At 37.9% G+C, this 63,743-nt stretch overlaps 1 protein-coding gene across 3 annotated transcripts; it reads left to right on the top strand.

The window, feature by feature from the left end:
- The first annotated feature begins 29,506 nt into the window (after positions 1-29,506).
- Positions 29,507-59,033, top strand: LOC145990466 (mitochondrial inner membrane protease subunit 1). Of its 3 annotated transcripts, none has more exons than XM_083126170.1 (4): positions 29,507-29,712; positions 37,504-37,636; positions 37,747-37,944; positions 58,632-59,033. In XM_083126170.1, exons 2-4 carry the CDS (start codon positions 37,517-37,519, stop codon positions 58,809-58,811), a joined length of 498 nt encoding a protein of 165 aa, XP_082982296.1. In that variant the 5' UTR covers positions 29,507-29,712; positions 37,504-37,516; the 3' UTR covers positions 58,812-59,033. The 3 variants fall into 3 exon arrangements, with proteins under 3 accessions (XP_082982296.1, XP_082982292.1, XP_082982287.1); XM_083126166.1 differs by having other exon boundaries at positions 29,507-29,685; XM_083126161.1 differs by having other exon boundaries at positions 29,508-29,708.
- Positions 59,034-63,743: the final 4,710 nt, after the last annotated feature.

Genomic DNA, 63,743 nt, shown 5'->3' on the forward strand with positions numbered 1-63,743 from the left:
ATCTCTCGCCTGGTGACATAAATTTCACACCTCTCGTTGATAACGAGGGCTATTCGTTACCTCAGATGTTTCGTACACAATTAAAATATGATAATACATGCCAGTTCTTTTCCTAAGTATTAATATATGACGCATTACTTTATTTTATTTTAATGTATTTAATTTTTATAATTTTTAAAGTAAAATCAAATAAAATTGCTTTCACGTCTCGAGAGAGTTTTCGTATGCTCCTCTACATTGTTTTCATTTCAAATTTCCGTAATCATCACAATCGAACTCCTTCTACTCTTTCAAAAATTCGTTTGAACGAGCGGAAGATAACAGGGGTCGATTGTAAGCAGCAACAATGTTATTTCCAACAACTGGCTGCACCTACTAATTAAGTTCATTACAGATGAAGATTACATAATCGTGCTTGAAAATTTTCGCAGGAATATGAACTTAAAAATAAAAGGAAAATTAACTCTGGGATGATGACCAACCAAGGGTTAAAACTTGTTCATTTCTTGGTTTGAAACGTCAGTAGTGTTATCATTGAGTATTGTAAAACTGGCAGTTTATTTTCAAGAAATATCCAACATAAATTTAATACTTGTTATTACCGGACAAAAATATTAATGTATTGATAGTTTTAATACAATAAGTTCACGGATACGAGAACCAAGACTTAGCTTAGGCTTTACCATTGTAATAAAATATTTGAACAAGAACCGGGTTCGATTCTGGTTGAGGCACATAGTGGTTCGGATCCTACTTTAAACAGTAGGTCCAGTCCCGATTAGCCTTACTGTGCATAAAGTGGACTTAAAAACACTAACACCAAATTTGTAAAAGAAGGCAGACATGAGGAACTATTTTCAACTATGTTGTAAAACCAAAGAACTACATTAGTAAACGAGGAAAGTCAGTAGAGCCGACGTGGAATGGTCGTTATGATCACTACGTTTATTTAAATTTAATGTTTTTTATTATTATTATTTCTACTACTACTATTACCGCCAGCATAATAATAACAATAATGTGTATTTTTATCTCTTTCGTAAGAGACAGTGGATTTCATTTCAAATACGTGCATTTTCGGTTTACACTTGAAACCAGAAACGAATTGTATTCTCCCAAGAAGAAGTTTAATTCCAATATTTGTCATAAATTAATGAGATGGGAATATAATTTCATGCCAAAGAAAAATAAATGGAAGGCCATGAATAGGTGGATGAAACCTTTTATGAAGATTTGCGAGCAATTATAGGGAAAAGCACTATCCGCCATCGCTTTGAGGACCAGTGCCTGAAGCATGGTCAGCGAATCGCATCCCATTGTAGCTCAGATTTACTTTACTAGAACGGTGCACTACCAAGAAACACGTCCTAATTTCCAACTAACGTTTTTTGGAGAGGTACACAAGTCATTGACTTCAGGTTGGAGAATATTAATTGTGCAAAAGCCATGTTTCCTAGTAAATGCGGAAAGAACACCAACAAATGTGGAATAACGACTTGCCGATTGGGTTGGTATGAAATTTCGATCAGTAGCGAGAAATAATTTTTTGTGTTAAGTAAGTCCGAAAAATCTAATTCTTTGTTTATTGGAATATACATAGGATTTAAGATAAAGAAAAAAAATATGTGAAGTTGTTGAAGCTGGGGAAAGTTACAAATTTGCTCGTCTCTGCTCAACGTCAGTCTTGCCACGAAACTCTCATTCGCCCCTTTTCTACACATCCCCGACATTCTCAACCACAGCTCATTTGTTTCCTCATTCCATTAGCCACGTCTCACAATTGTACATTCAGCAAAGCACATGGAATAATCTGGAGGGTGTCACAGTTTGTACAAACATCCAGAGAAAGGTGGAAATGTCGATATGTTTCCATCCATAATAAGTCATTTTAGTACCGGAAACATATAGAGACTCCATATTGATTCTTCGAAAGAGAAAAGCCTATCACATCAAAGACTGTCTTTGGATTCTTCCGAGATTCGAAGGACAAGACTACGAAGTTACGCACAGCGGAAGCCTCATTATGTATTTAACAAGAGAGAGAGAGAGATAACCAATGTCGTTGAAAAACCCGCGCGTGGACATAAGATGTGTTTGTATGTCAAGTATCGAACGTGTATTCAAGGAAAAGTACAGCAATTTCTTTGGACAGAAAATCGATGCATAATTTCAGTAAACAAGTTGACGTGAAAATGAGAAAACTTTTTTTGTCCTTCACTTCGTGTAAAGTGGCATTGGAGGAGGAAATGGAAGAGGGAAATAACACAGTAAATATCATAGTTTTTTTTTAACTCTACCAATTTCTGTTGTAACAAATACGAGCACTCAAAATGCCATTAGGTATATCGTTGAACATTATTTTATTTTTTGTTTCCCTAGGTTGTTTATTGATGTTTATTCCATTCGTCGCTTTAATCGTGACTGGGAAGAATGGAGAAAGATTTGGTGGACAGCTTTTTTGTTAAATGTAACACAGTTTTAACATTAGCTACGCATCGCCTGGACTATGTTTTTGATTGCAAAGTTTATAGAATCCGTAGCCTTTTCTTGAGGTTGGATGAAACGTGGAATTTTCCTCGGTGAATGTGTGTGTGTGTGTGCGCGCGTCGAATTCAGTATCAAAATAATTTGTAATTAATTTTTCAAAGACTCTTTAAGTGTGGCCGCGGTGGCTCAGTCGGTAACGCGTCTGACTACCATGCTCAAGGTCCCGGGTTCGATCCCCGGCCGGTTCAAATCCGGGAACTTTTCTAACGGTGGAAGCGGCCCCGGCGCCTACCCAGCGTCGAATAACATGGGTACCTGGGGGAAACCCTGGGGGGTAAAGGCGGTCAGGGGCGTGATGCTGATCACATCACCCCTACTCACGACCGGATCAAGAAAGTGTGGGGCGTTACCCCCACACCCCCTATATGCCTTCATGGCATGGTGCTATGCACAGGGGAACACTTTACCTTTTTTTTTACCTTTTAAGACTCTTTATAACCTTTCAGTACAAATTTTCTATGAATATCACTTTGGTGAAAGACATACATACTCACACATACTTGCATCTGGCATTTTTTGCCATGTCAGAAGGTCGAGTTGTAACTGAACCTTCTTTTTTGTACATTGATCTTAAGCTCACATTGTTAAATTACTATACAAATCTCTTTTGCTTATAACAAAGAATACTAAACCACATGACTGGACGTTAGTGACAGTGGAATTATTAGCAAACAATCAGAAATTGAAATTATTTCTTTTCTAGTTTATTCTTCGCCTTTTCTAACACTACATTTGGAGTCTTCAGATGAATTTTGTTCTTTTTTCCGATGACATTGCGCTAAACACTATTCCATCAGAGTGCAAGCAGAGTAAGAAATCAGTAAGAGTTTTCAAGTACATAGAACTTCGATCTCCTACATCACGATTCATCGACAAAACGGTTAAAATTTTATCTGAAGACAGATGAAGAGGTGCCTTGTCAAAGGGTGGCGTTAGAATAGGTAAACTGAGTATAAACTAGATTGGTTGATTGATGTGTTGTAGTGGCAACGTCGTCGCCTTGTAATCAAGGGGTCCCGGGTTCGATACCCGGTGGAGGCGCATAGTAGTTCGGATCCCACTTTAAACTGTAGGTGCAGTCCCGATTAGCCTATATGTGCATAAACTGGACTTACAACAAAAACTCATACTCAAAATATGGATATAAGAGCTCGGTATCGGAACATTTCAGGCTGACTTGAACCTTTGGCCGATGCAAGCGAAATCGTTTTTCTAAATTTCTTCTCGTTTCGAAAAACCGCTACGATATTCCAAATTCTGTAAAATTTAATCTGCTTAAAATTCCTTTATGTGAATAGTCGTGTTGTTCACTTTCACTATTGTTTAGTTATTCGCAATAGTTCAATAGGCTTGCGTAGTTACGAAACAGAGGAGCTTATTTCCCAAGATAAGTTTTAACCAAGATAGCCTTTGCTTTAATTCTTAAGTCCTCTACCTTATTTTGTTGTTGATAAGGAGGCCCTTGTCCTTGTATTACGTAAAGGATGCAACAGCCCAAGCTCGGAAGCGCCAATTACAATTTAATATCAATCAATCAATCTAATTGTTCTCTACGTGAGTTTGAAGTAGCTCTCGTTTCTTCACATGTATTTCACATTCATTCAAGTTCTTCGTGATGCATTAGTAAATGAGTAGCGTTTCCAGAAACTTTTCATCTGGATAAGTAACCTGAAGTGGTTATATAATTCAGTTTTCGTGCGGTGCGTGCTAGCTTTGTGGAATTATTAAACTGTCCTTGCCGCAGAGTCGGTTCATCATTGGACGAGATCCGGACATTCCTTCGATTTTCCCATGCGACTAGCCTCCACTTTATACCAAGGAGATTAAGTATTAAAATGCTTCAAAAAAGAACGTCATCCAAGACATCGTTCAATTGTTACAAACCCTAGATTCAGCCATAGAACAGCTGTTTGTCTGTAAACGTGAATTCCTAATAAGGAATGTAGGTATACTGTGTGTGTGTCCATTCTAATATAGAATACACTTGCTTGTTCATCGATACTATATTATCCACGAGCATCAGGAGAAGGTATAAAAAGAATTAATAATAAACACTCAAAATCGCATAAATCAAAGATCAAAGTTCTTAGTGGAAAATGCAGACACTACAAATAAGACCGATGAAAATTTTATGAAAGGGGGAAAGGAAACTGAAAAATTCGAATTTGAGCAAAATTTAATGTGAAGTTTCGGTATAGGTAAGAGATTATGGAAGGAAATAAATTACATATAGGTGGTGACAGGTAAGAGAACAAAGTAGGAAAAATTAGATAGGTAAGGTAAGGGAAAGGGTGAAGAGTTTTTAAATGATAAATGTTGGGTAAAGCAGAAGGTAGAAGTACATAAACATTTATCAATTGAAACACACAAAAAAATATTAAAAAGACGATTAGACAGAAAGAAGCAGTCAATATAATGTGAAAATACACGTAAAAGAATTGTGGTAGAGCAATCAAATCAAGAATGAGTATTAAATGGGAAGTGGGAGCTTGTTAAAATACCAAAGTAGGAACCCACAGCAGCATCCATTCTACGACTGCCGGGACGCCACAAACTACTTTGAACAGCCGCCAGAATAACCCTTTATTTATGAAACGCCCGCGTAGACAAATCTCCCTCATTCTCTATCCGTCGCGAATGTCATTTCAAGCGTGGAGATGAATCTGAATATCAAAACGAGAGTCACATGTAAATGGATACGATTCCTTCAACCAGGAGAGTAGGCTGACAGTAGAAGTTGAACGCGATAAGGCCGGTCGGTGTTTAATATTCGCAATTCATTTGCACGTACTTATAACTAATTTGCACGTACTTAGAACTAATTTGCAGGTACTTAGAATTCATTAGCAAGTACTTAGAATACTTTACATTTATGTATTTGCATGTTTATAACTTTTTATGAATATATATTTATTTATTTTATGAAAAATATGTATATAGAAGGTAATTAGAGGTACTAAACGCTATGCATATGGTTTTATATTCATTACTGCAAAGTATGTAATGTATGAATCGATAATATTAATGTTTATAGTATTGAAAATAAGTTTTCTATGGTTTATGAACCGCTATGAACGGTGGTAATGGGTGTAGGTACAGGTTCAATTACGATTGGGGACGGTCCCGATACTCGAACCCGCGATATGTAATATTATTAATTAGTACTATGTAATAATGTATGTTATTATGGTATGAAAGACGATGGTTTCACACGCTAGACAGAATACTGTCTCCGAATCTCGACTCGGCGGTGAGGGTAGACAGAGAGAATGAATTAATATTCCGCGCAGGTATCAAGAATGAAGCCTCTGTTAATTTAGGTCAACGCGAAAGGGTTGTGGGCGAGACGGGTTGTTGTTGTGACGGGACAAATACACAACAAGTCATTTTGGTGAAAATAAATTGGTTAAACATACGATCCGCTTCGATTTCAGGTGGAAAAAGAAAATGTATCACGGGGTGATTGTGTCCCTTGAAAAAATACAAGAGATTGTAAAATGCTAATTTTAAAAGTCTTCCGCCAAGCGGAAACTCCCTCTCTGTGTGGGTGAGGTGGGGCGATACGGACTTTAAAATAGTAATCGCCAAACCAGGTAGAGAATTTGGACGAAAAAAAGGATTTAAGTTAAAAGGACATGAGGTGAAGGTGATATAATTCAAGGCGGGTGGATGTAAGAAATTTATCTAATGGAAAGAGAGGCTGTGGGTTTTAAATTTGGACTCGTAGAGTTAACGAGGCAGCGTGAATTTAAAGGGAATGTTAGTTTCCAGTATGGAAAATAGGGGCGGCCCGAATTTTGGGGTATTTAAACTTGGGAATCCGAATTTGTCCTCAGATTTCTCCTTTTTTCTATTCAGTTTGTTGGTGTGTTTGTTTTCTGAGTTTTTCTTCACCATGATGATCCATATTGTAAGTATTGCATTTTTTTATCTAAGTACAAGTGTTATACGAGAATGGAATTTGACTAGTGTTTTATCCGAAATACAAACTAACTTGTCAAGTTCTATCTCGGTTGTGTTTTTTGTTTTAGCGGCAAAGTGTTTAGCGTGGCGAGACGGAATAAAAGTGAACTGTAGTAACACTCGCGATTAATGTATTTGAGATTTGTGCAAGATCCCTAACAAGGATCGAACCTAGGACTGTTTGCACCAACAATATTAGCTTTTTTTTACTCTACATATAACATTAAACCTTTTATTTTTTAAAAGAAATAAAACGCACAAGTCTACTACATACAAGTTTATTGTTCTAAAACTAATCTACTACAAAATAAATACAGAGTCAAATTAATTTTACAAAAGGTTACACATAGCGTTAACACAACGCTTTACAGTTTTTTATAAGTCATTTTGTACACATGTTGTAATACATAGCGTTCACACAACGCTTTATATTTTCTCAAGCAAAATTGTACATAGATAGTAAACAGCTTTAACACTACGCTGCTATATTTATACATTATAACTACTCAAAGTACAATGCTTTTAAGTTGTTACTTTGTGGAACAAATAGCTTCCCAGAACTTGTTCTCCAAAGAAAAATCATATGAGTGAAACCGGTGCGAATCCAACGCACATATACATTCTGGTATATACATATATCCCTGCCCACAAAAGTGAAACTTTTTTGTTGGCTTTTCATTATATTTAAACACACAGTGACGTACGGGATTACCGTACAATTCTCTTCTGCGTAATGTCTGTACTGGCGCCCCAGAAAAGTACACTTTATTATTATTACAGGTGATAAATTCATTTATATACATTACATTTTTTTGTTCTGTTTTTGATTTGTTTGGAGCCCACAAATCATTGCATGTATATGCAATATGATGATTATTATAGAAAAATGTACTATGCAGAAATTTAGTATACAGTTTCATAACTAGTTCGATATCTACACTGTCCACTTTTGCATCGAACGCCTTTCTGTCATGTATAAATATTCTTTTATGAGCCTGCTGGAAGTAGCAGCACATAACACCCTTGTAAGTTTTGATCAACTGTTCCATTTTCTCTTTTTCTATGCACTCAAGATTTAGACATTTGTGAAGTTCTTCTTTTGGTTCGCCAAGTTCACATTCAGAACATGTAGGCTTAGGATATTTTTCTACTATTGCTTGTGCAATAGAGAAAATAAGACACTGGTCTTCGATGCAGTATTCACTGCAGGCACACTGTAAATTAATTAAAGGCACTTGAGAATTTTGTCCATACAATTCTGTCATTTCTTTTTAAGTTTGTTCCAAACAATGACAGAAAATAGGTTAGGGGTAACTCACGGCACATATAATGTAAAAACATAATACAATAAATTCCACACATTGATGAGTTTGGGTTTTGAACCACCGTTTCACTGATGCACCATGATATACAGTTCTTTTTTATAAATTTTAGTACATTTGCACTAGGAGGCTGACCAAAATTATCAAAGTACATGGCCTCCTTATCACTGTTTATAAACAAACTTGTCCAGTGTATCCCTGGTCCAGATTCATTGTCGGTGTTAATAATCAATGCAGCAGGCAATTGCACATTTTTTGGCAATGTGTTATTAGCAAAAACACCTCGAAAAATACAAGACAGACATTTGTCTGATTGAACAGTTTTTTCAATTTCAATGTTATTCATTGTTCACTATCCGAAAATGCACTATTTTTGGAAGAGCAACCTTGCTCGGATAAGTAATACACACTTGATGCGTCGTTGTAAAACGAAGCTAATGAAGAATATCCACTGTCTGATGTTGAGGTGTTCTGTTTAGGTGCAGTCCTTGTGGCTTCTCCTATAATATGTTGTTGAAGCATGAAGCTACGGAGATAAGATGCGTATAAATGTGCGTCTCTAAGAGCACATTTGATTGTCCTTAATCTGTGATAATTGCGACAGCAATTTTGTGCAGGGAAGGCTAACAGTGACGCTTTAGGGCATCCTAGGTCCTCGAGGTTAACCACAGTGCGGTGAAGTACTTTAATCAGAAACTTGCATTTATCAGCTCCAAAAGAATAAATAACTGATGCGTTTTCGGTGTACTGGGAAAGTACAGAAAACAATTTCGAATAGCAAAGTTCACCGATAGGCCATTCGAGAGAATGCTTGTTTTGTGTTTGCCACATATTTTCGTTTTTTGCTCCAATATCTAAAGTATCCCATTCGTAAGGTGGTAGAAATATCCATGATTGTATACTATCTGAGTCTGCATCGACTATAGCTAGTTCTTTAGGAATAAAGTTGCCAGAATTGTCTCGGAATCCTTGAAAATCAACGACAGCCCTCATATTGTGATCCGTACTCCTTCCTGGCTGGTACTCAACTGATTATTATTTTGTATTATCTGGGAAAACACCTCTGTGTCTGTCTATTTGGAGCAGAGAATCGAACTCTCCATAAATAATGCACGTGACCGCCGTAGGCAACGGCGCAGAGAATGACAGTTAGCACTTACACTCCCATCGCGTAATATGTCCCAAGTAGAGTCAATTTCCATTGTGGGTGAAAGAATAAAGGGATACAAAGCAAATCCATTATCAAAATCTTCTCGGGAGAGACTATTTCCTGTATCCTGGTAATGTATTCCCGTTCCAGAGAATAAATTGTAATATGCTTGGATAATATTTTTGTCTGTGAAGCTGGGGCAGAGTGGTTGGTTTGGAATGGTTCTAGTTCCAACTTGGAGTTGAATTTTATTCAATCCGAAATGATGGAAATTAAAGGGTTTTTTATGTATTTGACCATTGAAAGCTGAATTTTCAACAAAACCTAATATTACACGTTTAGGAACAGTACCTAAAAATATATTATCTAGATTATAAGAAGTAATATTTTGAGGGATAGTTATTGATTTTACTTCCACGCGTGTAATTGGGTATTTAGCTGTAGTAGTTTCAAGAGCATTTGCATGAGCAAGACCTATATCTGGAGATACAGTAACTCTTTTTACATAAAGAGAAATGTCCTGTATTTCTACACGATAAGAAGAATTCTCGGCGGCCATCAATGAAAATGCATCGTTTGATCTATGTAATTTAATTCTCATGGACACATTGTTCAAGAGAAGACGAGGTTGGCACATAAAATCAGAATACAGTCGCCCATACATGTCGAATGACCGACTTTGCGCAGCAAGACTCATTCGTTTTTCAATTCCTTTATTTTCAGTTAGATTTTCTAATTTCCCAGGCGTATCGCGATACCAGAGAGCAGCAGTGAGATGAGATTTTTTAGCCTCATTAGAATAGTTGAGTAATGTTTCAATGTATGCCCTGTAAGCGTAACACCCTGCAGAGGACGAAATCAATTTGTCATTTAACGAAACGTCGACCTGACTGAATGCTGTATGTAGAAAATTGTTTCCGGGGGCAACCAGGTTATCGGCAGCTAAGGCCGTACCATCTGGTTTAGTTATTTTACATTTTAGGTACAGATAAATGTGTGCTGGATCAATGTATTCCCCACTGTCTCCAGTAATGGCAAACTCGACTGGACTTTTACTAGTTAAAGATGAAATGGGACGATACTCCACTAAACAAGAATTTTCAATGCTAGTTTGAGTTAATGGCAGAGAAAACAAATCCAATTCTGTATTTGTGCATTCCGATGAGTTACAGTTTACTAACGACATGGTAGTTAATTAGCGAATATATCTCTGTGTACCCTTCGCCTCTTTTTGCGTGACTGGCAGGTAATAAATGGAGGTTCGAATTTTATAGTTTTAGCCTTTCTTTTTTGTCTGCCTTTACCTGAAAGAATCTGAGAAATTTTTCTCTCGCCTTTTTCACGAAGAGCTTCTCCAGCCTGATTTACACGATCTCTGAAAGATTGTTTGAGAGGCCTGTTTTGTAGAACATCCCCAACAAATTCCATTCCCGATTGTAATGCTTGATGGCCAATTGCTTTAGCACCCTGTTTTAATAAAGGGGCCGCAAAACGAAACAAGCTTTTAAATATTGAACCGAGGGCTCCGTGGCCTTTTTGATAGGGAGGACCGGAAAAAATAAGGTAAACCTGTTCCCGCCTGGTTGAGATAATAATCTCGATATAACTGACGTCTATCGTATCTCATTGTCGCTTGAAATGTAGTTTAACACTCAGATCTCCGAAGGCAAATGAGAGTTTACGACCTGTGTTGTCTCTTAAAACTATTTCTATTGTATCAAATAAATATTTCGATACAGGCATATAATGAACGGGGTTAAATATTATAGATTGTGACCGGCCATAAGGGACCGAAGAAAATGTAAACATTCTTAAAAGAGGTGCCTTTGTATCTCCTACAAACTGGTAACTGAGTACATTAGTGTATACTAAAACCTGCTGGGGATAACCAATATTTAGGTTGGTCTGTTTCGAACTATGCTGTTGTTTAACAAGATTTCTATTTGGTTCGAATCCTAACTGCAGAGCCAAAATATCAGAGAGGTTCAGTGTAGATAATTGTGCATTGTATTTTCCCTCAACAATATTGCTGGACGGGTTATAACCGAATCGAAATAGCCCTTCTCCAATATGATCTTGATTTAAAACTTGTAAAACAGACTCCACACTTGAATAATATCCAGGGGGAACGATTGTTTTACCGCTCTGTTTACTTGACTGATCCGAGTCTTGGTTATAATAAGTCCACATAATTTCATTTTGTCCTTTTTGAATATTAAACAGACTGTTTGTGAAATGAATTTCAGACAGACCCACTAACCAGCCTCCAGACTCGAGCTTAACAGCATTAGAAAGTTTAGTTAAAAAATGAGAAGGTGTATTAGTCGGAAAAATATTTTTGGATGCATTTGAAACCAAAGTTACATAGTAATCATTATCACTGCCTTCAGAAATCATTATTCCACTTTTTTAAAATGTAATGTAACGCTTGACGCTCCAAACTCAAATGGAAGCAAAGTTCCATGCTCTGTTTTTAATATAATTTCAATTGTTTCAAAGTAACGCTTCTCTACTTTTAGATACTGCCTGGGCTCAAATATATAACTTTTTATTGCTCCATATTCATAATCAACCACACTAACCGTTCGTATTACGGGACCTATATTTGCTTGATATTTGACAATATCTGTGCATATGTTGATTTCACGGGGGATGTGATAATCTAAATTACAAGGATAAATAGAACTTGATCTTGCCGTACCTGGACCAATAACCGAATGTATAGATATTTCTGACTTGGGAGTATCCAACGAAAAACCAAACACTGGAGCTAATTGTGGAGATATATACAATTTCATAATTTCATCTTCCTCTAGCGTTGTTTGTGTATACATACTATGCGTGGACAAAGTATAGCCAAATCGGACATGTTGAGCAAGCAGTTTTCTTTTTGAAGGGGGAATATTGTTTAATAATAATTGAATATTGGAGTAGTAACCTTTAGGAACTATACTTTCACTATAAAAAATTTGGTCCTTCTTTTTCGGTTTAAATTGATATGAAATGCTATTTGTATCGGAAACAATATTATAAAAACTCCAAGTTAAATGAAGCTCTGTGGCCGCCACCACCCATTGTTCATTTAATTCTATTGGTTCGCTCAGCTTAGTACGGTAATGTGCTATTTTATTATCAGGAAACAAGTTCAAGTTTACATTGGAAGGTAATGTAACATAGAATTCGTCCAGCGGCATAATGGCAACTAACCTAAACACGCGTAATATCTGATTTATGTACGTAACTTGCACATGCGAGGGGGTAGTTTTTCCATTTTACTAGAACAAAGTCTCCCTTTCGTTTTAGAATTTTCTCGATAGTAAATGGCTTGTCTGGATCAAGTGTAATTTTTTGTAATTCTGGTTCATAGAAAATGCCTTTGACAGGATCGTTACTCCAGTCTTTTATACGATATGTAGGGGGATCAGTACTCATACGATCGCTAATTATAAAAATTTCCTCTGTCCAACTAGGTAGATATCCTTTCTCGAATTTCATTTTGGCTTTACTTATCCTTACGTAGTTACCGATATTAAATTTAAATTTGATATTATTGGTTTTTTGACTTGTATTGTTTCTAGACTGAGACCAGACCTGCAGCGCATTATTTTCGCTCACCTCAACAGGAGTCATTTTTATAGAACGGTGATACGAGTGATTGTATGATTTTACTACAAAGGGGAGAATATCTACATAACGATACGTATTATTGGCTGAGAAGTGTTTATACAATTTTGATTTTAAAGTACGAATAAATCGTTCCACTACTGCTGCCTTTAGTTCTGAATAAACGCTATAATGAATAATATTGTACTTGTCAAACACTTTTTTCACTTGAGCGTTATAAAACTATTTTCCTTGATCTGTCTGGGAGTAAACAGGAGGATATTCTAACATGTTTATAATTTTAGTGATTGCTTTTGCCATAATTTCACCCGTTTTGCTTTTCACTGGTATACAGAACGCTTGCTTTGAAAACACGTCAATTGCACAAAGTATATAGCGCATACCGTCATTGTACTTGGCGATATTCTGCATATCTGCCAAATCCATTTGCATAAGTTCCAGGGGAAAAGTGGTTTCGTAACGTTTAGGTGGGAATTTTTTTCTAACTGGAACATGTAAAGTATATGCATCTTGTTTTGATAGCCACTCAGAAATATTCTTTCGTGATTGCGTAGAATGTTTGGATAATTTTTCAGTATTGGAAAATGAAGTCGGTAGTTCATGTGTATAATACAATGTTTTAAGATCCATACTTTATATAACTTCCCATATAAACTCAGCTTTCCTATTTCTTGAAGGGGGTGGGGGCGTGCGTGTAACTATATATTCTTTGGGTATGTTTAGAGAATGAAGGATAGATTGGAACTGATCTCTCCCGACAGGATCTCTACTTTTCTTACGGGGGCGAACAGAATCATTAATCAGATCTATGATATTTGAACCCTGAATTCTTTTTCCATTTATGTACACTGTTCCATATGCGTCCCAATTTATATATTGAGAAGAGAATAGTCTTTTAAGTAAAAGTTCTGTTTTCTTCTGAACAGTTTTCGGTACTGAAGCAAGAATTTCTTCCCTGAGAGTAACACTAGGAGGGGGGTCGTCTTGTTGCACTGGTTCACTTATTTGTGGCAGCTTATTTTCTTCTTCGATCAATGGTAGGTGTGTGGGAATAGGCTTAGTAAAATTAACAAATTGTCGAAGTGCCTGTTGGTAAAGTTTCCATTTTTCACTTTCCCCTATATCTTCACGTGCTAATATTGTACGAATATTAGAATCTAATCTTGATTCGTGTCTCTGAGCTTTCTCAACGGAGGCATGCATATTAGTGGCAAAGTCCTCGGGAACAAGAATCATTTTTCTCACGCTCATTGTGAAAACAATGCACTACCTAACGCTGATATAATAGGACCGATTAAAAATGGCAAAAAGCCGGCGCCTTTTTGAATTAATATTTTCTTTTTATTTTTGAGCGAAGTGCCCTTCGCCGCTAGTTTACGCAAACTGGCCTTATACTTTTGAAGCTTAGTTTTTTGTACCCCTGAAAGCGGAATATTACCGCGTACTGTATTGGCTGCACATTGTCCTAGTACACGAACTAGTCCTGGTGTTGCTCGTTGCAAAAGGCGTTTCCGTTGAATAGGTTTTAATTTACACAATAATTTAAGTGCCGGAGCATGTTCTTTTAGTTGTGATGTCATTCTGACGTTCGCACAAGAAATGGTTTATTTACATGCTTTCCAGTGGCATAAATAGCCATTTGTTCATCGGGGAAAATATGCGCCCTCATACGTAAAATTTCAGGTGTATTTTGTGTTAAATCGAACATTAAATAACTGTGTGGTGTTTCAGTTGCATCTTGAAAAGCTTCCAAAACACTTTTACTATTGTCAGGTTTGAATTGTCGTGCTAAATGGTATATTTGGTGTTTGTCACGTGGATTTTTGAATATCACAAGATAGTGTGAGTTGAGGCTTATGTCTCTCATTTTAGCACCTTTGTGAAATAAGTTTTGTACTATAAAAATAACACTTATATTTTTGTGATGAGAATATTTCGTAAATATATCTGCGACTGCGGAATCTTTGCTGCTTTCATTCATTAGATCATCAATGACAATTAATCCAGGAGTTTCAATATCCATATTTGCTACATCAGGGATTCCTTCAATAAACTGAATATTTGTATTTTGGCTTAATTTTAATCTGGGAGGAACCGCACCATACGCCCATATTACTGTTTTTGGAACTTGTGTAAACATTTTATGTTTATAAAATAGAAGCTTATCCACAAAAGTGGTTTTTCCACTTTGTGAGGGCCCACAAACCATCATTGCAAACGGGTGTGTAAAACGCAATTCCATGTTGAACAACACACGTTCTCTGCTTGAAGCGCAGACACACAATGGCCCAAATATATACCACAAATTAATTTTATCTTTTCTTTTCAGGATGAAATCAAGAGGGAATGTTCTGTGTGCTGGGAGGTGGGGTTCCGGGGGAAGAAGGCCCTTATGGACCATATAAGGGCGGAACACCGCCTTCGACCGGTGTCCCCTCCCTCGTCGCGCCGGAGGCGGCGAAGAGAAGCAAAATGTAGTGTCTGTGGAAGACAGAGAATCGAGGGGGAGTGCCCCTGGATAGCACGCCAAATTGAGATTTTACAGATGGCCCTTGGACTGTAAAAAGACAATAAAAAATAAAACAAAACACTCGTTTTTTATTTAGATTCCATATGGAACCGTCTCAAAATTTTCAATTTTTCATCGTTTTGTGTGGACTGCTTGGTGTGTTTTCTGCTCAGATTCAGAAACAATTTCAAAATTGGCTTTTCGTTTAATTTTACGGGGGTTCTCAACAACTCGCTTTTCAATTTCCCCTCTGACCAGTTGCTTAAAATAATCAAAATTAATCTGGAGTCGAGTTCTGTAATTCATGGTAATGCCTCTTACTTTAATAACATGTTTCTCATCCTGAGGATCATGTTTGTTCACCATCTTATATGCATAGTTTTTGGGACCACCACCCAAAAAGCATGTAATTTGGTAGGGCTCTTTAATCTCATCCGTCATTTCACCAAGAAATGAGCCTGTAGGAATAAGTTTTTCATGTTCTCTTTCTACATAGAACACAGAGTCCGTATCCACGTAGTGAATACTTTCTTTGACTTTGTCCATAAAAGAATATAAGTGCATTCTTCCATAAGCAGTAATAAACGCAGAGACAAGTACATTTGAGAGTACTAACGGTTCATTTTTGCTTTCCAGATCAATATAATTCACTAATAAACAAGATTCGGAAATAGGAACAACATTACTGATTTCATACTGTGGATTAAACACTATATCATGGAATTTCTGTTCTGTATTTACAAAAATAGACTTAGTTTTTAACGTATTTTCTGAGAATTTCCCATACAAAGAATTCAGCAGAATTTTGGAAATAAAACGAAGTCCAGGGTTAGGTGCAATTTCATCTTTTACAAGTTGAATTCCCTCATGATCGAAATAATCTTGAATATACTTGTCTTTGTCATGTTCTGAACTGCAGCCGGAAGGATATCCTGAAGACTGTTGTTTCAGTCTAAGAAATATGTCTACATAGTCTTTGAACACATTATCATTCTGGTCAGCCGAAGGAAAATCCCAAATTTCATATATTTTGAGTATTTTGTACCCTTTTTTTGCAGCCAGTTTCAGTTCTTCCGATACCCAGGTGCCATGTAAGTATCTTTCTTTATCTGCGTGTGAACATTGTTCTTGATTCTCGCTTTGTGCACAAGTTCTGCATAAAGCAAACATTAATTTGTTGTTGCACGACATGCCCAGTACTGGTAAATATAAATCTTTAGGGGGGAGAATATCACATTTTACAACCCCAAACACATTATCCAAGGTAGGAAACTCTGACGTGTAAATCACTGGTTTCCCTGTAGGCATTTTTCTTTGCTTCATCATTGCAGGGTAAAGGGAAACTACATCTAGCAGTTTCATGCTCGTATTTTCATTCTCTTGTTTTTCATAAACTGCCCTGAAAAGTTCAGTGCGTCCCCCATTAAAAGCTTGTTTTGGGATAAGTGGGTTATTCAGGGAATAACAATTCTCAGCAATAAATTTGCGTAATTCTGGATCTTTTTTAATTTCCTCATTGAATTCACATTCCCATTTTTCTACAACCTTGTACCCCATTTGCTCTAATATTTCTTTACGGGTAACAGTACGTTCGTACCTATGGTCTAGGGTCTCCCCAGTCTCGTTAAGAGGCTTATCTCTGTTTTCAGGAAGACAAATCGGGCAAGCATGGTAGTAGCAGCCTTGGAAACTATAAACAGTTTTGCTTTCTTCATGGAGCCCGTCCAACTTATAACGTCCTATTTTAGCCTCTCCGAGATTCCCTGCGTGTCTTAGAGTGATCTTTTCAGTATTTTCTACCCACTTTAACCACTTTAAGGCAATTAGAGACTGTTGGTCTTGTTCACGAAATCCAAATGGCGGAACTTTAATAAGAGTGTTTTTTTTAAGATATTTACTTCTAAATATCAAAGACGCTAACGAAGCAAGAGTCGCGCAGCGAACAAAGCACTGTATTCCAGTCAGATCTTCGATCAGATTAGAAAATTTAATACATGCAGCAGCAAGAATTTCCACATCTTTAATACAGTATTCGCGGAACTCTTTTTGAAAATCAAAAATTTTCCCTGCTTGGACCGTTTCCTCGTGCCATTTTAGCATCTCTTCTCTTTCTTTGGGGGACTTGGAATCTATATCATAATATTGAATATCAGGGAATGGACCTACATAATTCTGATTTGCAGGGGTTGAAAACAAATACGGAAAATCGCCTTTCTGCAAATCTCCCGCTAGTCCCAGACTTGCAGGCAGATCTTTCAATTTCATGAGCATGAAATTCAGCGAGTCCCTGAACACTATTTTCTTGGTAATAGACATTTCTATTATTTTCCTACCCTGCATAATTACGGAGGGGGTAATATTCTCTTTAGTAATCAGATAATTTAAAACAAAATGAGAATCGTATCGCCCTGCATTATGTGCAATACACACAATTTTATCAAACCCTTCCCTCGGAGTTTGAATATATTGCATAAATTCTTGAATATTGGGGAAAATATGAACACGGGGACCGCACGTCTCGCAGAAATCTACATCAGTGTCTTTACAGACATGACAAGCTTGCTTAGCAACAGCCAGATTAACTTCGTGTTTCTGGTCATTCTCGCCCTCTACCAGCATACACTCAAAATCATAGAAAATGTAGAGAAATTTTGCACTTGGTTCGGGCTTAATAGGCTGAATATAGCATTTGTGTGCTGGCTCAACAAAAGCATTACAGCTTTTACAAAAAAATTCATCGCATTTGTGTGGTGTTTTGCGATTTCTTTTGTTCACTACTTTGTAACAAACGTTACATTGGTGTATAGTTTGGCAAACACTTGATTTTCGCCCTTCTGTACGCAAATGATTTTCATAACATTCCGGAGACAAAAATTTCCTATTACATGCAGTGCATTTTCTGGGAATAGTATTAGTGGATTCATCACTATGAGTGTATTCACACAATGAACAATATCTCGTGCATTCAGTATGTTGATACTTGTGAGCGAACCCGACTTGACATTTGGGACAGTAATAATGTTTCACAAGAAGTGTGGGGACAGAGTTTACTATATCAAAATGTTGATCGTGATAGAATAAATTAATCTGTTTAGGGGCGAACGGTGTTGACCGAATAACTTCATACTCTCTTTCCCCCCTCTTTCATTGAAAACACAACAATTTGGTACTCTGGTCCCAAATGATTCTGAAATTTAATAATGTCCTCTACAGTGCATCCATTGGTTGGATCAACGCGTGCTTCATGGCATAACCGCATAGCGGCTTCTTTCAATTTATTATCAAATCTTCGAAAGGATTTGATTTTGTTTGTGTTCTTGTCGACTTTGGCTTGGGCAAATGCAATAGCGCGTGGCAAGCACAAATTGTCATCGTTAGTCAGAACAGTGATAGCCCGCTGTCTCTGGTTAGCATTGTTTATTGATAGTAAAGGGGCGTACTTTCTGTAAAGGGGGTATTTGTTCTTCCCTCTACCGCGCTTGGGTTCGACAATATGCGCCATGCATTTCAAAGAATTATCCACAAAGAAGGATTCATTGCTGTTCAGCACTTTGGTCACATAGTGTTGAATAATCTTGGCATTTAATGCCGAAAGGCGGCGCCAAGGGATATAAATATCCTTATTGGTTTCATTGCCAAAAATAATCAAACCAATCTGACTGTCCGGTGCCACATCAAAGAAAATCTTTTTCATTAGAAATTGGAACATGGACCCAACCAAATATTCAGGGTCGCCCACAACCTGATTAGGTATTTCAATGGATACCTCCCGTCCTAGCATTCCAAATCGTCTAAAATATCTTTCTCTTTCATCCACAATTGAAAATTGACTTGCCCCCACCCCTAATTGACACATTGCTGTTTGCACTGTCTCGCAGAAAAAAGTCGGATCACATGAAGGGATATCGTCGTGGAAAATAACTCTGTCACACATATCATAGTATGCATTAACGAGTTCTAGTGGGGAAGTATACTTTCCAGAATGAAAATTACATATAATTTCGTTCGAAGTACTCACCGCAGTATGGTTAGCCTCGTTTGTGGAGCTTGTAGACGCCATTTTCAGTAACAGATCCTTCCAGTCGCACGCACACAGACAATAGAATCACCTGTAAAAAAATAGAAAAAATAGTTGTAGTACTAGTTCATATTACGCATATTTGTTTCTTGGTTCGGTTCATTATTTGAATTACATATTATTTAAAACACAATACATATATGTAACAATTCACTTACCTTAATTATAGCTTCTTTTGCGTTCTTTGTCTTCAAATCTCAGACAATAATCACAAGTTGATATCTTTTCTGACACAATGGTTCAGAAATTCTTCTCAAACTAACATCTTCTCGCTTTTACGCGTTTTTTTATACTTCATAAACAAAACTGACGCGTTCTCTGATTGGTGGAAATAAAACCGACGCGTTTTCTAATTGGTTGAAATAAAACCGACGCTTTCTTTGTTCTTGCGTTCTAGTTCACCTTGAACTCCTTCCCATCATCCTTTGTTCTAGTGTTCTCGGTAACCTTGGCATACTTTGACAGAAACATGTCGTAGCATGCAAGCGACGCATAGCTTCAGAGATTTGGCCCTTGCTGTGCATTCCAGACATCCTTTGTTGTCTGGTTCAATCCCTCCCCTGCCCTACAGTATTGCATAGCTTTCCCCTGTTCTTGCGTACTGGTTAACCTTGGAAAAAACCGGTTCTAAAAACCTACCGACGCGATCTCTGATTTGTCAATCGGGTTCCTTCCTTTGTTCTGACGTTCTGACGTCATTTGACCTTGAACGCACACTCCCCAAATTCCTTTCTCCTCTACCTGCGCGGAATATTAATTCATTCTCTCTGTCTACCCTCACCGCCGAGTCGAGATTCGGAGACAGTATTCTGTCTAGCGTGTGAAACCATCGTCTTTCATACCATAATAACATACATTATTACATAGTACTAATTAATAATATTACATATCGCGGGTTCGAGTACCGGGACCGTCCCCAATCGTAATTGAACCTGTACCTACACCCATTACCACCGTTCATAGCGGTTCATAAACCATAGAAAACTTATTTTCAATACTATAAACATTAATATTATCGATTCATACATTACATACTTTGCAGTAATGAATATAAAACCATATGCATAGCGTTTAGTACCTCTAATTACCTTCTATATACATATTTTTCATAAAATAAATAAATATATATTCATAAAAAGTTATAAACATGCAAATACATAAATGTAAAGTATTCTAAGTACTTGCTAATGAATTCTAAGTACCTGCAAATTAGTTCTAAGTACGTGCAAATTAGTTATAAGTACGTGCAAATGAATTGCGAATATTAAACACCGACTGGCCTTATCGCGTTCAACTTCTACTGCTGACGTACGTCCGCAAAGACTGATCGCCTTGGTGGTACGCAACCGACAAAACACCAGCGCCTGCGGGCTGCATATATAACAGGGGCCTGGTTTGTTTCGTGTCAGTCAACACGATGCAAATTTTGCGAATTTGGAAGCGTGCGGGTTCCTGTTGGAGAAGGAGAAGTTTTGGTCGCTATTTGTCTTACTCCAGGCTGATAACTATGGCAATTCAGGCTCATGATGACATTTTTGCACACGTACTTCGTGTACTGTAACGTGGTTGGTTTAAGGTCTGGAGAAAAGTAAGTTAATAGAAGATGAAAATATTTCTTCCTTTAGTTATTGACCAAGCGAGTTTTGTAAACTGTTCGACAACCCAACAGAATTTCTCCATCATTCGTCATCAGAGAATTTCTTCATCATTCGTTACCAGGAAAACTCTTAAAACCTACTTTAATCTCAAGAAGTAAAATAATTTCAAAGAACAAATCTTACTGCATGATGTGCCAAATCAATATTGCGTCATGTTTTACTACAACACACACACATACACAAACCAACACGCACGACTAAATTAAATATGTAGTTTCTTTCATATGATATACAAGTAACGGTTTTTAATGTATCATCACTGATTACGTAGAATTAGTACAATTTGTATAACAACACTCTCTTTACCGGGGAAGGGGTGGTTAAGTAAAAGATGAGTAGCTACATTATCATCGCAAATTCTAAGTTCTACGTTCGCGTTTTCCGTTCTACACACTGTTAAAAATGAGTCAAAAGTAACTAAATGAACCATGTGTCGTTTACTCAGGCTCGAAGATTTTCTTCTGAAAACCAACTGTTTTGGCATTCTCACAATTTATTAAATCAGATTTATCCCTATTAATCCCTATAATCCCAACTATAGTATGGCACATACATTTGTGAAACGTACATGTATAGATAAAGCACGTAAACTGTTCCAAGCTTTAAAACCCCTAATTTTTTCATGCAACCAAAATTGAAATAAATGGCAAATATTTTCTTATGGTGCAACAGTACGGTAGCAATGATAGCGGAAGGGTCCAGACAATGCTCGTGGAAGAACTCAATTACTAAGTGATGGTTGGTACTTTCGAATACATAATTTAATCAAAGGTAATTAATTTTTATTAAGTTTTGACGAAATCGTTTTGATAGTATAACATTTAAATACGTATTTTAAATAGATTTTTATCTCGTAATATGACAAAGAATAATAAGCCGTAGCGTAACAGCTCGCGAGGATCAGTGCCTACCTACCGACTGCCGGCCTCACTCCCACTTGCCGAGGAGGGAGATAATCCAATCAGTCACGAAGTCACGTGTGGCCAGCACGACGAATCAACAGTCATTGTTGTAGGTTTTCTATGGCCGGTTTACGCCAATCATACCAGATGACGTCGCGTCCCGTAGCCGGAGCCCAAAGGTTGTGGTTTAGATCGCACGGCCACGGTGTGTGACTATTTCGTAATATAAGAATGATTAAGTTAAGACGATTTCGATGGACACGTAACACACAGGAGAGGAAGATTGGGAAGCCTGATGGTGCGGGACTTCTAGAAAGGTCAAATAAAAGATGGAAGAACAATGTTGAAATGGAAGTAAATTAGCAAGAATGGTCAAGGTTGGATTGCTCTTGCTCAGGGCGGAACAGATGGAACGCCAGAAAGGTCATTAGTTGATCAGATATTGTAATGTGTCCTTCCAAGGCGACTGAAATTTCTCAACTTCAGTTTCAGCCTTTTCTGCACCCAACTTGATCACCATCTCTGGTATTCTGTCGCTTTTTCTTCGTTTTTGAAACTCAAATTAGCCGCCATTTTGCTCTCGTGAAGCAAGGTGGACTCTACTACCCCCCCTCCTCCATTTCTATGATCAGCGTTTGCTACCATATCAAGGACTAATCGCAGTGCAATCAGCTTCTTGTTTTGAACAACTTTCCTCATTGCTGTTTGTTTTAATACCCACTGCTGTGCTATTTATATCTCTCCTTTCAGCACGTTATCTTCCCTTTTACTAATTCCCAGCTTCAGCTTTCGCCTCGTCTAACGGTGTGAAAACGTGCGTATTGATTGCTTTTTAATTTCCCTCCCCCTTTCCTTAATGACTTCATAATGGAAGAGAAATTCAATTATTTGAAGAAGAAGAAGCCATATTTGTCACGTGGCGACATCTGCACCTTACACAAACAAATAGAGTAGCTGTGCGACATCCGAGGAACCATAATAAGGTTCATCGATCATACAGTCGAGAAACGTAATTTCTCAAAGCCTGCTACGTAAAATACTAAAGCAGCGAAGGCATTGTTTAACATCAGGTGTTGTGGATATTAGTACACTATTCATTCTCAAACTTTTCTTATATTCTGATTATTTCATGAAAATAGAATATGAAATGAAGAAGCAGACGAGAGAACAAACGCAAATATACCACGTGATATTCTGCACCTAATCCATAAACCCTGTCCTCACAGCACGTTACCCAAATACACAAAGAAGCTACGTTGGCGCTTTGTAATCATGAGCTCCCGGGTTAAACGTTGGCTGCAGATGAACTTCACAGATATTCGTATCTCATTTTAGACTGTACGTCCAGTTAGAATTAGCCTATCTGAGCATATAGCGGACTTAAAACGTCTCCCATGCCCTTTAAATTATTTTCAATGTAAATGTGGGGAAAGTAACTATTACAGATAATTGATATTGCAAACAAAATATACCTGCGAGGCGGTGAGCCCCTGAATAAGCGGCTCTGGGGCTTACCCAAGCTCTCAAAAATGAGCATCTGACGGCAACCCAGATGGATTAAGGTGGCCGAAGAAGGGTTTGAACAAGTCAATAGACTTCCGCTGGAAATTAACATCTCTAGTTTCAAATTTTGAAAAAAAATATATGCAAAATCAGTGTGAAAATGCAAGAACCAGGACGCAACTCCATGTTTTAATATTCTATCATCTAATCTAAAAAAACTAAATCGATTTAAAAGTTTTCAAAATCTTCAAAATGTAATTTATATGTGAGATATCACACAACGAAAGTTTCGTGACTAAAAGTTTCCCTCATTTTAAAGGATTTGTCTTAAACTAGGTGTATTAAAGTTAATAAGAAAATAAAATGACTGTAAATTTCAGTATATTAATGGTATTAAGTGTGAAAAATAAAATAATTAAATAAAACAAGTGTGCCAAGTATTGAGTCTTATTAAAGAAATACTCTAATAGCAAGATAATAATAACTCGGCAATAAATGTAATAATACATCATTCTCAGTTTATAATATTTCTTTGATTTATTATTTCTACTGTTCAATTTCATATAATCAGCTTGACCCACTCGTTACAAAAATTTCCGTCGTAGCCCAAGGCTGAAATCAACATTTTTTAATGAATGAGAGGCCTTTCCTACACAACACACTATGCCTCGGGATAACTTGATCTATTTAAGAATTCGACGCGATTCGTTTCCTAGTTATCATGGGCAGCTCGTAGTACCAATGGGCAATCCTAGAACCGTCAAAAGTTGCTTAGCATTTTCGCTTATTATTTCGAAACCACACTTGGGAACGTGGTGTAGTTACTATGTAGAGTCCCTCCGTTTCCTGGCTGCGGGTGTTTACGCTGCAGACACGGAGACGGTACCTGGGCGTCGTGCGTGTCGGAGAGGGAAGGCCACAACCACCAATCAATGACCCAGTTTGCCATGCATCACGTGATCGTGGGGGGAGGGGCGGGGAGAGGGTGAGGTCACAAACGCGACACAAGTTCACATGGCGCACGTCTATTTTTCCTTCCATCGCGGGAGATAAAAAAGAAGATAAACCATCGAAAGAGAACTTGGAAACGAGAAAACCGTCGAAAGGTTTTGTCTGTGATAGTAGCGGCTACTGTAGTGCCGACGAAAGTCTGAATTATCGACCAAAAACTTAGGTGTGAGAAAGTTTCCCTCTTTGTCGCTGAAATGTCCCCTCTTGTCACTGAAAATTCCCTTTTGTCACCAGAAGTTTCCCTCTTTACCTTTAAAACTTCCCATTCGGGGTAACCATTTTCCTTGAAGAAAATCTTTAAAAAATGGAAGTAAAAATGCAGATGTAGATGAAAAATTAAATTTCCTTAAAGAAAATATTAAAACTTCGAAGTAGAAATGCAGATATAGATGAAAAATATTTAGATGTCAAAATAAAATAAGTAACGCGAATGACGGGGTATCAGTGACGGCGCCAGGGTAAATTTATGTGGGGAGCGAGAAAATATTGTAGGGGGAGGTTAGTTACCTTACTTGCACATAATGTATACGCGTGCATATACGATCTCTCATCGAGCTAATGTAGCCTGCAAAATGTATTAATGTAGGCTTACAATGATGTAACGCCTAAAAACATAACAAATATATTATTTCTTCATGCATGGTGTTTTGAGTTTTCCCTTTGTTCTGTATGGACGTTTACTACCTACATTTAATTCTTGATTACGAGTTTATCTCCATTCGTACTAATAAAGACATTAGCTCTTTTTATTCGTGAGATCTGCCAGTTGCGTTGTTTCTAGTGGCCCTTTTCAGTATTGAGAGCCAGTGAAAATGATCTAAAATAGTTTTTCCATTCATAATTTCATAATCCACAGTCTTTTTTTAGATAAAGCTAGTGATAAAAATATTAAAGTTATAAGATAATAATATAAATTATGAAAATAGAGTGTTTCGAATAGCTTTTCTTTTTTTCAAAATAAAGATGACATTTGAAGGAAATTATTTTCTGAAGTATTAGAAACAACGATAATCACTATATGAAGTGCAATTCTCCTATTTACATGTGTTTTGGACAACGCATCTACCACCTGCAGTACGTCCAAGAGTTCACATTACTCCTTCTCAACAGCCAAATGAGACTGCCTGGTATCCAGCATTCTGTTGCGAGCAAGACATTTCAAGCGTTCGAAAGTTTTTCTTTCGCACGCTGCCCTAGAAACTGCCTGCTGGTATACACATTATAATTCGGTCACGAAACTTATGGATGTATTATGGAGAAAATAAAGTTATTGAAAAATAATAATCCAAATGCTTACTAAACCAATGGGGTGGGGGACTTGACCCCGTTAAACCCTCCCCTTAAATACGGTCGTGACACACACATTATCCAACCTTCTCATCAACTTCCAGATATCATCACGTTGATGCCAGAAATTTCCCTTTTACAACCAGCTCTCTTTTAGCATTTTTCCTCTTGCGGGAAATCTTTCTGGCCGACTGTGCTAGAAGCTGCGATGTTTATCGCGCAGTCGGATCAGTTCGAACAGTTGCTTATCCGTGTTAAATGGGTTCTAAATATCACACGAAGAATAAAAATGGTAAATGCAACTCGTACTCTGTTGAACGAGATATTATCATATTGCGCTGTTGAGGCAGGACGTTACTTAACATGGAAGCAGAGTTTGGGGGAGATCAATCGAGTTGTGTAAGAGGCTAGGATAACAAACAATTGTTCTGAGATCCTATCTGAAACCACGTGATCACCTCCGAGGATATCTGTTGTTTTATAGTCTACCAGTCGCGGATAACGAGCTTCTCTCCTGGTGAGGTGATACAGATTGAGACGGGCTCATGAAAATTGAGATGAGAAACAGACCAAAGACGTCGAGATGAAATCGAGAACGGGACAGACCTCTGCAAGATGTAAAATAGACCGAGACTTAATCTGCTAGTCTTACTTACGCAATAGTTAGGTGTTATATTCTCATTATGTGTACTAACACTAACCTAGTATTTCATAATTACCGTATATTTTTGAATGTAACAAGGATTAAAATAAACAGTAAAGTAGTTGTCCATATTTTCTCTGTACGAAATAGAGATTTTTCGTCCTTGAGGATGAGTTTGTAATAGTTATAACAGCACTTGTAGGTAATATATTAACTTTGTTTCTGTGCACACTATCATCCCATAATAATCCACATATTTATGATGAAGAAAAGATCAACATTTATGTTTTAAAAAACTGGACTCATTTCGGGATCAAAAGCACTATATAAATTAGCATCTCGGTGTTAAAATAGTGAATATAACCCTAAACGTGATTTAAAACTACACATATTACACAAATTAACATTTCCCTTCTAATAACACTTTTATGTAGTTATCTTTTGTAAAGGAGTTCATATTTGTTTCTCGAATATTCCGTGATTTGCATAACACAGAATAATTCAAACTTCAGAAAATGTCGCGTTGTTTTAAGTAAACTCTAAATGTCATGTTTAAGAGTTTAAGTATTGCATTTTGCAGTTCATTTCCCATCATTTCATGACAAAATATGTCAGGAAAATGCACATTAAACATTTCAAAAACATGAAAAATAAACATTACAACATGTTATTTGACATTTCGTTTTTTCGCCGAAAACGAAATATGCAAGCCCCTAACCATACTTATAACATTCTGGACATAAGCTGTTGTCACGTAATCGTTCGGATCATATTTCTTTCATATTTTGCAGTAAATAGATAATTCTGGGAAGCTTTTTACATAGGCAATCTGGTAAAATTATTAAATATAACAATTAAAAAGTATTAATATTATTTTCTTATATTACATTAACACTGAATACTGATGGTTTTCCACAGATTTTAAGTGGCTGTGTTTCTTGCCGCTTGTCTTTTCCGTGTGAGACCTCCCTGTCACCCGTCGCGTGTCGCTTCGTTATGAAAGCTCCCATAAAAAGTTAACTGAAAAATGATGTGGGATATTTTCAATTACTGTATCAACCTTCCCGAAATCATTAATATTACGCTGAAAAATTGAATATATTTTTCACTTTTCTAAACACAGCAAACAAATCTCCCTTTCAAATTCTCGGTGGGTTAACATAGGCGTAACTTAAGACCTAACTTTCGGAGGGGGGGGGTCAGAATCGAAAAATTTTGCATCGCATAAAAATAGCGTCCAGGACTCATTTGCTAAATAACTGTTACATTTGAGAGAATAGATGGAGCACTCAATCTGTACTTACCAATCTGATTACGAAGGTAACACTTGATTTGCCGCAAACTAGAAAAATGTTCTTTCACATTCAACTGTTGATGGGGTATGCACTTTGCAATAACACAAAACTTAAGAAGTGAAAGGAAATATTTTTTTTAACGTTTCAACCTCTGCATTGAGATACTGAAGGATTCTTATTTTGAGATTCCTTTCTGCCTCGTAACGTACCACTACTTTAGACATCAGCTTTAATTCGGACTCTAAACTGTCCATATCACAACAGTATTGGGCGGCGGAAGTTTGTAGCTTTTGATCGGCACTTTCCTTTTCTTTTCAGTTGGAGATCCGAATCTATGCCTTCTGAACTGAATGGGCTAACTCCAATTAACACATCGCTATCCATAGTACAGCTCTCCTTTAATTTAGAAATTAGGTGATCAAGAAATGGAAAATGGATCGTAACTTTAATATCATGTTAGTCTTCACATGTAGTTATTTTGCTTTCACATGCTAGAATCGAAATGGGCTACTATGACAGTACTGCAGAAATTATTTTTTAACCTCTCGAATTATAATTAATTAATATGTAGGTCTATGCTTAAGCCTACGATTTGATTTTTGATTTCCTTTATTTTATTTTACTTCGCGTTTTGCGCCTCTTGGCTAATTTGGCGTCGCAGCGCGATGTGATAACCATTTAGCCCCAGGTCCGGCCGGCTCTTAATCCTACGAACATTACAATTGCCCAAGCATGCTGATTTTTGCATCGTATTGCCGCATTTAGTTGGTTGGATTTGTATTTGCATCCACTACATGAGTAATCAATTACATAGAGACTAGTCGGGACGAGATCCACAGCTTCCGGACCGGAACGGCGTTGCAGTTGTTGAGTATCTGGATCCTTTCTGTTCCGTTACGTTTAATTTTTGTACATATTTTACTACATTTTTATTTTCTGTGTGAATTTTATTATTAACCATTAATAATTGTAATATAGCGCGTCATTACACTAGTCGTTAATCTCCTCACTGTAATGAGAGACAACAGAAAAAAGAAAAAAAAAACAATGTTAAGAAAGTAAAGCATTTAGTTTCGTGAAAATTTCCATTTCGAGCCCTGACTTAATTAAATGTGCCTCCACCAGGGATCGAACCGGGACCTCTTTGTTACAAGGCAGCCGTCTTTACAGCTAGACTACGGGGTGAAGAGCTCAATTATAATATTCACAATTCTTAGCATTTAAGAAATAGGTTGATACCTTAACGTCGTATTTCTCCGTCTCGGATATTTTCAACGAAAAGGATACAGATAATTATGACACGTGAGAAAACATTGCGAACACTCATATTGCCGGTAGTCGAATGTGGAACTAACAAACAGAAATGAAACTTGACAGTTCTTTAGATGTTGAACATCCTCCTCCTTATAAAAAAATCATTTCTTGCGCCTGTTTGATCTATTCCTAAAAGTACTGATTCGATTTATAGGGGTTAATAATTACACACCTTTAGTGCATATTCTTCGTCACAGGCCGGCCAAAAGTGGCACAAAAAAGCGAATTAAAATAAAGCAAATCAATCAATCAATCTTCGCCACAGTTTGAACCTCCAACCAAAGAAAAATCTCACAGCTGCTGAATAATCCAACTATCTCGCAGGCAACAGAGTAGCATGCCAATTTAGTAGCAAGTTTGGCGACTCACGATTGGCCAAATGGAAAGTTTATAATTTTATAAATCTCCTAGTTTTCGAAATGACTACTGTACTATAAAAATCTGGGGGCTAAAAAAGGGGGCTGAGCTCCAGTCCCCCTGCAGCGCCGTCCCTGCTGATGTCAGAACGCAAGGTTGCTCCAGTGTTGTACGATAAGGGAGATTCGGCAAGGATTACCAAGGATTACTTGGCGACGGTGTTCAATACGGTGTGCAATAAGTGAAACGCACACAATTGCGGCCCAATCTCAATCTGCTTGCGGTTCTTCCTGTCCTTCCGCAAATGACAGCCAAAAATAATGATCTATGCCTATGCTCCTTGGAGGGAACTTCAGATTACGAGCGAATTGCGTGTGTGTCGGTTCAATCTTCGTACCTTGCGTCGAGAAGTTTGTTTGAACTTAGCTTCTTCAATGCCTAGGCCCCACAAAATGTATATTATCTCGTTATGTGGCCTAAGGTTATGTGCAGTGTAGACGGAGCAGATCTGCTTTCTGCTGGGTTCGTTTCGCTACTTTGTGTTTGTAGGTGTATTGTGTACATTTTTTTGTAGTTTAATTGTTACAATGTAAAGACGATCAATTAAGAAATTTTGAATCAGATGTAGTTACCCACGTGTTTATAAAACTTAACGTTTCGCCAGTTGTTTTACCATTTCAGTACTAGTATAATTTTTGTAATAAGTAAGGGCCCAAGTTCCTTTTGTTTTATTGCGATTTCATCATGCTAAAGTCCGCGCGTTTATTATGTCCCCATCGGCAACCCTTTTATAAAACTTAACACTGACAACAATAGCCAAGCCGCTCTCGATTAGCGCGTGCACTCAGACGTTGTTGCCACATTTTCTTTACATTTCATGTAGTTGCAAGGCGCCTCTCATTATTTTTGCTCCATAACCACGTGCGGGGTTGATTCTTTTTAATTGTGTTGTGTTATGGTGCTGTTTTGTTGTTTTGTTACAGTGTGCTTTTAGTTTTTCCTTAGACTTTGCATAATGCATGTTATCACTCACGGCTGCTAGTGAAAATCCTAAGTATGAAGACAAAACTGGAGGATATTATTTCCTTCATGGAGAGCAGAGGTGCCCACCCCCCTCAAAGCCAATGGCGCATTCCCCCCAAAAATCATGTCATGCGTCCCCCCAGATTATATCATGTGCCCCCCAAAAAACATCATTCGCGCCCTCAAACCATATCGTAATTACGACAGTGTGTCTACCGAAAGTAACTTTTTTCTTAGCTTTACAGAACACTATACTTGATCTGCCTTTATTCCCTAAACAGGGGTGCCCATCACTCAAGACCACCCCTAAAATCGTTCATAAACCCCCGAAAATAGTTTGGATGAATGTGTAATAGTTGATGTCTCTTTGAATGAAAGGTAAAAATTTACCATCCTTCGGACACCTCTAATTTTTTCGTTTCGTCAATTTTTGACATTTGTACTTACGTATCTGCTTCGCGGAACATTCTTGAAGGTGTATCAACGTTGTTTTGATGAAATTAATTGCAATTTTTCACATTACCAGTACGTCTTTCTGATAGGCCTTTTCGCTTGCCTGAGACGAACTAACCTAACCACGCGCCAATGGTTCGTGGGGCTAGCGCCAATGGTTCGCAATTATTTCCATTTTCTAGATCCTGATACTAACATGACACCAAATTTTAACTATGTTTCCTAACCTAACAGAACTAACCTAACCACGTGCCAATGGTTCGTTGGGCTAGCGCCAATGGTTCGCAATTATTTCCAATTTCTAGATCCTGATACTAACACGACACCAAATTTTAACTATGTTTCCTAACCTAACAGAACTAACCTATCCACGCACCAATGGTTCGTGGGGCTAGCTATTCTCCGTCGGAGAATTAATTTTCAACAAACAACTTGAATTTCAGCTATGAAAGATTCTTACATCACACAAAACACCTTCCCGATGTTCGACAATGCTACAGGAACTTATTACAGTAAGTAGCTTCTTCTGTAAAAATAAATAAATGTGTCCGAAGGATAGTAAACAAGTACCGAATGGAATACCATGTTACATTGTCCATATTTTTTGATTGTTCGATTTTCGAAAAAACTTAAAGCTATCACATTGATTGGTTAAATGTAGTAAATTAAAATATGCATATAAATAGTATTTTTGAGCGGGCTTAATAAAACTCAATTTGAGTATTTAACACAAATTGTTACACAACTTAAGATAAAGATAGAATAATTCAACCTTGGCAAACCAAATAATATGCTCCAGCCATATGGCAGATTCAATTTGTTTCACGAGACATTACAGAACCCTAGCTAGAAATTCTTAACCTCAGGGCGATAATATAACAGGGTTCCTCTTTCAAAGAACTCACCTTCACCCCCAGTTTTCCTCGGGTAAATATAATTATTTTAGTAACAAACCATAATGCATAACAATAATTACTTGGATTTTATCTTCAGTGAAAATTTTAAATTTTCTTGTGACAAGTTAGAAGTACGGATTCGATATATTTTTGTCCCAAATGATGCACCTGCTTTATATTAAGCAGTATACCAACACTAAGCATTATATTTTAAGAAGTGATGTTATTAATGAATATCAAGAATATCGCTTGTGTCTTGTAATGCAGCTATAGTATGAAAGTTCACATTCACCTTAGTAAAGCGCCAAATACGCATTCTCGCAACACATGGTTGCGTGTGAAGCAAGCAAGAAAATGTTTACACCCATTTCTTTGCAGGCTTTCAAGAATATTAATTTAATGGGGTGTCAATACTTCCTTAAGATCCCGAGATATTTTGTCTTTTCCAGCTTCTCTTTTGGCACATTTGGGGTCGAAAACGTGTACTATATACAATATCGCTAAATACAGTCTCCAAAATTTAATGTTCGAACTCTCTCCCCACTACAGAAATATCTCGACAATCTAAGGTTTAACACTTTATCAAGGGCTTCCTATTTCCTCCTTTAAATTTAATACAATACACCAAAATTTCCATGCTAGTTTTAGACAGCATTGCTTCCTCCAAAAAAATTAATTCTCAGTCTCCACACCAGAATTTCCACAACAGTCTAAGTAATACACAAGAATTGGATACCCCCTCAATTTAATGTTAATTTAATGTTCAATCCCCCTCTAACTAAAATACCAGCCATAATGTAAGACCTAGAGTTGGATACTCCCCCCTCCCACCTTTAATTCAGAATCCCCCCAGAACCCCGGTGTCAATTAAGGCCTAATATGTAAGAGTTGGATATTTATCCCCCCCCCCCCCTTCGATAATACCCTTAAACACTTACTTTTTAATCTTTATCTGTATTTATTTTCTCTTTCCATTTTCTTTAATTTTGTTTCTTTTTCTTTTTCCTTACAATTTCCTTCTGCTTTTCCTCTTTATCTCTTCAATTTGGCAACATCGCTTTCCTACTCCAGTTTGTTGCTTCTACTTCAAAAGAAAACTGCCAACTTGGGTGTTTCTTTTAACAAAGAGTACTGCTCCCTTTGTTAACCGCTGGGGATATAATGAACATGCGGACTTTACGAATGCCATTTTTGTAGCAATGATTTTTATTTAAAAATAAACGAGTTTAATGTGTCTCCGGCTTATACTACTGTTACCCAATTTTTACATGGTTCGATTTCGATTTATGTCTGTTAAGACATACTGCGGAGGGTAAATTTCTCGTATGGGACAGATGGATTTCATCAAATTTACAGGAGAAATTACTTACCGAATGCAGTTTCTTTATACTTCTGGAAGTTCGGGGGAAGTGTTTTCTCGCATCGATCATTGAATTTTGCCGGTAAATCATCGATTTTTCGATATAAATGTGTGACCGATGCGCTCAGCTCTTGCATTCATTGGTAACACTTTACTATACCGGAGACGGATTTCTTCAAATTTACAGGAGAAAGTACTTACGCAAATCATTTTCTGTAATGTTGTTGATGTTCGGGAATGTAGTTTTGATCTATTTTAATGCGAATGCATGTGGTTTTCTACGAAAATCTATTTCCGACGTGCTATTGCTGCTGCTGCCATTTGCTTTCTGCACGAGAGCACAATACACACTATTGCTGCTACTACAACATGACGTGTCGTGAAGTTGTTGCCGGGTGTGGAAGATGGCGTGGAATTAGTAATTCCAATGTTGTTCATATATGCTAAATTGAACGAAAGGAGTGCTAGTGGAACCTAACCTAACAGGCCTAACCTAACCTAGTAGGCATACCTCGTCCCCGTGATGGTTCGTGGGGCTATCGTATGTATGAAATAGACATTATTTTTGTTAGAAATCCATTATTTCACCTAAAGAAATGTTCTGCAATGCGGAATAGTATGTTAGCAATGTAAAAAATTGCGAAATAAATCATTGATAGGTGTCTCCGGTATAGTAAAGTAGTACCCATTCATTTACTTCCAGGTGGATGTAGCCTGTGTGTGATGACGTAATCCCGGTCAGTGTTTCCAAACATGTGTTTTTGTAACTGAAGAAGGTACGTTTCCGCAAATGGTTTGTTGGGCTATGTGTCAATGGTTCGTGGGGCTATGCGAGAATGGTGTGTGGGGCTAGGCATATTTTTTTCGAAACCAATTTTTAACTATTGTAACCTATACATGACCCTACCTAACCTAATCTTACTGGAAATGGTTCGTGGGGCTATGCGTCAATGGTTTGTGGAGCTACGTAGGTATTTTTACGTGCAGTGGGGTGGAAACACTGCATGCCAAGTACGGTAGTGAAACTGTGACCGCAATTTTGTGTGTTACCGAAGGCAACAAGAAACGAAGAACACTTATTTGATATGTCACAAATAGAGCTTATTTCCGTGAAATAAGCGAAATGCCACCTTCAGCAATGTTTCTCAATGCAGAATACGTAAGTACGAATATTCATATCAAATGAACTAGCAAATTTCAGCTGTCTGTCCCTTACGAGAAATTTACCACATTCTACTAAGGTTCCGGTTTACTTCTACATTCATTCCCACGCTTCTACGATATTTACTGTTGCTTGTCGACGGAGAATATCTTGTCCATGAGAAGTGCGTAAGGTAATTTTCAAGTTGTTTCTTTCAACATAAATAACTTTTTTTTTGGAGTCCAAACAGCGCTCATTATACTTTAAGGAAGGTTCAAATTTCGTGTGACAATGATTTCCAAAATTCTACGATAATTAGTCTTTGTGCTAGGAGAAATCATAAAACAATTGGAACTGTTACCGGAAAGTTTGTTTTAAGTTCTTTTTACACTCAAATGGCTAATCTAATCTCCCTGATGGCGCAGTGGTAGCATCGTCACCTTGTAATGAAGGGATCCCACGTTTGATACCCAGTGGAGGCTCATAGTGGTTTGGATCCCACTTTAAACTGTAGGTCCAGTACCGATTAGCCTTACTGTGCATAAAGTGGACTTAAAGCACCAAATAACAACAACATTCAAATGGCTAATCAAGACTGGACCTACTGTTTTAAGATGGAATGCAAATCATTATGCAGTGCTGCAACCACATGGGGGCATTGCCCTCTCCAAGCTTGGATGGAAATAAATTCAAGCGGGAGCAAATATTGATGATTAAGGGTGCCTACAGGGGGCCAAAGGGCATTGCCACCCTCGATTTCAAATTTTATACAACATTTCATAATTTTTCTTGATCGCTTTGCTCGTAATACCTGCTTTCCTTAGTCTCATTAAGCTCAGAGCCGTAGCCTGGGGCCGGCGGGAGTCTGACCTTGGTGCCGGAAGATATAAATCGAAGAATTTGTAAAAGAGAATGCCATGGTGCCTTGTGAAATTATTTGTGCTCTATTAAATCATAATTGTTTTCAGTTTGAAAAATACTCGATCTCAAAATTTTCTTGCTCTCTTCGCTCGCTGTATGGTTCTTTTCTGTAATGCATTGTAAATTACCAGAGAGAAGTAACACTTCTCTTAATTGACTTTGTCTTAAATGCATGAACAATTGTTATGATGTTATTTATTTATTCATTCATTTGCTTCCTACAGAGATAATCTCCAATTACAGGAAAGCTTACATATATTCTAATAATAAACATATAAGAGTGTAGATTACATATAAGCACACACAAACGCATTTATACACACAAGATAATAAGTAAAGTACTACAGGAAAGGAACATATATGAAGGGCCAGGGGGAAAAACGATGAATGTCGATTTTTCGCCCATTTTGAGATTGCAACGCCATCTGATAGTTCAGAAGCTGTACTATAAGAATGAGAACGGCCTTGGTTGGGAAACGATGAGAAGTGCCTGAAAAAGGCATTATTATTTTGGCATATATTAATGTTCTTATGGAAAGAAATACTTTGTTTTTCATTTCCTGGCAAATTGTCTCGAATGAACATTCATCGTTTTTCCCCCTGGCCCTTCATATACATCCAACCATATACATATATTCATTGTTCAGAACATACCCTTTACATAGTATTGAACGGATAAAAATAATAATAAAAAAATAGCATAGAAGGCAGAATAAAGGAAAATAATGCACCGTACAGTAGAAAATAATGCAAAGTAGAATGGATTCACATATGTATATCTAGTCTTTTTCAAAAATTGGTTTTAATGTTTTTAGATACAAGGAAAGTGGCAGACTAAAATCCAGATTTTCATGCTTTGTAGAAATATCATTATATGCAGAACAAAGTCTGAATAAAAGTGATGATTTGTATTTTTCTGTTCTCGGGATATCACAGAGGAAAGGTGTCTCATCTGAAGATTAGATTTTCTATTTAAAGAAAAAATGTGTAATAAACACTTACATGAGTGAGTATCGTTGTTAAAATAATTCTTATAAACGACGTTTCGCAGAGCTACGCTCCACTTCAGGTTTCCTTTATCAGCACATAAAATACTTCGTCAAGTAAACAAATCCAGGATTGTGTAAAAAGGTATTGGATTAAAACCATAGAATTCCATGGCTGTTAAAATTGCCATAAAGGCTTGGCGATAATTTTAAAGAACTGTGTTCCCATCCTACCCACACGGATTGAATAACTGCTTTCATTTAAAATAATAATTTTAGTGGAGTGCAAAAATAAACTATAGTCCTTTTTTTTTTTAAATGAAATCTTCCTTGAAACAGCTTACCACATTCCATAGCTTGCTGTCACACAGTAAAGTTAAAACTATTCTAAAAAACTTCACAATAAAAGTGTAATCTAGTAGATAAGTACACTTTCAACTCAACAGGCGTAACACTTACAATAAATTTGTTACTGCTTAAACCCAGATCACATTGTTGCAAAAATCACTGCAACGTGCTCCCAACACTCATGGAAAGAAGGTAAGGTCGAAGGTGCTTGTTCTTTCTTTCCTCTAAGCTGCACCAAATAGATAATTATAGAATGTTTTGTTTAGGGAAAACACAGTCCTACAAAATATTTGATATCTTGCCAATAAAGGGACAAAGGAAGATTTTTTTTAAAAAGGTAAAAAAGGGAATGTGACCTAAAAAAGGGAAAGAAAGGTAAGTCAAAACCATATAAAAAAAATCCCTTTAAAATATGGCCCCTAGTTATGAGAGAAAGGAGCGTGCACATTTGAGACAATTTATATCATTTTTGCTGTTGGTTTATTATGAGGTGGATGAACTGATTATGTAATATATTTAAATCATATATGTTGTCATATATGCATTGAAGAAACTTTGAATACGTACACAATTTACTGTTACCATGTTGCATATGTATTTTCTTATTTTACGGCGGTCCATGTTGCATGTGTGGAAAACATATGTTGTACATGAAAGCTATACATGTCATAATTATATTTGACATGCATTTTCTGCCTTTTCAGAAATACAGTTTGTGTGCTTGTTTTCCATTATTAGTTAATGTGAAATTGAATGTTTTGATAAAATATTTCAAATTGTTTATTTCAACACAAATGCTTTAGCACCGGCTTCTACCACCTTTTTGCATAATTTACAAGGATAGTAATTTCTTGGATACTGCTACTAATAAAAATAATAATGCCATTATTATTATTGGTTTACTTGCTTGAAAAATCAAACTTTCATTTTAGGAGCAAAAATTGTTTGTCATTTTTTAATAATTTAAAGGTCATTTTTTAACATTATTTAGGTCATCAACTTCCAAGCCCAACTTATAATTAACCCACTTCTTACTTTTAAGCTGTCAATGTGGCTAATTTGCACTAGAACTAATAAACTTCTCTTCCATCTTGAGTCAAAATAATGTAAATCATGCATTTATTGTTAGTTCATACTAATAATTAACATTTGAACTTACAATTTTAAAATTCTTGTAGTTAATTTTTTTTGTTTGTTTGCATCTTTTTTCAGAATAAAGTAACTAATGAGTGCAGTCCAGCATTTAAGAAGATTTGGGTTGAAGACACTTGCCGTATTTGGTTATGTGATCCAATATGGATGCATTGCCCACTGTACTTTTGAATATCTAGGGGATTTTGTTGTGGTGAGTTTAACATTTCAGTTTTTTTTCCCTTGCTAATCTTTTTATATGATTCTACTAATTCTGCAAAACTGTTAATATTTTGATACTTTCAAATCCTTTGTGTTTTACAGTGCACTGGACCATCAATGGAACCAACAATATATTCCGATGATGTCATAGTAACAGAACATCTGACACCGAGGTCCCATAACTATACAAGGGGAGATATCATTGTAGCAAGGTCTCCAGTAAATCCACATCAGCATATTTGCAAGCGAGTTGTAGCTTTACCAGGAGATAAGATTAGGAGTGGATTTTCTTCTCATGTGGTGAGTATGATACATATTGAAATTTTGAATTTAAAATTTTTATCCACTATTTGCCTCCATGTTCTGTACTGAAAGAATGGATAGGTTAATCAAGAATATGATTAAGAATGCTTACAAATTGATGTGGATGATATGTATGGGTCAGGTAGAATAATGCAAAGCATTGCTAAGGTATTGAATTTTGAGAAATCATGTAATGTAAAATAGGTTGCACAAGTGACCATACTCGTACGTTTACCTCTGCCTGAATCGCTGGCCTCCCTGTCGGAGTGGTTAACACATTGTGCTGCGAAGCCAGGGGTCCCAGGTTTGAATCCAGGCCTGGGCATGGGTGTTTGTCAATGTCCATTCATCATTTCATCACTCATTTTCATCTTTGCAATTAGTCAAAAGTGGCATAAAAGTGAAGTAAAATAAACCAACACTATCAGTCAACTAAAAACCACTGCCGTGCATCATTTTTCTTCTGGTGGAAAATTTTATGATTATGCACAAGAGAGGGAAGTTATGGAAATACTTAGGTGCAAGTTCACTGATTTCATCAGGCACGTATATTCTAAGCTACCTAGACTATCGCTACAGCGCCTTGAATAACGTAGTGTGGAAAACGACCCAAGAAACTGGTTCCCCGAGACGATGACAAGTAGATGGCAGTGCGATCGACCCAGGTGCTAATTTTGTTATGAAAGTAATGCGGCTTAGTTTATTTTTAAAATATATTGTGTAGATTTGTTTCTCTAGAAAGGCGGTAAGTGAATTGATGGAAACAGTTATATTTGTGGAGTGATTTGCAGTCACGAAATGACATTAATTTGGAAAGAAAAGTAAAATAAAATTAATAAATAAATAGCATGCGTAACACAAGAAGAAACATCGCAATGTGATTCCAGACGTCAGGTCTTGGACTGTGTATTAGAGTTTATTTTTCTATGTTATTAGAATATAAATAGTATCCTGAGAGATATTTCATACCGAGGCGACAAACCACAAATGTCGCTTGAAAGCGAGCAGTCGGAAATCAATGCAGCCCTTCGAACTGTAGGGACAAAAGCTCTGACTGCACCGTTTCCTCAAGGAGATTTTACACCAAAGCGACACGCGACAAACGATACGAGGATTTCACACCAAAGCGACACGGGTCATTCGGTCCAAGGCAACTTTCATACCGAAGTGACACATGTTGCTTGAAAAGGAGCCAATCAAGAGCAACATTTCACATCGTAGCGGCATGACAGGAAGCACAGGCCAGCGTTCGGTTGGTGAAATCCTCAAGCGATAAGTGGCGCGTGCCGCTTGTCGCTTTGGTGCGCAATCTCACTAAAGCAAGACACTCATTGCATCGCGTATGCGCGAACAACAAACCACGGCAACATGTTGCAAGGTATTGAGGAAATGGCCCAGTTTGAGCGACGCAGAAGCGACAAAGCGACACGTGTGGCTTATCGTGTCGCCTAGATCTGTTGCTGTATTGTGCGGTTTATCGTGTCGCCTATCTGTTGTTCGCAAGCAACGCTTGCATGGTGAAGGCACCATGTCGCTTGTCACTTAGTTGGGAACTCCCCCTGTAGCACGTCGCTTCGGTCTGAGCACCCTTCCTTTAAGGAGCTTTCCGACCGAAGTAACAAGTAGCACGTGAATACGCCATATGAGCGTGTCGTTTGCTTTTTGGACCCTCATGTGTAATGAATGCTATTTTACAGTCTGGAAGTGTGTGTCACTAGTGTGACAGTGTGAACATCCCGTGTCGCTTGTCCCATTGGTTTGAAAGTTGCCTTACACTCATGTCGACGGCACTAAGAAAGTTTTGTGGGGTTCCCCTTGTCGTTTCATGCAATCATCATCATTATCATCATCGCCGCAATTAGTTTAAAGCGGAAGAAAAGAGACAGTAAATATCCAAAATACAAATGCTTCAGTGTGTATATCTTTAAAAGAAATGATGATGATAATAATAATGAACCTAATTCATACACAAAAATTTAGTTGCCAAGAACATTCCACGCGTATTTTTTCTCCCGTATTATTAACGAAAGTATGACGCTAACAGGACGTGGTCAACTGTCTAGAATGTTTGTTAATATCTTCGCGACCACTGTACCAAATATCATAGAAATGCTTCATGTAAAAGAATCAGACGTTGCAGCAAAAACTCCATTTACTTCCATTATAAGCAGTCGAACACCAAGCACCGGGGTCAACACCAGCACCTCTAGCGGATCATTTTCGAGTGGAACCAGCCTGAGAGGGCAGAAGCATGCCGTTTTCCACACTACGTTATTCTAGGCGCTGTACTATCGCCGAAGCCCAGATTAAATACAGGAAATAATCGACTAGCAGATGACTGATGCTTCACTCTCACTCAAATAACGACTGCGGGAGAAAACGATAGTATAAAACCTGCAACTCCTGTGCACCATACTCCCAGGGAAGGGGAAAGTGGACCATGCTTCCTTATGGCCCGAGCTGAACGGAAGAAGAAAATTCTGTGCGGGGATTTTTCGTCCAAGTTTGCTTTCCTTGTGTTCGCTCTATACATGGGGATGGACTCCTTTCCTTTAAAACTACCAACTAAATTCTTCCCCAACCAGCGCCTGGATGCCGTCGGTGACGTATTTGTAGTGGCTTCTTGGACAGGGAACTCTTCATTTTACAACGGTGGTAAAACCTTACAGCATTGCCAATGCGCTAACCAGCATGGGATTTTTCCCAGGTAAGGAAAATTTTGAAACTTAACTACTATTACAGGAACGGGAAAAACTACTGTACAGGAACGGGAAAAGAGTGGCTGGCATGTGATAGGGAATTTGTCCTGTAGGCCAAAACAACACTGTCCCATCAAACACATGCAGAACTCACAGGCCGCTGACCTTCAACCAACCACGATTTACGATGTTTTCAACTCCTCTGCTGCTTTGTTTATGACGGGCTGGGGTAGACTGACTGGCCGGAGATGACAAAGGGCATTTAGCAAGTGGAAATCGCGTTGAAGGGCGTTTTAAGAGAATTAGGTTTCTTACTGCGTGGATTTTCTTAAGTGTGTTGAGTGAGTGAATTACGTTGTTGAGTGAGTGAATTACGTATATATGTTTTGAATGATCTGTGCTGTGTCGTATAGTGAACAAAAATGAGTTACATAATTAACGAACTATTGACAAGAAATGAATTACATTTTTATAATTATTATTAAATTGTAATGTTTGTATTTTTAATCGCAATGTCGCATCACGTTAAATTCCAAGAAATTGAACGAAAAACAGCCTCCCATTTGAACATTATGATAAAAAGAGAGAGCCCAGGTTTTGAACCCAGCATACGCCACTGGATTTCACCGTGCAGTGCAGTAGCGAGCAGCGGCTAAACAGAAAACTACGGTTAAGGTCTCAAGACTGCCAACCTGATTGGAGGAACAGTTACACTTTCTTATTGCCCTACTCAAGGGTACATGTCCTTAAGGGGAACACTCCTGAAAATCAAAAGGAAAAGAAAAAGGAAGCTTATTTGCTTGCTTTTTTTTTAAATGCAGATGTGTGCATGCGTGAACTTGGTATATGTATGTGTTTTGTGTGTGTGGGGAGGGTACAGAGGACCACATATGCATTGATCGAAATGTAAGGCATACATGTCAAACTCTTGATCCTACAGCCGGCCTCCGTGGAGGATGCACTACAACTCCAGGGGTATCGGGTTCAAATCCTGTCCTCCTGGACATGGGTGTTTTCTGTGAGTGTCCCTTCATCAATTTCACCACATCGTAGCTCATCCTCATCTAAACGATTACCCAAAAAGTATAGTAAAATAAACTAGGGCTGAACCGATACTGATGCCCTCACCGATAGCCATGCCGATACCGATACTTGTATAATTTCAATTTAAAATAACAAAGGCTATATTATATATATATATATATATATATATATATATATATATATATATATATAAATATAAAATATGTGTGTAATTATTATTATTACATTTTATACATATGTATTTCTGATGGGGGGGATGAATAAATTATCCCACCAAATGATGCTCTGTTGCAACGATGCATCTCAACTTTACAGTCTTTTTTTTTTAGATCAGTGACAATCGATCAGATGTTTCAAATATAAGAGAAATATTAATAGAAACTAAGAGCGAGATAATCGTGATGTCATCCCCCTCCCATGTTGAAAAATGAGATCATGCCTCTTCAACATCTTCTAAAACTAAGGGATCACCCTTTCCAAACTAACATTAAATCATCCATGAACACAAGAATATTTAGCGATTTACCAGCCCCGGACACGACGTCTAAAACTAACAGTAAAGCTGTCATTTAAAACCAATCTCGTCTCTTTTTTTTGTCCTTTAACAAAGAGAATAAAAATTGTAAATGAAATGTAAGGAGAGAGTGAAAACTTACCAGTCTCTTGCTTTTATGTCAGGCGATTGACTTCAGTACAGTGAAATTCCGACGTGACTTTGCTTTTGATATATACTTTCGGCAAATGATTTAAAAAAAACAACAAAAAAACAAAAAAAAACATAGTTCTATTGCTTGGCGTGGACGTAAATCCAAACCCATCGCTACACTTTCCAGAAAGTAACCCAGTTTTCCAGGTGGGGTCAACCAAAAGTCTAAAGTTGGTAAATATGGGATTAGCCCAGCCAGGTATTTGAATTTCCAGGAACATGCTATGTACTATGTCTGAGACGCGTCCACCACCTTTTGACTGCGGGAAGACTCTAATTTAGAGAGATGTCCGCGAACACCAAAGAAATTGGAAGGATTAGCCACAGGTGTACCGTTGACTTTTGGGACCTCTTTGGGGTTTTTGTTACACGAGACCACATCTGTACGAACAAAGCCTGGTAGACATCAAAGGGAACTGACAGAAGCAGCGAATTCCTATGGAGATAATTTCACGTTATGCTTCATTTGCACGTGATTTTGATCTGCATATGGATCTTTGTCTCATGTAGTTGCTGTTCACGGAAACTTGAGTACAGGTTCATCTAACAAATGCACAACTATATATATATATATATATATATATATATATATATATATATATATATATATTCAAAACCAAGGGTAACTTGAGAAAGGTGAACAAACCTTTAAAATGGAACAAATTTTGGTTTTGGCCACACTTCTAGCAACTCAAAAACAATGGTATCGGCTAGTATCAGTGCAAAAATATCAACCAATACTGATACATCAGCATCGGTATTGGCTCAACCCTAAGATAAACTAAATCAATCAATCATGACCCCACCGACCGTTGTAGAAACCAGGGTTGTTAAAGGTCCAGGAACCAAAAAAGGTAAAAAAAAAAAAGGTAAAGTGTTCCCCTGTGCATAGCACCATGCCATGAAGGCGTATAGGGGGTGTGGGGGTAACGGCCCACACTTTCTTGATCCGGTCGTGAGTGGGGGTGATGTGATCAGCATCACGCCCCTGACCGCCTTTACCCCAGGTACCCATGTTATTCGACGCTGGGTCCAGGAACCAATAAATTCTATTGGGTTCCGCTGCTGTACTGAAACCTTTTTTCTTGCAGAATTTAAATTCAGTCTGAGTTTCATATTGTTTAATTTAAAAAAAAGGTTCCTGGATTGTATTTTAATTGTTCCGGAAAAAAGGTTCATGGATTATATTTTAATTGATCTGGAAGAAAGGTTCCTTAACCAAATTGAAATGCTTTAAATATGAAAAGGTTCTATATTGTCTAGAACTCGTGTATGTTTGCTGATTTTCTCTCCAATCCGGGATTGAATTTATTTACAATTCCTGGACCAAGGTTGACCGATTAAAATTTGCCTTCTAAAAAGGTCCTGGAGTATGTTTTACATTGGAATTTCACACTGTGGTTTGTAGAAAACATAGCGCAGGGAATAAGTCATAATGCTGATGTTCTCTGATGGGCCACATTCAAGAACCTCCCTTGTTGAAGTGTTACATAAGACAATGGATCACATTGAGTTCAAACAAACCAGTCATGTGTTTCTTCATAATCTGATTCAGGAACTGCAGCCAATAGGAGCCGTTGTTGAGGTAACGTGAGTCTGCTGTGATCCCAGCAGCTATCCCAACAGGGATGGGCAGTGTTGCTACATCAAGGGAAACTGTCCTTTATGCAAGAAATTTGGAGCAAATGGGGCTGTTCATTGCCAAACTTTTCTGGTGCCGGCACAACCCCTGTTGTGTTCCGAAAGAATTTCGTTCGTCACTAAGCTTTACATTGCAGGCCGATGTAATGGCTATTCAAACATTCTTTTCAGTGAAGTTAGCAAGCAAGCGAAGAAAAACAAGTTTCTGCGCGAGAGTGAGAGGGAACGGTCACCAGGTCCAAAAACGTGTTACATAAAAAATCTCTCTCTCTCTCTCTCTCTCCCCCCCTCTCTCTCTCCCACTCCCCACTCACTCACTCTCTTACTCACTCACACTCTCTCTCTCTCTCTCACTCTCTTACTCACTCACTCTCTTACTCACTCACTCACTCACTCTCTCACTCACTCATAACTAGGGCTTGGAAGTTGAAGACCTATAAATTGCCAAAAAGACCTATAAAAAGACCTAAAAATATCAAAAAAAGAACCTAAAAACGGAAAAAAAGGACGTATAAATGTGATCCAAATTAATTAATAACTTCAGTTCTAGTTACATATTTAATGAATATGCGCGACACCTCCTTATCTGACTTTGAGATCTTTTCAGGTGCATGCTGTCTGGTCGTATAAACCATGCTGAAAGTTTCAAAACAAGATAAAGTTGCCAACACCTTCCAGACAAGTTACCGTACCTGCTTCAGTTGTCCATAAATGTTTCTCTCTCGTTTCAGGTATGGTTCAAATATATTTAGACATTTATTTATTTTTTTATTTCTTTACTACAGAAAGTATGTTTAAGAGGTGATGAACGGATGGAAGATTTGAATTGAGAATGGTCAGTAAAATCCTAGTCGAAAGAAGGTGAAGTTGCAAAAAAAAGCCAATAGACCTAAAAATAGGCTAAAAACGGACCAATAAGCCAAAAAATGCCAAAAAAGGACAAATAAAACCCACTTTTTCTGGCCTACAATGACCCAAAATGAACATACTCTATGTGATCAAAAGTATCCGGACACATCGCGAAACGTGTGTTTATCATAGAGGGCGACACAGTACTGCCATCTACCGCGTGTAACACATAGTCAGCGAACTCAGTAGTCTGCAGACAGTGTGAGACAGCAGTATGGGATGGTCTGAGGAACTCAGACTTTCAACGTAGTCAGTTGATTGGGTGCCACTTGTGTAGGAAGTCTGTGTGTGATATTTCCACCCTCCTAAACATCCCTCTGTCCACTGTTTCCGATGTTATAGTGAAGGGATGTGTACGACCCAAAAGCGTGTAGGCCAACCTCCCATGTTGACCTCCAGAGACCATCCAGTGTTGAAGAGGGTCGTACAGCATTATCGTCAATCATCCATCGCCACCATCAAACAGGAATTCCGAACTGCATCAGGATCTACTCCAAGCACCATTTGTGTTTTGCGCAAGGTGCGGCAACTTGGTTCCCGTGGCCGAGCAGCTGCCCATAAGTCAAACATCACACATACAAATGCCGCCTCGTGTGGTGCAAGGAGCGTCGAAACTGGACCATAGAACAGTGGAAAACCGTTGTGTGGAGTGATGAATCACAGTACACAATGTGGCGATCCGATGGTAGGGTGTGGGTGTGGCGAATGCCTGGTGAACGACATCTACCAGCCTGCATAGTGCCGACAGTGAAATTCGGAGGTGGCGGGGTTACAGTGTGGTCATGTTTCTCGTGGAAGGGGCTTGGCCCCCTTGTTGGTTTACATGGCAATGTCACGGCACAAGCTTACGTTGACATTTTCACAGCTTTCATGCTGCCTACCGTCGAAAACCAGTTTGGGGATGACCATTGTGTCTTTCAATACGACCGAGCATCCGTCCATACTGCAGGGCTTGTGGGGGAGTGGTTTGACGACAACAACGTCCCACTAATGGACTGGCCTGCGCAGACTCCTGATTTGAATCCCATAGAACATCTCTGGGATGTTTTGGCTTGCCGACTTCTTGCTAGACCACACCAATCCACATCAATACCTCTTCTCATTTTGGCGTTCTGCGAGGAATGGGCTGCCATTCCTCAGGAAACCTTCCGCCACCTGATTGAAAGTATACCTGTGAGAGTGAACGCTGTCATCAAGGCTAAGGGTGGGCCAACACTGTATTGACTGCCAGTTTTTCCGATGGAGGGTTGCCCAAACTTGTACTTTATTTTCAGGTGGGTGTCCGGATACTTCTGAGCACATAGAGTATATTATGTTGGGCCTAGTCTTTGGACACTAGGAAAAAATGAATTTTCCTCAACTTCCAAGCCCTACTCATAACTTTCGAGCAGTGCGTACTGCTTTGCTCTGCCTACTTGATTTCCACCCTCGCCTTCTCTGCCACTATGTGCTACCTAACTCCAGAGAGAGCCAGGACAGGGTATGCACATGACAGTAGCCAGCTGTAGTTGAATGCACACCTAAATGATTCACTAGTCAAACTCGGTTCGACTATTGAGTGCTAAGTGAACTGCTGGCTTCATAATATCAAGAAACGTGTGGTTAGTCATTCGTTCAAGAACGTGGACAAAGCGACAAACTACAGGCGACAAGCGACACAGAGTATTCACACCCAGGTGACAAGCGCAACAAGCCCATTCAGTCTGAAGCAAAACATTCACTGTACATGCTGAACAACAAAATGAAGCGACACGATGCATGTGGAGTGCACGTGCACATCCAAGTGATATGCAAGCGACAAGTGGCACGTGCAGCTTGTCGTGTCTCTTCAGTTCAAAAGATACGTAGCAATTACTGAGGGTTATCTTCCAAGCATCACATGTTGCTTGTTGCTTCTATCTGAAATCTGCCTTAATCATTGGTCTAACAGTCGTGCGCTACCACTTTGCTTTAAGATAATGAGTGAGTGCGAATGACGGGTGACTGGAATTGTTTGTTGCATTAACTATTGCTAACATGTCACTGTTTTAGAAAACAAGTCAAGTTTAGGCCATATTTTAGTACTTTCTGTCCCGAACGAGCGAAAGAAAACAAGTGTATGCGTGCAAGTAGTGACTCGAGAGGTCTCAAACAAGGGAAGGATCTCATGCGAGAGAATTGGGCTATATGGAGAGGAGCATGCTCACAAGTGAAATATTGTTTCTCGTCAGGTCCATAATGAGAAGCAGGTCGAAGAACCCATATAACAGTTGGGCTGAAAAGTTCGTAGGCTAACATAGTAAAAAATATTTTTTTTGACAAAATTCGATTTTATTATTCAATATAGTTGCCTTCGAGGGCGATACAACGATTATAGCAGTCATACAATTTTTCGTTGCCATTTTTATAGTTCGATTTCTCTTTAGCCTCAAAATAGGCCTCAGTTTCGGCGATTACCTCTTCATCAGTGCTAAATTTCTTTCCAGCGAGCATTCTTTTAAGGTCTGCAAACAGGAAGAAGTCACTGGGGGCCAGATCTGGAGAATATGGTGGATGGGGAAGCAATTCGTAGTCTAATTCATATAATTTTGCCATCGTTTTCATTGATTTGTGACACGGTGCATTGTCTTGATGAAACAGCACTTTTTTCTTTTTCAAATGGGGCCATTTTTTCGTGATTTCATCCTTTAAACGCTCCAACAACGCTATGTAATAATCGCTGTTGATGGTCTGGCCCTTTTTAAGGTAATCGATGAATATAATACCATGCGCATCACAGAATACTGATGCCATAACCTTGCCAGCCGACTGTTGCGTCTTTCCACGCTTTGGATTCGGTTCATCACGTGCAGTCCACTTGGCTGACTGTCGATTGGACTCTGGAGTGTAGTTATGGAGCCATGTTTCATGCATTGTAATATATCGACGGAAAAATTCGTGTTTATTACGGTTGAATATCACTAAACATTGCTCCGAATCATCAAAACGTTGTTGCTTTTGATCGATTGTGAGCACGCGCGGCACCCATTTTGCACACAGCTTTCGCATGTTCAAATATTCATGCACAATATGTCCAATACGTTCCTTTGATATTTTTAAAGTCTCAGCTATCTCGATCAACTTCACTTTACGATCATTTAAAATTATTTTGTGGACTTTTTTGATGTTTTTTGTCGGTAACAGCCTCTTTGAGGCGTCCACTGCGTGCATCGTCTTCGATGCTCATTTCGCCTCGTTTAAATTTAGCAAACCACTTCTCAACGGTTGATTTTCCTGGTGCAGAGTCCGAATAATGTTTATCAAGCCAAGCCTTGGCTTCAACAGTATTTTTTTTCGCCAAAAAGCAATGCTTTATTAACACACGAAATTCTTTTTTATCCATTTTTTCACAATGACAAAAGCTGCTTCACTCACAATGCTATATCTCACGAACTAATTATCCGGCAGCTGTGAAATTTATACACGTATCTTTTGAAGGTTAGTACTAAGTAAAAATCACATGGATTTAATTCTAGTAACGCCATCTATGAGTCAGCCTATGAACTTTTCAGCCCAACTGTTATTCTATAGGGTTCTTCCTTCAATAGGAACCTATTTTTCTCCCACAATTTACAATTCGATCCAAGTTTCGTATTGTTTCATTTAATATGGAACTTGGACCCTATTTAAACTGTTTTGGAGAAAAGGTTCCTGGACCGAATTGAAGTGCTTTACAGATAAAAAGGTTCTTTACGGTCCAGAACCCATATATGCTTACTGATTTTATCTCTTGGACCGGAATTGAATTTATTAGAATTCCTGGACCTTTAACAACACTGGTAGAAACCCACTTCCTTTTGTCCTAATTAAGATAGCACACGAAAAAAGTGTTTTTTATTATTATTATTATTTTAATATACGAGTACAAGGTCTGCCCATAAAGTAACCGAACTGTCAAGAAAAAGAAACCAAACCAAATAAAAAGGTACCATATTCTGGCAACACTGCAAAGAGCTATATCTAAACTTCCCGTCAGTGCATGTTTCAACCTGTAACAGGCAGTCACTATCGGGGCAAGCGTGTGTCACATGCAAGTCATCTGCAGGCGGCGTACAAAATACGTGCACCAAGATGGAACAAAGTTTTGTTACAAATTGGATAAATCATTTACCGAAACGTTACAGATGATAACGGGCAGTGTATGGTGATGCAGCATTATCAAGAACCCAGGTATATGACTGGTACAATCGTTTCAAAGGTGGACGTGACAGTGGAAAGGACAGTTCTTGCTCGTAAAGAAAAAAGCACTGATCCCGAAATCGAAGACAAAGGTGCTACTGATTGCATTTTTTGATTCCCAAGGACTGATCCACCATGAATTTGTCCCTGAAAACTAAATAATCAATGAGTGGTATTACAAGGAAGTGCTTGGTCAACTCAGAAACAGGATGAAGCAGGTTAGGAAGGACCTCTGTGATTCTGGCCAATGGTTTCTGTTACACGATAATGCTCGGCCTCATACTGCATTGCCTGTAAAACAATACCTTGCTAAGCATTCAGTGACAGTGATCAGTCACCCTCCATATTCTCCAAACTTATCGCCTGCTGATTTTTTTCTTTTTTTCCAAGCTTAAGATGGCTGTCAAAGGACGAAGTTTTGATGACGTCGTGGACATTGCATTGAATGTTATGTGTATTTTGCAAACAGTTACTGTCAATGACTATCAACAGTGTTTCCAAGACATGTGCAAATGCTGGTCAGAGTGTATTGCCTCCTCTGGTGATTATTTTGAAGGTGATAAAGTCATATGAAGGTAATTAATTGTTTTCTTTCCTCAAAAAATTAAGTTGTTTTTTTTTTATGGGCGAACCCTGTATATAGTTGATCAAGCACTTTACATGTGGCCTCTTCGATCGAGTAGTTACCATGTTGTCCCTTGCAAGCAAGGGATCCCAGGTTTGATACCTGGTGAGCCACATAGTGAGTTGGGTACAACTTTCAACTATAGGTCCAATCTCGATTAACCTGCCTGTGCATAAGAAGGAGACTTAAAAATAAACCTAACAACCCCATTTATGGGCTGCAATTATGAAAATTAATATGTATCTATGTGCAATTATTGTATTAAAGACACTTTGAAACTACATGTAAATAAATAAATTGATGCTAATAATGAATACATTATATGCAACCCAGTGTAAATAACTATTTTTTTTATTATTATTATTATTATTTTTTTTGTTATTTTCTGTTGCTTTTCTACCACTTTTAGACTATTCACTACACTGAGGATCAGTAACGATGAAATTGATGAAGAGAGACAAACAACATTGATAGTCAGGTCGGTGTTCGAACCACCTGTGCCTTAGTGCGCTGTGCTAACCACGGAGGCCGGCCTAAATAACTGATAAATGTTATTGCTGTTATTAGTTGAAGGTGAGGTTCTCAGTATTTTGACAGTGTAGTTGAATGCCCGGCCATAGCTAAGAACTGAGTTCTGACTTAAACATATCTGTAGTAAATTGTACTTCAATTCGCTAGCTCCTTGTCACCGTGAAACACAGGTTTTAACACATTGAACATGTTAAATTTAATGTATTGCAAGTATTATAACCGATATTGGAAAAATAAACTCATGAATAATAATAATAAATATAGCATGAGGCCGTTCAGAAAAAGTCACAAAGGAAAATAGAAAGAAAGCCATTATTTCTAGTTGTAGCTCCTGTCACCTTATTTCTCTGACCCACTTTTAATAATTTAGTTTTGATGGTGATCTATGGAGAAATGAGTTAATTACGATACTTTTATGATAAACAAATTCTACATGTATTGTATATTTAAATCAACATGGCCGATTTTTCCTTAACGACAAAAGATAAGCTTTGATGTTTGAAATTTAGTTTGCTCCAGATCCAAGAAAATTCCACTCCAATGACTTATTCTTGTATCAAGCTTTTGTCTTACTGAAATATATGTATTTCCACATTTCTTTATATTTCTTTTCTATGCTTAATTAGCTCTATCATTAAATCTCTTCCCCTCTATTTCTTATATTTGATGTACTGCTTATATTTAACCAGGATCACGGTAACAATGAGTTTTCCCGGTTTTCTGTAAAAATAATACTGTTTAAGTTTTAACCGTTCATTGCATTATTAAATTACAAGTGATACCTGAGCCACGGCCTGCTATATAAAGGCCGGAATCCTGAAATGTGGCAACGCTCTCTCGCCGGCCTAAACATGTAGCTACATAGCATGGGCACAAATAGCAAAATTGATGTTTACTCTTAAATAAACACGAGAATCTGTGTAAAACATTTTCCTTTTCCCAAATCTGGACAGAAGATTGACAGTACGATGTAAGTGGAAAACATACATTAACAATTGAAATATAAATTTGCTGTTAAATAACTTGAAATTAGCAGAAAATACAATGCCAACTTTGCATTTCATACGCAGTATCAAGTATGGTAATTTCCAATAATGTGTAGTTTGCGCTAATTTTATTTGCTATTTCGGAATGACATTCGAATCTAATAACTAAATATTTGAATGATGGAAGATCTAACATACTGGACTTAAAGTTGTGCTGAACCGTGCAGAGGCATGCACAAGACCTGGAGCAGACCCGTTCACGAGACATCGCTCCTGAAATGCCATGCAACCTGCGCAACACCCTTGCTTGAGCAGCTTTTCTGACCACCTGCCCAGATCGTTCCTGGCAGGCATTGTAGACCCGCTGGGTACCCGCAGTCTTACGATACCTAGTAGGTCTCAGTTCGTTCTTTCCATCAACTGCAGACCCCCTCCCTCTGCATGACGTAGTTGCTTCGAGTAGAAACTGCACCGGGCCCACACTGTTCTGCGGTGTTGCCAACTGCAATAGAGTTTCACTACTTCAAAAAGGGAACTCAAAGCTTCGTAAGCCACATCACCAATGAAATGAGATTTACGAATGTTGCTACCCCCCCCCCCCCCCACACACACACATTGAAATAGGTTTTCCGTGGCACAGGATCCATAAGTATATGTCGTAAACAACCAATATACGTATATATAGTGATATAGGGCAGGACTGAAATATGTCACGTTCGACGCCGAGGTCACGAGTCGAACAACATACTGTTCTACTGCGAACACCAGGGCCGTAGCCAGCCAGGGGCATTGCCGTTACCCTCGTTTGGGGAGGGGGGTTTCAAGTACTTGGATAAACATGCCAACAACAACAATCACAATAATAGTAATAAAGTAGCATGAAAGGCATTATTATCCTCATAAATCACGCAAAAAGGGCACGCAAAGAGGGGGTAGAAGTCAGTTCTCATGTATTTGTGTTGAAACAGAGGATTAGAAATATTTTTTTTCAACACGTCAATTTCACATTAGCTAATAATGGAAAACAAGCACACAAACTGTTTTTGAAAGAAAGAAAGTGCATGATAAATGCATTCCTAACGTACATACATATGGCATGTAAAATTTCCATCTACAATATTTTCTTTTCACATGGAGCGACGTATTACATAATCAATTCATCCAACTCGTAACAAACCAACATTAATAGCAAACAATATCACGGGCCGCCATAGCATTCTCTGTTTTAAAACTTTTCTCACTTAGATCGTTCGGCGCCCAGAGCCGACTCCCGCTACCCCTTTGCTACGGCATTGAACTTGATGAGACTGTATAATATTTTATAACATATTTCTACTTTCGTAAAATTTGAAATCAAGGGGTTGCAATTACCCCTCCATCCCCCCCCCTCCTTTGCAGGTGCCGTTGGCCGTCTGGAATGAAAATGCAAGAAAAATATGAAAATTAATTCCATCTTGAGTACCCTTTAGCCCTGCTACTCTTAAATTCTGCTAGCCTGTTTTTTCTTGTACTTTAATGTTTGACCGCCACCCTGACCCCTCCGCTAGACTTAATTTCCGTCCAAGGTTGTGAGCAATGCACCCTGCCCCCTCTGGTTGCGCCACTGCGTGCCTGGTTAAGGCACCATGCAATGAAAAACAATTAGTTTTCAGTGAGGAGATTTTTGTTTGCTCGATCATTCATTTAGATAAATGAAGCTGTAATACTGCGTGCATTTCCTGGCAATAAGATAAAAACTGCTTACGCTGAACTGAAATTGCTAAGTATATAAATTCTCCTTAGAGGAGAGAGCTCCTCCTAGGACTTTGTAGGATTTAGGAGCTACGTAGTAGGCAACACTGGCTGTAGCTGTCCACGTGGTGATGAAACACCTGGAGCGACACGCTGCCGGAGGGCTGTTTCCTTCCAGCAGGTTTTGCAGGTGCCCGGGTCTTGTTGAATGCCCAGTTACCTTGTAAGCGCAGAGTGCCTTGAAGACCAAGAACCCGGGTAAAGACGAAAGAAGAACCCAGGTAAAGACGAAAGTCGACTCGTTGCTGTGGGCAGGCGAGCAGGTATACCTGTCCTCGCGGGCAGTGGGTAGGTAAAAGGCAGACTATGCAGCCCTCTAGAACCATGCCGTTAACAACTGAGGAACGCATCCAGATCGTCAAACTGTGGGCGGGATAAGTGCCCGTGCTGTGGCTGCCGATTTCAACCTGCGTCATCCAGAATGTTACCCTGTGTCACATGTTGCAGTGCACATTTATTAACCAAATTCGTGGAGACAGGCACGGTCTTGGACAGACCGCGGACAGTCACATATGTAGCACAAACTAGGGCAGTGTTGGCCTCCTTCTCGACGTCACTGCTGTGAAACGTGCATCGTATAGCAATGCAATGTGCTGTGAGTCACAGTTCAGTGTACCGGGTGCTACAGAGGCACAGGGGTCATCTGTATAAGGTGCAAATGCAGCAACACCTCTCCGGGGACGATCCAGATCGCCACGTGCAGTTTTGCGAGTGTGCTATTGTGCAAGTATGGCTAAATCCAAATGTTGTTATGCAGATACTCCACTCCGATGAAGCGAATTTCTACGTAAATGGGGAGGTGAATAGGTAAAACATGCATTATTTGTCGCCTGACAACCCCGCATGGACAGATCCCTCCAAAATGACCAGTGCAGGGAAGATTACGGTGTTGGCAGGCATATGGGGAACACGGATAATCGGTCCTTTTTTCATTCAAGGAAATTTAAATGCGGAACGATACCTGGGGATGCTACAGGAACAGATACTGCCAGCTCTGATGTCGGAAGATGGTACATTTCCCAGGTTTTTTCAACAAGATGGTGCACCTCCCCATTATGGCATCCAGGTGCATCAGTACATGGATGAACATTTTCCTGGGGCATGTATTGGTCAACGTGGGCCCGTTGAATGGCCTGGCCGATCACCAGACCTAACGCCAATGGACTTCTACCTTTAGGGCCACGTTAAGTCTATGGTGCATGGTGTGAATATTTGTGATCTTTGTCATCTGGAACAACGTATCATGGCTGTCTTTGAGCAAATTTCACCAGATACCTTGCGCTTACCTTGGGAGAAGCTTCGGCACATGTGCATTGCCCAACATGTGGAGCACATTCTGTAACAGGTAAACATCACTTTCAGTTGCATTAACTTTTCACCCAATGAAGTTACATGACATCTGATTTCAGATTTGACATCCTGACGAAATTCTAGCCTATGGTCATGTATCACATGACCCACCTATCATTTTAAATAAAAATGTTGAATTCAAGATGGTGGGCGTCCACGTGACATACTCCACAAGGTGTCCCCCTAGACCTATTATGTATCGCCCATATCAGGTTCCATGAAAATACATTACTGCAGATTTTACAAGGGGTGGTAAGGGACTTCTGATACACCCTGTAGATAAAACAAATTCCAGCAACCTTCACCCATCTCTTCCAAGAACCACAACCATCTGGCCTGGAAACAGCCCAGCATGATAGTAATTCTGGTTTTAAAACTGTCCATCTTTCTTACCGCACAAGTTTGCGAGCAGAAAATGAATGATTTATTTTATTTCCACGCAGCCTTTATCGGGTATTTACATGCCTTCGAGAAGTTTGGTCGCAACCTTCACTTTGCCCATGCCTTTGATTGTGTCAATCATCTGCTTCCTAGGAGGATGGTGGTTGTCCATTATTTCACGGAACTTCTTGTGCTGGCCTATCAACCTGTCACAAGGAAAAGTGAACATTTGAAAAGAACAAATGTTGCTCTTTGTAACAGTTCTAGCAACTCAAAGACAATAGTATCGGACGGTATTGTGGAAGAAAAAATTGAGTCGATACTTACCGATTCTGATATCACTGCTCAGACCTAATCCTGACCCATCCTGTTTCTTAATTTTGTCATTGCCCTATTAATGAAAGGTACAGAAATGAACACCACCTGTTTTTTTGTAGCTTCAATGTAATTTTTTAAATGCATTTCACACAAATTCAAAAAGCCCAACCCAAATTGCAGTCAAAGTACAAACAACTGTATTTATGTATACTTTTGCTGGAACTTCATCTCACATTCAACATTTTGTGTGGGATGACTTGAGGATGGGTCAAAAATAAAACTATCTTTGTTCGAAGAATGAGGAAAAGTAATCCAAGTTTCACCAAGTAATTCACCATTACTAGCATTTCTTTCGATAGACTAATCTTAAATATGCCGTATTTTATTAGAAGAGGAAGAAAATAATGTTTTTCGTTTAGACATTTTATTTCGGTAACACTAACACATAACATTTCTTCCAATAAAATTGCACAAGCACATCACCATCATTTCACAGCAAACTGTTGACTGACTAAACGTTAAAATAGCTGCAAGAATTTGAAATTGCAACAATAGAAGCTTATATTACACCAGCTCAGCACATGTCCCATTGTTGAGTTTCAATGAAATGGAATTGTATTATGTAGTAGCAGTTATCACAGTGGACAATAATTTAAATTTGTTCATTATTTTGATCTTTAATTAAAAATATTATGATTTCAGTACTTATTACGAGGGTCACTATTTATATTTTGAGCCTTGGCAACACTGATTGAAGTTAGGCACCATTTGACGTTTGCACGGAATCATCTGGCATTATTGACCATAACATACTTCAAATGTTTTGTCAATAGCTTGATTTGTGTTGTTTATGTTGCCTTGGAGATTGCGCGACAACAATAAAATGGAATTAACTCGTGAACATTTTCGTGTGATGATTTTTTACAATTTTCGATGTGGATTATCAAGACAAGAGTGCATCGATCAACTTACTTCCACATTTGGCGATGAAGCCCCATCCTTTGCCACTGTGAAACGCTGGTATAACGAATTTAATCGTGGCCGCCATTCGCTCACCAACGAGATTCGCGAAGGTCGTCCAAAATCAGTTGTTGTTCAAGAAAACATTGATGCTGTGCAAAACCTAATACTGCAAGATCGTCATGTGACATACTGTGAGATTGATCAACCATAGGCATTAGTTCCACCAGCATATATAAAATATTACATGATCATTTAGCTGTGAGAAAAGTATGTTCTCGTTGGATCCCACACAATTTGACAAAAACTCAAAAAGACGCTCGCGTCAATTGGTGCAAACAAATGCTCAATAAATACAATCGTGGTGCTTGAAAAGACGTATATAAGATTGTAACAGGTGACGAATCATGGATATATGCATATGAGCCAGAACGTAAACAGCTGTCGACTGTATGGGTGTTTCAAGATGAAGCCAATCCAACAAAAGTTGTTCGCGCTCGAAGCACATCGAAACAAATGGTCTCCTGTTTTTTCAGGAAAACTGGTCCTGTGGCAACTGTGCCTTTAGAGGAACGTAGAACGGTCAACTCTGAATGGTACACAACAATTTGCCAGAGGTCTTCGGTCAAATACGGAAAACAAACAAACGCCGTTGGATCATTCTTCATCAAGACAATGCCAGCTGTCACACATCTCGTCTAACAACCGACTTTATGAACAGTCAAAAAATCGAATTGATAGGTCATCCGTCGTACAGTCCTGATTTGGCACCCAATGACTTCTTCTTGTTCCCGAATGTCAAGAATAAATTGCGTGGACAACGATTTTCGTCTGCGGAAGATGCCGTTGATGCATTCAAAAACCATATTGTGAAGGTGTCTCAAGAAGATTGGAAAAACTGCTTTGACAAATGGTTCAAATGAATGCAAAAGTGTATTGACCGTAAAGGAGAATACTTCGAAAAACAATAAAGCAGTTTTCAATGCCAAATTCCTGTTTTTTCATTGTTAGGCTCAAAATATAAATAGTGACCCTCGTATTATGAAAAAGTGAGAACAGGTACATTCTGTATTGAATTAAAGTGAATGAAAGAAAGCGAAAGTCAAAATCCTTGCCAGATTTCTTAGCTATTCTCTGAAAGCTCTACCAGGTTATTGAAACTTCTGGAGGGGACTTTTAATTTCCGGAGGGTATTTCCACCCTGCCACCCCTGAATTCATCACTTTTTCATAGCTATACGGTAAACAACTTGGCAACACTCTGATCACATGTTCTGACGGCACACGCTACGTAAATTCAGGGCCTCGTGTCCGGGCAAGAAAATCTGTTTGGGTACTAGGTCTTGGGTAGTGAAGCGACACACTCTAGGGAAATCATGTACACCAGTTAAGTATTAAAACTAAATGATGAACTAATCTAGGGTGCCTATTTAATCTGTGTTAGTAAGATTATCAGGGGGTTATTTTTTTATATATAAAACTTCCATAGCTTAGATTCTCTATGGCCAATGGTATCACTTCTGATTATGGTTGGATTTGGTGGGGTAGCTTTTGTCATTAAAGAATTGTATTCGTACTAGAAACAAGTCAACATATACACGATAGAGACAGAAAACAACAGGCCAAGTCCAGGTTCCAATTTATGGGTATTTAATGGAATGTTATTGCTATATTTATTAGAATTGTTAATTAAGGATTATTGATACAATCTGAGTGTACGAGCTCGTAATTTGTAGCTTCAAATTCTTACAAATGCAATTGTAATAAACTATCAATTGAAGTGATTTTCGTGTATCTGATTGAACTAAAATATCCGGGCAACATCAGGTTTTGAGTCATTTCAATTTCATTACATATGTAATTTTATGGTTCTAAGATCTAATAATGAGGCCCTAGTAATGTTATCGTACTGCATGGGAAGTCATTTTCACGTAACTTTCCTCACACATTGTGGTAACTTAAGTAGGTGAATCAAACCCTGTACATAGAAGCATGTCATAGAGGCATATAAGGGTGGAGGTGGCACTGGGGTTGCACACATAAACAATCTTGGCCATTTGTGGACGTGATGTGATCAGCACCATGTCCTGGTGTCCTTTACTGCCTGAGTGTTTCATACTTATGGCTCCAACAGTATGTTGAAATAATGCATTTTCATATGCCGCATGTCAGGACATTTCATTTAGGTTTCTTTAAACATGTGTTTGCACACTTATGGAATACCCTGTAAAATGCTATGTGCATGAGACAAAAATAAGATTTAATTGAATGAGTAGTTAATAAAACTTGAGAAACTATTATATTTTTAGACACTAACTTGCGTTTCCAACTTCTGAATTAATTAGTAGATACTAAAAATCTGATTTGTTTTTTATAAGTTCTTTTTGGTGGTAAGAAATCCCTTGTGAGTATTTGCTTCAATAACAATATGTCAAACACAAAACATTATAGGTATTTAGCTACTGCAAACACATTTGTTGTACCTTTTAATGTTTTACAAGCTTTCTTTAAATCTTAGAATTTGAGTCCAATATTTTATCTTCACAGGTTCCTCGTGGTCATGTGTGGCTGGAAGGAGATAACCGTGGGAATTCAACTGATTCCCGAACATTTGGTCCTTTACCTCAAGGTTTGATACGTGGACGTGTTGTGTGCAAAGTTTGGCCTCCGAATGACATTCAACTTCTGACCTATAGAGGGAGAAGCAGTTGGAGTGACAGGAGGTAGCATATGTGTATTGCATAATAAAGAATTATGCAAGGAGAATCTCGAATCTCTTTTTATAAGAACTTAATAGAGTAAGCTAGAATTTCTCAAGCAAATCATTGTCGTGTCAGTGCAGTTCTGCTAGCATGATTGTGATTTTTTTACATAAAAAGTGAAGAAAATGTATTTATTGTACTAAACACTATTTAAGAATTCATTTATTATACAGTTTTTCAAAATAGAGTTTTGCAGTTGTTATTTGAACAGTCTTGTTTTTTGTCATTATAATTTTTAAAATTGTAACTTTCAAAGATATTTTAAATGTTATAAAGCCTGGGTTGCAAGTTTTACTATTAACACTTTTCTAAAAGTCTTTTTTGATGGTACATTGCTTATTACTATCACTAACACTTACAATGGAATAATACAAACATAAAAGTTTTTTTCTAGCAATGTTGCAGCTTACATATGAACTGTTGCTACGTAAAATTATTATGCTTGTTTAATTGCATTGAAATGAACATGTTCAGTCATCCAGGAAGTATCAGGGAATTTCCTTTTTCTTTATTTATTAATATAGTGAATTCTTGGTTTTCGTGGTGGTTTTCTATCAGTTCAGTTCTGCATATTATTTGCTGAATCAATTTAATGACAAGAGCTTGTGATGAGAGTATGAAAGAATGAACAGAATTATTTTTTCTATTTGCATATTTTAATTTCTAATGTTACTAATATTTTTAATTTGATCATCTACTGCTGGTGTTTCAAACAATTATATGTAAACAGGATGGGGGTTACAGAACTGTGACGAAACCATATTGCAGTGTAAATGTATTGGAGAGTTGTTTGTCTCCCAATCTACTTCAAAGGAAAAAAGCAATTCTAAATCTAGCTTTGTTATGAAGACAGTTGGCATATATTACTTTTTTATGTTTGGGTTTCCAACGCAGATTGCTTTACTGGCTTGAATATTCAGTTAATTATTCATAATGTAGAACAGCACAACAGATGGTAGTAATATTCTATTTCTGTGTTTCTTTCGATTTTCAACTTATTACTTATTTCAATATATGATTTGTCCACAAAATAATCTATAACTAGCGTCAAAACATTATCTAATTTAACCTTAGTTGAAAATGTATTTTTCATATATGGACAATGAACAGCTTGTTCCACAGTTATGCATTTCAGCAGAGTTTAAAACATGGGGAAAACTTGACATGATTAAGTGTAAGATGTGTATTGTGTGTAGAATTAATACACAGTGATTGCTTCTAATGGAGTTATAAGTAGAAGTTATCTTTTTTGAGGAATCCTAACTGCAACTAGTTATTTTTAAAAGTAAGTACCTGTAACTAACAGTTACTTTTTGCATTAGATGTAACTTTATCAACAGTTACTTGTACAGTTACTTTAGGATACTTAAATTGTAATTTTGAAAATTTGTAACATAGGAGAAGACATAGATTTGAAACTCTGCTCCCAACTATGTGTCTTCTCTGGATGCTAAGGTGGTCCTTTTTTGTGGAATCTCCTATGGCTAGGAAGCTAGGCTTCGTTGCAAGCCAAATTTAGAACATCCATGCTTTAATGCAATTCATCATTTTTTTATTGTGCAGCACAGTTGTAACATTGTTGCCTTGTGATCAAGGAGTCCTTGGTCACCACATGCAAAGTGTTGTGGCATGCAAGCAATTTTTAAAATTAAAATCATTTGTGCTAAGCTGACTCCTTGATCCATTATATTTTATTTGTTGTAATAATATGAATATATGAAGACATATGTTATATACCAGAAATATAAATAAAGCATGTGTAAGTCTTAACATCTGGGCCCCCGCAGCGTGCTCCTGAAATTTTATATAATCCCAGAAATTCAACAGATAGCGTCGCTTATAAATAAATTGATTTACAAAACAGAAATCTGATAGGAAAATATCCCTCATCTCATACATTTATAGATACGCATTTTGTCGTAAACATAGTGTAGCATGTCGGTTGTCTACAGTTATGAATCCATTACAAAGATTCAGTTACTCAACCAGTCGATGCCTTATTGCTACACAATAACCAATCAAACTTGTTAATTCATAACCTTTTACCACTAATATTAGTTTTACACATGATATTTAAAATGTAACTTCGCAGCAAATATTTTGAAGCTTGCTCAAAACCTTTTCATATTGAGAGAAGAGCTGAGTTAAATTTCCCACATTGTCCACATCTGTTACATTTTACTTCAAAGGGGCCCAGAAACTCAGTAGGAGGGGGAGCTCAGGGACAATTATCCTTTTACTCTAAGAGCCATTACCCACTCTTGCCCTTAGGGTACGAGTTAAATGTCACCTTTATTTTGAAGGGTATTGTGAAGTTAATTTTTTTTTATATATTGAAGGGGAGGGACGATGACGGAAACCAACTGTTTATCCAAATTCACATTACCAGTATTTTATTATAGGATATAAAACCCCTACGGGTTGTTAGGGATCTTAATCTAGGCTATGCCAATGTAAAGCTACTCGTTTATGGGAGAGGTACTTTTATAGCTTGGGGTAACACCCCTGAGAAATGAAGGTAACTTGTACCACATTTACGCTTTAAAACACTTCCTTTGACTGGTCTGGCAAGATCATGATGTAAGTGAAAAGGATGTTCTTTACCTCTGGTTCTAGACGTCAGTGACATCTCGTCCCTTGGGGATTCCGGGGCTTAGCCCCTAAAGAAAAACGGACGTATTGACGTAATTTTCAATCACCATAATACATAACTATCATAAAATCTTTTAAAAGGCAATTTTTACCGACGTAAGTTCATCGTCAGCAGCAATGGATACGACAGCACTCCTAGCGGCATTGATGTCAGTTATCATCTCGGGGCTCGTCGCAGAGGAAGGAATGGTCTACGCTACACGCTACAGTGAAGGTCACGTACTAGCTGAAAGAGCGAAGGGAGGAGTGCAATGGGTTTGGATGTTGATTTGGGGCTACTTCCGTGGCGTCACGTTCGTTCGATCCCGCGTGTTGTAGTGTAGCGTTGCGGTGGCTTTTATTCGCTATGAACAAAGTGGATTTCTTGTTGGCAACACCATTTCAGACATTGAGTGACCAAGAAAAACTTGTTGTTAAACAATTAGGTCCTGACCATCCGAGTGTTACATTAATACAAAAACACAAATAGGCATATATTAAATAGAATTATCGATTGCTTAAAATTCTGTGGTCGACATGAACTTGCTTCACGAGGACATAACGAAAGAGAACAATCTTTAAACAGAGGCATCTTCCTAGATTTAGTAAATGAGATTGCTAAGCTAGATAACAGTTTGCATGAACATTTAGAGGAATCCAAAGTAAATAAATACACATCAGCCGTGAAACAAAATGAGTTGTGTTAACAAAACAGCATGTACTATTGAGTGCTGCGATATAATTATTCATCAAGCCGAAGAGAGATTTGGGGCAACTGAACATTTGGAGTGTTTCACTTTAGTTGACCCTGCAAAATTCAATGACTGGAGGAAGTCTGATTTTCTCGATGATTCGTGTAAGAATTGTGACAAATATTATCCATTCATAGAAGAGGGAAAACTAAAGAGTGAACTTCGTGTTCTTTATTGTAGTGAAGAGTTTAAAAACATGAACTCTATCAGTACATTGCATTCGTTTTACATTGAAAATGATTTAGAGGATACCTTTTCAGAAACAGTAAAAATGACAAACATAGTTTTAACAACTCCAGTGGCAACAGCTGAATCTGAACAATGTTTCAGCACATTGAAGCGTATTAAAACCTGCTTAAGAAATGCAATGGGACAAGACAGACTCAATGCCTTGGCAGTGCATACAATAGAGAAAGAATACATTGCAAACATAGAGGGTTTCAATGGAAAAATAATTACAAAATTTGGTGAGCAGAAGAACAGGAGAGCACAGTTCTTGTTTAAATGAGAACCAGCGTTCGTAGAAAGGTACGTTTCATAGCAATACCTGTTTCTTTTATAATTCATGTGAATGGTCATTATATTTTAAATTCTTTAAAAAGATAAGTCCAATTTTGTAGTTTAGAAGAAGATAAATGCCTGTTTTTTGTAATTCATATGAATTGTTATTACCTTTTAAATAATTTTTTTAAAAAAATAAGTCCATTTTTGTAGTCTAGAAGAAGAAAAATACCTATTTTTTGTAATTCGTGTGAATTGTCATTATATTTTAAATTCTTTAAAAAATAAGCCCCGGCCAAATTTGAGGCCACAAGATGCCACTGCTAGACGTGAAGATCATCTCTGTCGGTTCTGTTGTGCAGGTACGGTTCCTGAAATTAAACTTCGATGGCGCACCACTCCTTGCTGTAACTCTTTTATGTATCAATCGATAATCAGGCTATAAATTGGAGACAACTGTTTACTCTATAATTTTCGGACTACAACTGAGAGGCTGAGATTTGTGTTCTCGAACTATTTAAAAGAGATTCAAATTTCCGTTCATTAAAGCTGTTGAGTCAGTTCCATCCTGTCGTTAAACGTACTTTTAACATATAGCTGAGTTTACTTTATTTCGTACGATTTCCTGTTGATTCCCATGTCAGTGGAGTTTACAGATCCACTGAAAGTCACCGGTGTAATATGCTTGTATGAAGCTACTTCCAGTGCTTCAGCCGGACCCCTTGGCAAAATGTATAGTCTATTGAGCTATGATGCTGGGGGTCCCGAGTTCGACTCACGCCTTTGGCATGATACAACACACCTTCCTAGGGCAAAAAAATAATTTCACAAAGGGAAGTTAATTTTTTGTATCGATATTAAAATATGAAAATGCGTGTACCTGGCTGGTCCAGTCAATTATAGAAGACAATATATTTACACACAAAAAAAAGATCATAAAGGTTATACAAAAAGGAAAAAAAATAATTGTAAGACAACACAAAACCCATAAACATATGAACACTAAACATGCT

The sequence above is a fragment of the Lepisma saccharinum genome, chromosome 1 (genome assembly GCF_977018435.1).
Source record: "Lepisma saccharinum chromosome 1, izLepSacc3.1, whole genome shotgun sequence".
Taxonomy (NCBI): Eukaryota; Metazoa; Arthropoda; class Insecta; order Zygentoma; family Lepismatidae; genus Lepisma; species Lepisma saccharinum.

Coding starts and splice junctions, on each gene's coding strand:
- LOC145990466 (XM_083126170.1), top strand. CDS start 37,517: ATGAGTGCAGTCCAGCATTTAAGAAGATTTGGGTTGAAGACACTTGCC. Junction 37,637..37,746: donor ATCTAGGGGATTTTGTTGTG/GTGAGTTTAACA, acceptor TGTGTTTTACAG/TGCACTGGACCATCAATGGA. Junction 37,945..58,631: donor GTGGATTTTCTTCTCATGTG/GTGAGTATGATA, acceptor TTATCTTCACAG/GTTCCTCGTGGTCATGTGTG.